Below are 60,948 nucleotides of genomic sequence, written 5' to 3' on the forward strand. Positions count from 1 at the left end.
TAATACTTTACAATGAAGAAAGCTACAGACATCAACTTATCAAAATGCTTAAAGCTGACATCACTGTTAAGATACATCAACATCATTTACCTCTGGAAAATGACACACTGCGCGCACATCCTCTACAGCAGTACTCTTGCAACACCTGAATTTAATCACCAGGAGACAAAAGGCAAACAAAAGAAAAGGAAAAGAACAACACAACAAAGGAAACAAAAAAGGAAAAAAGAAAAATTTTTAAAAAGGAGACATCCAGCAACCTATACTGAAGGTCATTCTACAAAATAACTGGCTAACACTTCATCAGAGGACCAAAATTCAAACAGGCAAAAAAGAAGGAGGAAAGCAGAAAGACAGAAGAAACATCCCAGATTTAAAGACCAAGGAGAAATGAAACTTACACCACAAGTGATCCTAGATTGGATCCTGGAACCAAAAAGAAGAAAAGCAAAATAGTGAGGCAGAATGAGAATGCCTGAGGCTAGACCCTTCCCCTTCTCTGCACTTCCTCTCCAAAATCACAGAGTGCTTTCTCTAAAGAAACTGAAATCAGCTGTCCAGGATGAAACAGAGTAGCTGAAATCAACGTAACACAAAGTAAAAATGTCTTCATTGTGACATTTACGGGTCCCTTTAGGTAATGTGTAGTAATATATGCTCAACATACAAATCAAAGCCAACTGATTAGCAAGTCCTTCACAAATACAATGAAATCCCAGTGAATCATCCTATTTCTTCATTCTGAAATATAAACAACCCACCAATGATCAGCAGACATTTGGGGAAAGCTAATAAAATGACAAGGCCAGAAATACACACATAAACCAGAATAAACAGATATTGTCAGTTAAGAAAAAAGAATTTGGGGGAAAAATACAAGTCTTAGTAGCCTCTGAGATAGTAAAAAATATTTCATCCATATAAAGATAGCATACCATAAAGCTCAAACAATAGAAGGGTGGAGTTATTGTGTACTTCACCTCTCTTATGCCTCATCTCAGTGTCTCAGGCCGGATTTGGTCTCTGTCCTTGACTGTGGCAGACTCTGCACAGCATCATGTGATGGCCCATCTCCCACCTCTGCACAGGGCTTCTGTGACAGCTCTGTGGAGCCTCTCCCAGCACCCACCCACTCAGCCATGACCTGGCAGCGTGAGCAATAGCAGCTGCTGCTAAGTGTTCCCACCTCCCCTCCCCACAGCTTCCTACTGAATCCCAATGGGACCGAGTGCAGTGGCTCACGGTGATGACACAGTAACACACACTTGTACTGAGCTTCCCCCCTTCCTGTTTGACCTCTCTGTGTCTCCTACAGAGATCCTGTACCCTACGATCACTTCCCAGCATAAGCCACTGTGCTCTAATCCCCATCTTGGGCTCTGCCTCCTGAAGTGGGCACACACTGAGACACTTTGTATCACGGGTGGTTCTTTTTTTAATATGTAAGACTTTTATCTCCTTTTTAATGATCTAAGCTAGCTATAATGTTCAACGAATATATTTAGACCTCCATAACTTGTCAGTGTCTTGAGTGAATGTCTCTTAATCTGCTTTTTCATTTGGAATTTCTCAACAGAACACTTTTGCCTCTTAGTTCTAATCCTATAGAATCAAGCAAACAATCCCCCATAAGATTCCACGTTTCCTACATTTTGAGTTAAAATACCAAAGAAGTAAAATGTACACAGAATTCCCCCCTACACCATTTCTATTAGCTTCATTTTTTTAGAGACATCTCAAGATGTCCACATGCATAAGTTTGTGCAGAACCTCAAATTTTATTATAAAGCTTCTTTCCCAGACATATTAGGGGACTATATATTTTCACTTTGATTGTTTAAACAATACAAGGAGGCTGGCACGCTTTAATGTTAACATGTTTTATAAAATATATTAAAAATAGGCTGAAAGTAATGGAGACCCCTAGCATTTGGTCACTGACCGACCAGCCTGCATAGAGATTACCTAAGCTCGTGATTTTATTACTCATCACCATTGCCTGATTTGACACTTCACTATGCAACACATATCTCCCCAAGGATGACTAGAGAATGCAAAGATACAAAATTCAAAGCTGATGATTTTGCAAATTTTAGCACTTCTGGTAAAAGGGCTAAAAGTAAGATGAGGGAGTTAAAGTCACCTGTGGGTTTCATTGACTCACAGATTGGACAATAACTGGTAACTATACTCATATACTGAGCATTTTAAAATGCTCCAATGATGTTCTCCAATACTTTTATTATCTCTGGTTTCATGACACCATAGTATGTTTTTCATTAAATTTCCCATTTCCATAATCAAAATATCCCCAAATTACTACACATTCCCCTATAAGTCAAAAATAATTTTACTGGAATGTTTTTAGTAAAAGCTGAAGGCAACAATATTTACAAACTTTAGCTTTTGTTACACCCATAAACATGTGGGAATTCCTTGCAAAGGACCTGCACAGTAAAAAGAATGATATTCTTGCAAATATTGATGGAATCTGTTTTAGCATAATGATTTGGAATTCCATATAGGCACCTTGACCCCACCCTGATTCAGTTAACACAAGTCTCTATGCCACCACAATACTAGTATGAAATATTGGCATCAATGTTTACACACATATAATGAACTGGCAAGTATCTAGTTTCAAATTAGCTCCTTGGAATACAGCAAAATAGAGGCTGGTTATTTTTGCCTTAAACATAATTATTAAAAGCACATTTTGTTAGAAGGGAAGAAGGTAATTGGACATTCTCAATGCTCCAACTTGAAGTGATACTTGCCCCTTAATTTCTTGAAAAAGAAGTTTTGAAAGTTATATACATAGGCTTCATCTAAATTATGCAGCAATCTTTTATTGTTGTTATTGTCCCAGATCTTGTTTAATGAAGATTTCTGTCATCAAATCAAATATGGTGTTTCACAACTATAAGAATGATAATCACTAGCAAAAGGATAACAGCAACCAAAGCCATGATGCCTTTTATTTTGCACCCACACTGCCACATTTGCCTTGAAGTTGTTTGGATCTGTTGCTAAAAGCAGTTGCACTATCTGATAAGCTTCCTGATTTGTCCTGTAGTTCATCTAGCCTCTCCCCTCTTTCAATTACCTGTGTAATATTTTCTTGCATGACATCAGTAACTTCATCCATCTGATTCTGAACATGCTTAATTTTATCATTTCTTGGTCCAAATCTTGGTCCAGATGGTCCCCTAGAAAAAAGTCCTCTTCTTCACCTGACTCAGCTTCCAAAGGATTTTTCCTTTCACTTTTCACAGAACCAGTGACATGATCATCATGATTTAGGTGACCTTGAACTTGGGAGGCTTTTTAACTCTTATACTTCCCACCAGAGCAAGTATTCACCACCTGAGGCTCCAGGGGAGCTCCAGGAAGCTCTCCGGAGCTGGTGGTGCAGGGCGGGCAAGGGAAGGAGCAGGGAGCCAAGGAAAGAGCTGGGAGGGGGAGACAATGGACGGGACCCTGCATCGGTGCTGTGCCGCAGCTGTGCCCCCAGCTCATCGAGCTCACAAATGGTTCTAAAAAGCAGATGGGAAAGAGGAGACTTGGAAACTCGCACAACTCAGTGATAACTGGAAATAACCAGCTCATTGCTATGGCAGTGAGAGGTGCTAAGTGCTAGCATCCGGGAAGGTCACAATTTATGATTCATACAGGGGAGAGGGGAATAGGAAAGAAACACTTGGAGAAGGTCAAGCATCTGCTTACGGACAGGATGGGGAAAACGTTGCTTACACACTTAGAAAGTGAAGTGACTTTTTAATAAATTCTAAAGATTTACTTATGTATTTTAAAAGTCAGAGTTACAGAGAGCGAGCGAAAGGGAGGCTGGAAGGCAGAATCTTCCAAACAGTAGTTCACTCCTCAGATGGCCTCAACAGCCAGGGCTGGGCCAGCCAAAGCCAGGAGCTTAATCCTGGTCTCCCACCTGGGCAACAGGGTCCCAAAAGAGCCTCTGCTGCCTTTCACAGGTCATTAGTGGGGAGCTGCAGTGGAAGTGGAGCAGTGGGGACGTTAACCAGCACCCTTGTAGGATGCCTGCAAAGCAGGTGGCAGCTTTACCTGCTATGCCACAATGCTGGCCCCTTGAAGTAACTTTAAAAAAAAAAAAAAGATTTATTTTATTTACTTGAAAGAGTTACAAAGAGAGGTAGAGACACAGAGAGAGGTCTTCCATCCACTGGTTCACTCCCCAGATGGCCGCAGCAGCCGGAGCTGTGCCGATCTGAAGCCAGGAGCAAGGAGCTTCTTCTGGGTCTCCCACGTGTGTGCAGGGGCCCAAGGACTTGGGCCGTCTGCTACTGCTATCCCAGGCCATAGCAGAGAGTTGGTTCGGAAGTGGAGCAGCCGGGACTAGAAACGGCGCCTATATGGGATGCCGGCGCTTCAGGCCAGGACGTTAACCTGCTGCGCCACAGTGTTGGCCCCATGAAGTAACTTTTTAAAAGTAGTTCTAGAAGCCTGGTTAAAAGAAAATGACAGTTATTTTGGCACAGTGGTTAAGGTACCCCATAATGGGATGCCTGGGTTTGTGTGGCTGCTCAGTTCCCGATTCCAGCTTCCTGCCAACGTACAACTGGGAGGCAGCAGGTGATGGCTCAACACTTGGGTTCCTAAAACTCACATGGGAAACCTGGATTGAGTTCTATCCCTGGCTATTGTGGGCATCTGGGGTATGAACCAGAAGATGGGAGATATCTTTCTCTTTCTCCCACTTTCAAATAAATATTTTTTTAAAGATTTTCATTTGTTTATTTGAAGGGTAGAGTTAGAGAGAGAAAGGTCTTCCATATGCTGGTTCACTCCCTAAATGGCTGCAAAGGCTGGAGCTGGACCAATCCAAAGCCAGGAGCCAGGAGCTTCTTCTAGGTATTCCATGTGAGTGCAGGGGCCCAAGTACGTGGGCCATCCTCCACTGCTTTTCCAGGTCATACCAGAGAGCTGGATAGGAAGAGGAGCAAACAGGAAACCAACAGGTACTCACAGGGGATGTCGACACTAACTGCAGGCGGAGGCTTAACCTACTATGCTACTGCGAACGTCCCTAAATATGTTTTTTTTTTTAAATGATCAATATTTCTGCAAATAGTTTTGTCACATTGTTTTATATTTTTGTCAAACACAAATGGTTAAGAATGATATACTACTATAATTTTAATGATCTTGATTATTTCTAAAATTTAATTATGAGTAAAACTGATGGCTTTTTGTTTATAGTACTTGTGTATATTCCTGCTTAAGTATGTTTTTCACAGTTTACTTGCTGAACTCTTTATTTAGTAGAGCATTAAGCCTTTGACTATAATGTAAACTGTTAATACAAAGCCCTTATAATGAAAATGTTATCTCAAAAATTAAAAACAGGGGCCAGTGCTGTGCCATAGCAGGTAAAGCTGCTGCCTGCAGTGCCGGCTGCTCCACTTCTGATCCAGCTCTCTGTTATGGCCTGGGAAAGCAGCAGAGGATGGTGCAAGTGCTTGGGCCTCTATACCAATGTGTGAGATCCTGAAGAAGCTCCTGGCTCCTGGCTTCTGGCTTCAGATTGGCTCAGCTCTGGCTATTGGAGCCATTGGGGAGTGAACCAATGGATGAAAGATCTCGATCTCCCTCTCTCTTTGCCTCTGCTTCTCTGTAACTCTTTCAAATAAACAATTAAAAAAAAAAATGAAAAAGAGAGCTGGCATTGTGGCATAGCAAGTTAAGCCTCCAGTTTGAAACCTGAGTGCTCCACTTCCCAAGCAGCTCCCTGCTAATGTGCCTGGGACAGCAGCAGGTGATGACCCAAGTGCTTGGGCTCCTGTACCCATGTGGGATATGCAGAGGAGGCTCTGGGCTCCTGGCTATGGCCTGGCTCAGCCAGGTCATTGCGGCCATTTGGGGAGAGAACCAGCAGACAGAAAACTCTGTTTCTGCCTCTACCTCTTGCTCTCCGTCATTCTATCTTTGAAATAAATAAATAAATAAATAAATAAATAAATAAGGGGGTCAGTATTGCAACACAGCAGGTTAAGCTTCTGCCTGCAATGCTGGCATCCCATTGGCACCAGTTTTAGTCCTGACTGCTCCACTTCTGATCCAGCTCCCTACTAATGCAGCTAAGGGAAAAGCAGCTAAGGGTGGTTCAAGTACTGGGGGCCCTGCTACCCATGTGGGAGACCTGGAAGAAGCTCCTGGCTTCGGCCTGGTCCAGCCCTGGCAGTTGTGATCATCTGGGGAGTGAATCCGTGGGTTGAATATCTCTGTCTCTCCCTCTCTCTCTCTCTGGTTTTCAAATAAATAAATCTTTTTAAAAATTTAAAAAAGGAAGAGAGAGAGGGAAGGAGGAAGGGAAGTATAAGAATTGCAACAATGGGGGCCGAGTGCCACGGCTCACTTGGTTAATCCTCCGCCTGCAGCGCCGGCATCCCATATGGGCACCAGGTTCTAGTCCCGGTTGCTCCTCTTCCAGTCCAGCTCTCTGTTGTGGCCCAGGAAGGCAGTGGAGGATGGCCCAAGTGCTTGGGCCCTGCACCAGCATGGGAGACCAGAAAGAAGCACCTGGCTCCTGGCTTCAGATCGACGCAGCTCTGGACGTAGCGGCCATTAGGGGGATGAACCAACGAAGGAAGACCTTTCTCTCTGTCTCTCTGTCAAATAAAAAAGAATAAAATAAAATAAAATAATTGCAACTATGAACTATATTAAATGTGTTCTCTTTATATTAAAATAAAATAAATACAATGACAGGCTCCATAAACAAGAATGAAAAATTCTGCAAAACTCAGTGTTTTCCTTTGAAGTGTTTAAAGAGAGCATAACCAAATACAGAATTTAATTGTAAAGGTGCCAGAGGTACAAAAGGACTTAATTCCTAGCCTCAATAAGCCTCCTGTGCCAAAGTTAGGGCCTGGAGAAGAAAATGATGGGGTGTTGAGACCTTGGATGAACGGCAAGCCTAAAATTCTTGAACCCCAAGACTCCCCTGGGTTCTGATTCGGGGTGTAGAGTAGCAGAGATATTTTTACGAGGGGTCACAGAAAGGTTTCAACTGAACTTAAAGCTATAGGAACCACAGTAGTCATCTTAGTTTGGCAATAGTATCAAAGCACCATGGACGAGTGGCACGTCAAGAAAATATCTGTTTTTCACGGGGCCAGAGGCTGGGCATGAGATCAGAGTCCCAGCACGGAAGGTTCTGGTGAAAACCCACTTACAGCTTGCAGACTCCCTTGTATTTGAATCTGTGCATAGTAGAGGGAGGGTCACAGATCTCCTTGGGGGCCATTTTATGACAACTAATCTCATTTACAAGGGGTCTTCCCTCAGCACCTAATTATCTCCCCAAACCCTACTTCCTAAATCTATCATATTGGGAGTTGGAATTTCACGTTATATTGTGAGAGGACACATTCCCTCTGTAAGAGTCATTTAGGATTCCTCGTATCAGTGAGCCAGCAGACTAAAAAGTTACAATATTAGTGAGTACTACTGATTACCAGAAAGAGGCTACCATCACAGTTACATGGTGGTAACTCAGCACCTGGTGATAACTCAAGGAGTGTACTTGCAGCAACCGTGACCAAAGTAGGAAAAGGCAGCTTGGGGAGGAAGGCCCATGTCTCCCACCAGACCAGCAATCTAGAACAGCCAAATTACTAGCCTAAAGTGAGGACAATACAGAATTTTTAATGGAAGAGATGGAGGAAGAGAAATGCTAACTACACCTTGAGGATCACTGGTAGCAGTAGGGACTCCTTTGTAAAGGCCCAGTTTGGCCACTGTATTGAAAACTCTGAGACTCGACTTTAGAGAGCACAAAACAGAACAAGAGCAACGCAACAGGTGAACTGTACGGATCACTTGCTTTGTCCCACCTCACAGCAATACTTTTCGGCTGCACTGCATGTGTTGCATTGTGCCCTTGGTTTTCTGTTCCTGCGAGACATCTGCGAGAAGCTGTCCAAGTACTGACTCACCCATATGCACATCCAGTTGGTGTGGAGTTAGCACCAAATGATGCAAATCTGAAGCCACAGGAGAAAAAAGCCAACAACACACTCTCCTCTACCATTTTCAGGTGAGCTAATCTGACGAGCATTCTACATCCCACTCCAGACGGCCCCAGCAGCACCACTATCCACAGTTATGCACAACAGTGACCAGCACAGTAATGCATGGTGGAACTGCCTTTCCCCATTTCTGTGTCACTTTCCTCATCCCACGCTCCTTCCTAGATCAGTTCCAGATACAAATAATAGCATGTAAGCTCTTCTGTTCTTGTTTTCTTAGGGCAAATAGGCTAAAAGATACGTTTTTGAAAGTCAGAACTATAGTTAATAAAATTAAAATACACATTAAAAGGCATATTAAAAGTCAAGGAAATATCTCAGAATGTAGAAACAAGAGATAAAGATGACAGAAAATTAGATGACAGAGAAGCAAAATGTACAGCATGTTAACCTTGTGGCCCAAAGAAAATAAACTGGACACAAAGAAAGCATGGAAAAGGTAAAGAGAAAATCATTTAGCAAAATGATGCAATGAAGTTTTCCAGAGTACACACACAAATGTGACCTCCAAACAGAAATGCCCAGAGCCAAGCTAGATGAATAAAATACTCAAATTCTGCAAAATATCAAATGAGGATTGATGAAGATTCCGAAACATTTGAAAGAGAAAAATTATTATCTGCAAAGAAATAGGAATTATAGTGCCATCAGTCTTTATCAGCAACCAGGAATGCTGGAGGGTACTAGAGCAAAGTCTTCATATTTCTGAAAAGGAAAATGGTTTTAATCTAGATTTTATGTCACTCCAAATTATCAAGTGTCAGAAAATTATGTTTCACATATCCCAGGAGTGAAACAGTCACATACCTTTCCTACGATATACGAGGTCATGCTGCCATAACCACTCAAAAATCTCTCTGGATTACAAACAATCAAGGCTTATTTCTCTCTCATGTTACATATCCCTTTCCAATATAGTAAGAACTCTACTCTGACACCTTTTTTTTTTTTTTTTGACAGAGTTAATGAGAGAGAAAGACAGAGAGAAAGATCTTCCTTCCGTTGGTTCACTCCCCAAATGGCCACTACGGCCAGCACTGCACCGATTTGAAGCCAGGAGCCAGGTGCTTCCTCCTGGTCTCCCATGTGGTTACAGGGTCCCAAGCACTTGGGCCATCCTCCACTGCCTTCCCGGGCCACAGCAGAGAGCTGGACTGGAAGAGGATCAGCTGAGACTAGAACCTGATGTCCATATGGGATGGCAGCGCCACAGGCAGAGGATTAACCAAGTGAGCCACAGCGCCAGCCCCTCTGATACCTTTTCTCACTCCAGAAGGCTAACAGAACTGCCATTATTGGGAATATTGATGGTGATTGTCACAAAGGGAAAAAGGTACTTGTGCTGGGCAAAACAAGCTAATTTCATGAAAAGCACAGAACTGTAATTCTACCATACTCCTGGAACGTTAAGTTGCGTGTGCAGGGGAGAGAAAAGTAAATGGTGGATAGCACAGGGCATTCTTAGGAATTAATATGAAGAATATATTCCAGTAAAACAAAATTGTAAACTAACAACAAGAAGTTATTGGGGGCTTGGCACTGTGGCTTAGTGGGTAGGACCACCTGCAGTGCTGGGCTTTCCCATATGGGCTCCGGTTCAAGTCTTGGCTGCTCCACTTCCGATCCAGCTCTCTATTATGGCCTGGGAAAATACTGGAAGATGGCCCAAATCCTTGGGCCCCTGTACCGACAAGGAAGACTCAGGAGAAGCTCCTGGCTCCTGGCTTTGGATCTGCGCAGCTCTGTCCATTGCAACCATCTAAGGAGTTAACCAGTGGATGGAAGACTTTGTCTGTCTCTCTCACTGCCTCAGCCTCTCTGTAACTCTGCCTTTCAAATAAAACAAATAAATCTTTTTTTTTTTTTTTTTTTTTTTGACAGGCAGAGTTAGACAGAGAGGGAGAGAGACAGAGAGAAAGGTCTTCCTTTTCCATTGGTTCACCCTCCAATGGCCGCTGCGGCCGGCACATCTCGCCGATCCGAAGCCAGGAGCCAGGTGCTTCTCCTGGTCTCCCATGCGGGTGCAGGGCCCAAGCACTTGGGCCATCCTCCACTGCCTTCCCGGGCCATAGCAGAGAGCTGGCCTGGAAGAGGGGCAACCGGGATAGAATACAGCGCCCCAACCGGGACTAGAACCTGGTGTGCCGGCGCCGCAAGGCAGAGGATTACAAATAAATCTAAAAAAAAAAAAAAATAGTTATTGGGTCTAGTAAACAATGGATTTACTGACCTGAGTTGACTTCAAGGAGGAAGACAGATAACTAGAGATAAAGACAGTAAAAAGGGAGTAACATTAGGATTATTGAGAAACTGGGGAGAAATGAGGTTATAATGAACAAAATTACAAAAGGAGGAGGAGGACAGGAAAGAGAAGGAGAAAGAATTCTATTAGAACTGACCCAGAGGGACTGATGCTGTGGTGCAGCTGATAAAGCTGCCACCTGCAGTGCCAACATCCCACATGGATACCAGTTCTAGTCCCAGCTGCTCCACTTCCAATCCAGCTCTCTGCTATGGCCTGGGAAAGCAGTAGAAGATGGCCCAAGCATTTGGGCCCCTGCACCCGCATGGGAGACCATAAGAATCTCCTGGCTCCTGGCTTCAGATCAGTGCACAGTTCCAGCCATTGTAGCCACTTGGGGAATGAACCAGAGTATGGAAGACACCTCTCTCTCTCACATTGCCTCAGCCTCTCCGTAACTCTACCTTTCAAATAAATAAATCTTAAAAAAAAACTGACCCAGAATATCATCCACTCAGAAGCATGAACATCATGATACAAAACACATAAAGAAGTAAATGGCATTATTTGGCTTTGGAATGGGTAACAGTAGCATACATAAAGAAAAAAAAATTTTGCTAATTTTCAGTGTTAAAAATCAACTTACAGGGCAAGCATTTAGCCTAGTGGTTAAGACACTGGTTAAGATTCCCACATCCCACATTAGAGTGCCTGGGTTTGATTGCTGGCTCTGGATCTTAATTCCAGCTTCCTGCTAATACAGACCCTGGGAGGCAGCAGTGATGGCTCAATTAGAAGTGTTCTTGCCACCCACGTTGGGGACCTGGATTAAGCTCTCCTGGCTTAGGCCTGGCTCAGCCCCAGCCATTGCCGGAATTTGGGAAGTGAACTGGCAGATGGAAGCACTCTCTTGTTTCTGTCACAAAAAAAAAAAAAAAAATGTTATAGAAAAAGAGTCATCCTACAGATTAGAGAAGTGTTAACTACAATTACAAGACAGCATATGCTATTTACTTTGGCAAAGTAAAAGAAGCATATTTTAGAGTTGTTACATGAAAGTGGAACAGGACGTGGAGGAAAAGATGAGAGACACTCCTGTTAGAATATGAAGAAACAAGTGAAGCTTTCTCTGAAGAAAAAGAACTAGCAGCGGTTGCAGTTCCTCAACGGAGGAACTGAGACGAAAACTGTAGCTGGCTCAGAAAAGACAAAAAGCTTTCTAACTACGGAAATGTGTTAAAATGCACATTGTGGACTCTTGGGAAGTCAAGAAACAGCACACAAACACACTACTCAGAGATGTTTTAAGCATCAGAAGAAACAGAAACTAAATTGGTTTAATGAGGCTGATGGTCAGAGGAAACATTTATTTCAATATAAACCCATATCTATTATTTGATTGGTTTAACAATGTGGATGAATTCTTAGATTTTTCCCAAGTTATTTTTTGTCACTAATAAAGTATAATGAATGTCAAGAACTGAACAAGATTTTTTGCCAGTTAATATTACTGTTCATCATTGTACTTGAAGTCCCGGATAATTCAATATGTCAAAAAAAAAAAAAGTTTATAAACTATAGAATTTGGAGACCAGCATTGTGGTGTAACAGGTAAAGCCACCACCTGAGAAGCTGGCATCCCATATGTGTGCTGGTTTGAGCCTTGGCTACTACACTTTAAATCCAGCTCCTTGATAATGGTCTGGGAAAGTGGTAGGTGATGGCCCAAATACTTGGGCCCTAACACCCACATGGGAGGACTGGAACTAGCTCCTGGCTCCTGGCTTCAGCCTGGTCCAGCGCTGGCCGCTGTGGCCATCTGGGGAATGGACCAGCGCACAGAATCTCGCTCGCTCGCTCTCTCTCTCTCCCACACTGTAACTCTTTCAAAATAAATAATCTTTAAAGAAAAACAACAGATTTTGGAACACAGGATAATTTAGAATATATGACAATAATGTCATTATTTGTGGGTAATAAGAAAAAAACAAAAGTAGCAACCGCAAAATTATCACAGGCATTAAAGCTTCTAAAAGGTGGCTGATTATATGAGAACAATATTAAAAATCAACAGAAGTGATATTGGCAAGACAGGGGAGTAGGATATACAAACTTTCCTTGCCCACAAAAATCAACAAATATGTAGACAATTATCAATGAATGATAGTAACCTTAGTAGATCTGAGGGACCATTTAAGGAACTGCAGCAGTACAGCTGAAGGAAAAAAAAAAAAATACCACTTAGAAAGGGCTGCGGGGGAGATCAGCAAAGCTGAGACACCTGAAGATGGGAAAACAAAGAAAGATGGGGCTATCAGGATTAGCCACTCTGCCGGTACCACCAGGGTCCCCAGTGGTCTGCCGTGCGGGTGACACTGCCATCATCTGCCACTGAAGTAACCAAAAGCCATCCATCATGTGGACTCCCAAGAGGGAAATATAGCTGTGCCCCTCCCAAGAACAATCCATTGTTGTGCTGCTCCAGGGAGCGAGTCATCCCCCTCTCAAAGCTGAGCCCTGCCACTCTGTGCTGGCTTTGTGGTAACACCATGCACACCTGTGCCTCAGACATCAAAGCTACCACAGGTATGGTGTAGACACTTCCCAGACACTGAAGCCCAGCATCTGACTGCAGGACAGACCCCAGCTTCGTAGATGGTCTATGAGCACCCATGCCCCTGACATTTGAGCCATACACACACAGTTAACCCAATACCCAGATCTCAGAGCTGCTGCATCTTCTGCCATGCTATAAAGATTCCAGCTCTAAGACTGGAGTGCACACCATCACAACAGAACTCCTACTCTGAGCTTGTCTGCAACCCAGGTCCAGAGCTGCTGTAGCTCTGCACATCCCTGCAGTCTATAACTACCCAAATTTGTGCACCATCACCATGGAGGCAGTATGGGTATCTTTGCCCCAGGCAATGATGGCACCAGTGCCACAGACTATGAAGACCTGATCCCTCCACTTGTACTTATGGCTCGGACCCTGGTTCCAAGGTCACTCGATCTGTATCATAAACACTGGTGCTACTGCTACCACGACCAGGTCCACAAGACCTGCTGCCTAGATGCATCCAATTTGCCACCACTTGCCTAGGTGGAAGAAAAAGAAATAGGAAAGACCCCAGCAACCTTCACCACAAAGACCCCAATAGACATTTCCGCTGTTGCAGACACAGCCTTGGCCAGTGGGGATTCCTGCCATCTTCATCCATGTCAATGGCTGCTGACAGGGCTAAGAGACTATATGGCTACGCCTTTCCCAGAATTGCCACATTCCACCTAGCAGTCACATTGGCAACCACCCATGAGTCTTTCTCCACTGAAACCAGTTCATGAAGTCTGGAAGTGACAACTGCTCCATCAAATATGCAGATATCATTGCAAGGTAACAAAAAGCATGAGGTAGGAGGAAAGGAAACATAACAGCACCAAAAGAACACAGTAATTTACCAGTAACTAACACCAAATACACGTAGACGCAGTGTCTGACAAAGAATTCTAAATCACTGTTTTAAGGAAACTCACTGAACTTCAAAAGAATACAGAGACGACTTAAAGAATCAGGAAAACAACGCACAACAAAATGAGAAGTTTCAGACTGAAAAAAAAAAAAAAAAGAGAGAGAGAGAGAACCAAATACAAATACTGGAGGTAAACAATGAATGAAATTTAAAAATGCATTTGAGAGCATCAACAGAATTAATCAAGCAGAAGAAAAAAATCCATGAATCATTTGAAAATACATAATCAAAGGAGAAAAAATGAAAATGAAAAATCTACAGGATTTATGGAATATTCTCAAGAGTTAAAATTCACATTATAGAAGTTAAAGAAGAGACAAAGGGACAGAAAACTTATTTGAAGAAATAATAGCTAAAGTTTTCCCAAACCTGAGGTGAGGAAAGCTACAGATATACGGTTACAGAAAGCTCAGTGATGTCCAGATTCAAGCAAGACATAAACCATCAGGGCAGGCACTGTGGTACAACAGGTTAAAGCTCCAGCATGCAGCACTGGCATCCCATATGGGTACCAGTCCCAGCTGCTCCACTTTCGATCCAGCTCCCTGCTAACACACCTGAGAAAGCAGTGGAGGATGGCCCCCTGCACTCACATGGGAGACCGAAAAACCTGGCTCCTAGCTTCAGATTGGCTCCGCTCTGGCCCTTGTGGCCATTTGGGGAGTGAGCCAGCAGATGGAAGACCTCTCTGTCTCTACCTCTAATTCTTTCAAAAAAATAAATCTTAAAAAAAGACATAAGCTGTCAAAAGCTAAAGAAAAAGAGAATCTGGAAAGAGCAATAAAAAGATCCTTACAAGCAAGTCCTATAAGGCTTTCAGCAGATTTCTCAACAGAAACTTTGGAGACAAGGAAACAGTGATAGAATCAAAGTGATGGAGAGGGGAGGCAGAAACCTGCCAATCAAGAATACTTTGCCTAGTAAGGCTGTCTTTCAGAAATGAAGCAGATACTCTCTCAGACAAATAAAAATTGAGGGGGTTCACCACAAGGCCTCCATCCATGAGAAATGCTAAAGGAAATTCCTCAAGCTCAAAGGATGCTAATTGTAACAGTACCCCTCCCCCCACCTTTTAACCATAGCATTTCTAAATCTCATCCGTTTCCCAATGCATCCTAATTCACCACCTGAATTCCTGTTCATATTCTCCTTAGATATATTTAACCTCCATATAAGAATTAACTCCTAGGTGACAGAAAATGTCCATCTATATACATCTGCCAAGGTGTCCCACCAGAAGTATTTAATGTTTGCTGAATATAACTTACGTATACTGCAATGCTGTATTGAACATACTTTCACATTTCCTTTCCCTTTTTAACTCTAGGGAGGAAGAATGTAACTGCACTGTTCTTCCCTCACCGAGGGAGGGAAAGTAGAGTCCAGTTAGGTCAGTTACAAAACATATCCTTGCGTGACCAAGTTCTATTTGTCCCTACTGATCCTATATTTGGTTTTCATTCAGATCTATGTCCTCTTCCCAGTTATTTTTCATGTTTATTTCATTGATTGCACTCACAGGGTCTTTGTATCCAATGAAGTAGAAAACTTCCTCAAAGCTTACAAAACTTTTACCCATTTCCATCATCCAAGATACTTTAGCCTTTTGTCTTTTTCTATTGGACTCACCTATAAGCCAGTATTCTCAGGCTCAATACACCCTCATGATTCATTGTTGTTCTAGCTGTGCTCTAAGAACAAGTAGACCCCAGGAAATCCTTAGAAAAACTGTATTGGCCTACCTTCCATAAACTGCACAGTCTTAGACCAAGTCTTTTTTTTTTTTTTTTTTTTAGATTTATTTATTTATTTGAAAGTCAGAATTACACACAGAGAGAAGAGGCAGAGAGAGAGAGGTCTTCCATCGATGGTTCACTCCCCAGTTGGTCGCAACAGCCAGAGCTGTGCTGATCCGAAGCCAGGAGCCAAGGGCTTCTTCCGGGTCTCCCATGTGGGTGCAGAGGCATAAGGACTTGGGCCATCTTCCACTGCTATCCCAGGCCATATCAGAGAGCTGGATAGGAAGAGGAGCAGCTGGGACTAGAACCAGCACCCATATGGAATGCCGGTGCTTCAGTCCAGGGTGTTAACCCGCTGCACCACAGCACCGGCCCCTAGACCAAGTCTTGGCTAAATTAATATCATGCTTTGATTTGGGAATTCCTGAGAATGGTATTTCCCAGCCACTGCATCCACTCTTTGAGTAAGACCAACTACTGCTCAATTAAATGGCCTGAGAATGGTGGAATCTACTTGAGTGATAAGTGAAGTACAGTTAGGAAGAATAAAAGGAGGCTATATTACAGGGAAAAAAAATCACACTTCTCACAATTTAGTAAGGATTTATATATTGTTGGGCCGGCATTGTGGAATAGCAGAATCATCACCAAAGCCAGCATCCCACATTGGAGTGCCAATTTAAGTCTCAGCTACTCCACTCCAATCCACCTTCCTGCTAATGTGGCTGGGAAGGCAGCAGAGAATGGCAAGTACTTAGGTCCTTGCTACCCACTTAGATCAGGAAGGAGCTCCTAGCTCCCAGGTTCAGTGTAGCCTAGAACTCACTGTTGCTGTCAATTAGGTAGTAAAGCAGAAGATGCAAGCCCTCTCTCTAACCCTCTTGCTTTCAAATAAATAAATAAATAAATAACTTTTAAAGGATTCATATATTGAGTCAGTGGAGACTATTTCAAATTCTCTCACTCAGTATGATCTCACAGAAGTAATGATAAGCAGCTGCTATTGGAAAGGCAATGAATGTATTTGCAAAGATGTCTAGTTGAAGCATAGAAGCCGTTCTTGCATGAAAGAGGAAATAGAAAACATGGGCTTGTGATTTTACATCAGATGACATCGAGGGGGACCTTGCCATATCAAAAATCTCTAAAACAAAGACTATATACCTGAAATATTTCATGTGTACATAAATGCCTTAAAAAGAGAAACACAGTGTTGAGCTTAAAATTAATCTCAATAATATTCTATCTCCATAAATTTAAGTTGAAGACTCTTAGCAAAAAACATAATTATTTCTATCACAAAGGAGACACATTATTCTTTATCTTGATAAGGATGCATTCATGAAAACCACTTGATCCTTAGCTTTGTACCTAAATTCTGAAAATCACTATAAATCCAATGGGGTTTAACATTCCATAAACCAGTGCCAATTTAATATTTTCAGCCAAATCACAGGCACAGTTAATTAAACAAAGTTCACAGCCCAGAATCACTAAGAGTACCTGGAACCTCTCTGCAGCTAACTGCACATGCGATGTAAAGACAAGTTCTTTCAGTGACTTCACTGGTACCAAAATCTGAAGTAGCTTACTGACCTGTTTTACGGTCTTCAGGATACTATAAACAAGTTTAGGGTATAGAAGAAACTGAAAGGGAAACTGAAGTGTAAGATTTAGAAACAAAGGAGAGACAAAATATTAGACAAAATGATCCGCATGGCAGATGAAATACTATGAATTGTAAATGCACTTTAAGGTTTTTATCTCTACTATAAAGAACTTGGCGTCTAAACCGTTCGGACCACTTCTGTCAAATATACTTCAATTTTTAATATGCATCAAGATATTAGGAAAGCTTTCTATCAAAGCAGTTAAATGATAAAAATTAGGAAAAAGTGACCCAGGGTGTCATAGACACACACATTTATCCTGGTCCAGCTATCCCAGGACCACTTACGGAAGAGAATGTAACTGGACAGTCAAATGCAGAATAAAATTAGACCTGTAATTACTGCATATAAAACAAACAAAAAAGCTAAAACAGAGACCTAAGTTTAAGACTTGAAACTATGTAACTACTTAGTAGAAAATATACAGGAAAAGCTCTAAAATGTTAGTGAAGGCAAAGAATTTTGAGATATGACCTCAAAAGTAGAAAATAAAAGCAAAAATAGAAAAAAATTACATCAAATTTAAAAAGCTTCTGCACAGAAAAGGAAGCAAATCAAGTGAGGAGACAACCTGCAGATGGGACAAAAGATTTACAAACTACACATGTGATAAAGGGTTAATATCCAAACTACATAAGGATTCAAACAGCAAAATAAATAAATTACTCAATTAAGCCATAGATATGAAATCTTAATAGATACTTCTCAAAAGACATACAAACAGCCAACAGGTATAGAAGAATGGTCTTTAATCACTAAGCATGGAAATGCAAACCCAAACCATGAGATACCACCTGTCTCCTGTCAGAATGACTATTATTAAAAGACAAAAGGTATCGTAAAGGTAGGGAGAATTCCTGAACATTCTTACCAAGAAAGTAAATCAATACAGCCATATGAGAGTAACCAAGATGACAGAGTAGGAGGGAACTTGCTGCTCTAGTCTAAAGGAAGATAGTTAAAAACCATCAGAGTGCATTCTCTGGAAAGAGGGAGAAAATGCCAGAGGAAGCTCCACACAAATCAGAGAAACATTGTGGATCTACGAGGATGTGAATGCACACAATTCAGGACCCCAGCAGTTGAGAACCTCAGCACCAGCTTTGCAGAGTGAGGTGAGACCAGACTCCAGCAGCCAAAGCCACTGGCGATAAAGCTGCGGGAAGAGCCTGGCATTAGTCTAGCTTGGAGCCCTGTGGGGGACAGCATACCTGCCAACCTAGAGGATAAAAGGGGGCTCGCCTTTCTCTCCCTGACCACCCAGCATTGATGTCCTGTAATTAGCTGAGAGCGGGCAGGCACCATTTTGGACATAGCAATCAGCCAAGAGATGTCTGAGTCTGGCTGGGGGAACTGATGAGGGCCTGGTGCTCCTGACTGTGGGAGCCTTGTGTGCTGGACTGTGAGAACACTGTGGCTTCATGTGATGGTGCAGGGTATGGCTGGGTCTTCGGGCAGTCATTGTGGGCGGCTCCACATGCTTGGGGCTCCCTGATTCCCTGGTGAGGGACAATGTGGTGGAATCTGTTCTCACACAGAGGACTGCACGGATCCTCTGTGCGGTTGTGGCAGTGCGGATGAATGTTGTACCCACAGAGGCTAGTACCCAGGCATTGGAAAAAAGGAGGGGTGCGTGGAGACTATACCAACAGAGCTGAATAAATCTCCCCACTGTTTAAAAAAAAAGGGGGCCAGTGTTGTGGCACAGTGGGTTAAGGCCCCGATCTGCAGTGCCGGCACCCCATATGGGCGTCAGTTCAAGTCCATGCTGTTCCACTTCCTATCCAGCTCTCTGCTTATGAGCCTGGGAAAGCAGCAGAGGAAGGCCCAAGTCCTTGGGCCCCTGCACCCGCATGGGAGACCTGGAAGCTCCTGACTTCGGATCAGCGTGGCCCCGGCCTTGCCACCATCTGGGGAGTGTACCAGCAGATGGAATTCTCTCTGCCTCTGCCTCTCTCTAACTGCACTTTTCAAATAAATAAACAAAACTTTTTAAAAAATAAGCCAAAATAGGGGAAAAATAAATAAACCAGTAAGTCTCTCCACAAATGCCTAAAAATTAATGTAGCAATTCAAGAAACAGGAATAAGACAACATGACACCCCCCAAAAGAACCCAACACTTCAATACTAGAATATGAGACTGAAGTAACGCCAGAAATGGAATTGACAGGATCACTTAGAAGTAATCAGATGCAAATCCATGAACTAAAGAAATCCGTCAACAACATTAAAGAATATTTTTCTCATGAAATTGAGATTTTTTAAAGATAAATCAAAATGAATCTTTGAAATGAAGACTTCAATAGAACAAATGAAAAATACAGTAGAAACCCTTCCTTAACAACAGAATCAGTGAGGTAGAAGAAAGTATATCTGAGAAGACAAACCTCTGGAATTTTACAGTCAGGTCAAATTTGAAAACTGAAAGGGGCTATCAGGGGTTTAGCGAGTAAAGCCACCGCCTGCAGTGCTGGCATCTCATATGTGTGCCAGTTTGAGTCCCAGCTGCTCCACTTCGATCCAGTTCTTTGCCACAGCCTGGGAGAGCACTGGAAGATGGCCCAAGTCCTTGAGCCCCTGCAACCAAGTGGGAGACTCAGAAGCAGCTTCTGGCTCTGGATCACCGCTGCTCCAGCAGTTGAAGCCATCTGGGGAGCAAACCAGTATATGGAAGACTCTCTCTCTGCCTCTGCCTCTCTGTAACTCTGCCTTCAAGTAAATAATCTTTTCAAAAAAACTAAAAAAGAAAACTAAAAAACAGTGTTGGCAATCTATGGGATACTATAAAATTACCCAACATACAGATCTAAGGTGTGGAAGACAATGGGATTAGAAGGCCCTTTAAGTGAAACAATTACAGAAAACTTCTCTAATTTGGAGAAAGAAAGGGATGTCCAAGTACAGGAAGCACACAGAACTCCTAATAGACATGACAAGAAAAGATTTTCACCATGAAGTCAAACTCTCCACAGTAACACATGAATATTCTAAAATGTGCAGGAGAGAAATGCCAGATTACCTTCAGAGGATCTCTAATTAGACACACACCTGACTTCTCATTAGAAACCCTACGGGCTAGAAGGGAATGGTGAGCTATAGGCCAAGTGTTAATTGAAAAAACCTGTCAATTCAGAATACTATACCCTGCAAAGCTCTCATTTATGAATGACGAAACAAAAACCTTCCGTAACATACAGAAATTGAGAGAATTTGTCACCACTCATCCAATCTTACAGAAGATGCTTAACGATGTGCTACACACAGAAATATGGTCATTATGAAAGAAAGTGAAGGCAGAAAATCTGCCAGTAAAGGTATAAGAGAAATCCAAAGTAAACAATAGGAATATTTATGGGAAAACATGGGGGACAAGTTGTTACTTTTAATAGTGACCTTGAATGTAAGTGGCCTCAGCTTTCCAGTTAAAAGGTAGACTGGCTGAAGGGGGGTGGGGGGTGGGGGAGGGACAAAACCCATCTATTTGCTGCTTATAAGACACATTTCTCACCAACAGATACACACAGACTGAAAGTAAAAGGATGGAAAAAGATACTCCATGCTAACAGAAACCAAATTAAAAAAAAAAAGCTGGTGTGGCTATCCTATCAGAAAAAATAGACTTCAATCAGCAAGAAATGTCCTGGGAAAACAGTAGAAGATGGCCCACCAAGTCCTTGGGCCCCTGCATCCTCATGGGAGATCCAGAGGAAGCTCCTGGCTCCTGGCTTCAGATTTGGTGCAGCTCCAGCCATTGTGGCCAACTGGGGAGTGAACCAGCAGATGGAAGACCTCTCTCTCTCTCTGCCTCTCATTATCTCTGTGTAACTCTTTCAAATAAATAAATAAATCTTAAACAAATAGATGTTAGTACAAAAATGATAATAGGAGAGGAGGAAGAATGGTAGGAGTGGGAGTACAGAGAAGAATCACTATCACTATGTTCTTATAGCTGTATTTATGAAATGCATGAAGTTTGTAAACCTTAAATAAAAGGTTTCTGGGGGGAAAATAATAAATGAAGTTAAAAAATTTCAACTATTATACTTTAAAAACAAAGTATTTACCTTTTAAAGATTTATTTTATTTATTTGAAAGACAAAGTTAGAGGCACAAAGAGGTCTTCCATCTGCTGGTTCACTCCCCAGTTGGCTGCAATGGCTGGAGCTGTGCTGATCCGAAGCCAGGAGCCAGGAGCTTCCTCCGGGTCTCCCACATGGGTGCAGGGACCCAAGGACTTGGGCCATCTTCCACTGCTTTTGCAGGCCATAGCAGAGAGCTGGATCTGAAGTGGAGCAGCCGGGACTCAAACCGGTGCCCATATGGGATGCTTCAGGCCAGGGCTTTAACCCACTGCGCCACAGCACCAGCCCCTATAATTGTAAAAGAAACCAGCCATATGGAAAGAGTGTTGAGCTTTCTCAAAGTTAAAAATGGATGCAAGGGCAAGCACTATGGCATAGTGGGTAAAGGCACTGCCTGCAGGGTCAGCATCCCATATGGGTTCCAGTTCAAGTCCCAGCTGCTCCACTTCCAATCCAGCTCTCTGCTATGGCCTGGAAAAGCAGTAGAAGATGGCCCAAGTCCTTGGGCCCCTGCAAACACATGGGAAACCGGAAGAAGCTGCTGGCTTCGGATCGGCACAGCTCCAGCCATTGCAGCCAATTGGGGAGTGAACAAGTAGATGGAAGACCTCTCTCTCTCTGCCTCTCCTTCTGTGTGACTCTTTCAAATAAATAAATTTAAAAAAATAAATAAAAATGGATGCATTCTAGTGCAGCAGGATAATCCCTTGTAGTGTCAGCATCTCATATTGGAGTGCCTGTTTTTGAATCCCTGTTGCTCGGTTTCTGATCCAGTAACCCTGGGAAACAATCAGATGATGGCCTAAAAGTACCTGGGCCCCTTCTACCCTTTTGTGAGACCACGATGTAATTCCTGTCTCTTTGCTTTCCAACTGGCTTCCAACAGGTTTTGAGATCATCTCCAGAATACACCAGAAGATGAAAATAGTCTCTTTCTCTCAACCTTTCAAATAAATCTTTTAAAAAAATTTAAGAAAAAAATAGACCTACAAAATGATGCAAGCCAACTGAATATATATAAGGAAATGGCATCAAAGTCAGATATTTACATTCCCATGTTTACCTCAGCACTGTTCACAACAGCCAAGATCATGCATAAACCTGTGTGACATCAACAAATGAATGGATAAAGAAAATGAAGTATATGCAAAGGACATTCAGCCATAAAAAATAAGGAAATCCTGTCATTTGCAACAAAATGGATGAACCTAAAAGACATATGAAATAGGCACAGAAAGACAAATATCATGTGAACTTTTCTATGGCTAGAACTTAAAACGTTGATTTCATAAAGGTAAGAATAGCATGGTAGTGACCAGAAGCTAGGGTGGTTAAATTACAGGAGAGGGCCGGTTAGAAAATGTTCATCAAAGGATATAAAATTACCATTAGGTAACAGGAATATGTTCAAGAGATCTATTGTATATCATGGTGAAAATTAATGACCACTTGTATTTAGAATACTTAATAAGATACTTAATAAGAGCTGATACTTAATAAGAGCTCAATACATTTTAGCATCTCAGATTAACCCAACACAAAGTTCTTTAATATTCAAAATACAGAGCAAAATATTTACCTGGATAGCCACTTAGAAAAATCTGAAGCAAATGTTAACATTTGAAAATCAGTAAAATTTAAAAAAACACATAAGCATTTATCAATTTCTATTCTGCATTTTTCAAAAGCAATGAGGTAGTTTCTTGGAAAGACTAAATTAAATCAACATCATCATCAGTATAAGTAAGCATCAAAGTGCCTGTTGCATATTAAGTGCTAATTATGATTTGAAACTCATTACAATTATTTCAGCAAAATTAGTATTACTGACCAGCTTTGCATAGTTGGTTATCTTAAAAATATCATTTCTGATGATTCTTCTAAACTCTTCAGCATTCAAGAATTTGAAAAAAAACCACAATGACATTAAATTTTCTAACTTACTGAAACATATAAAATGTCATGGAAATGACTCACCTATATCACCCACTGGTTTAATTAAAAGTTAACGCCAAAGACAGAACCTAGATTTCCTAAAACAAAGTCAACCCTCTTTGCTCTGTACCACAATACACAGAATTAAATAATTTTTCTTAAGCTTTATTTTTGTGACAGGTAAACAAAAGTTATTGAGAATGGCTGGGAAAATATTCTAAATTCTATACAAATACACACATAGTAATATTAGTTTAAGTATCCCCTAAGAGTGAACCTCCTGTGGTAAAGGTCAAATGTAAGCCTGTTCCCTGAGATTTGACAAATATGTAAGTGTCTTAAATACGACACTGTATGAAAAACAATAAACAGCAGCCAAAAAAGCAAATGTCTTTTAATGTTTATTCAACTTCATGAAGGCTAAAATTCAAGTTATAATTCAACAAAAGTGAAACACACAAAAATTCTGATGAACTTTTCTTGTGTTGCTGTATTTGTTACAACTTTGTTACTATTAGGAGGGACTGAATTAACTTAAAATATGGAACCATAGGGGCTAGTGTCATGGCATAGCAGGTAAAGCCATTGCCAGCAATGCTGGCATCCCATATGGACACCAGATTGTGTCCCAGCTGCTCCACTTCTGACCTAGCTCCCTGCTGATGGCCTGGGAAAAGCAGCCAAGTACGGCCCAAGTGCTCTGGCCCCCGCCATACACGAGAAAGCAGCCCTTGCCATTGTAGCCATCTAGCTAACGAACCAGAGTATGCGAGAGCTCGCTCTCTCTATAACTCTTTGAAATAAAGAACTAAATCTTTTTAAAAATATGTGGAAGTATAAAAGGTTTAGATTGCAGAAATCCCATTTAAGAATTAAAATAGAAAACATCTACAGAGTACTTCACAGAAGACAATGGATGAAAACTTAAAATGCAGGCATCTGGGGAATAAACCAGAGGATAGATGACCTATGTCTGTTGCTCTTTTGCTCTACTTTTAAATTAAAAACATTTAAAAATTTTGTAAAAACATAGAAATAATGTTTTCATATATAATTGGCTTAGACTACTCAGTTCTGTTGAGTTTCTAAAATTCTTATATTAAAAAGCAACCTTTTATATTCACTAATCCATAAGAGAATCTTTAAGAAATTTTGCAATCAGACAAGAAATACAACAGATAGGTGTCAATCTTTACCAATTTATTTTATACAAAACAGTAGCAATGTAGAATATGGGAATTATCTTCCGCTGCCACACACGCAGGTTGTGAACATTCCAAGCCAATGTATACAGTTTAGAGGGGAAGGCTATAATGGCATCAACCATGCTACTGAACATAGGATTTTTTTTTTTATTTAAAAAGATTAAAAATTAGATAGCAATGTCTTCTTAATATTGCTCTCATCATTGAAGACTGAAAAAAAAAATAAAAAGTGACTTTATAAGTTTAAAAAAAAAGGAGGGAAAGGGAGAAACCAAGAGGCTGCTACAACACTGCCATACAGTCAAACCATCATACTTCTATATTTGCATACTTGATAGCAGCATTATTTTTTCTGAACCATGTGCAACTACATGTAGAAACAGATCAAAGCAAAATATCATGGCAGTTATGAATCAAGATCCAAAAGAAAGAAAACAAAAATAGTAACTCTAGGATGAACACACCGTAAGATGAACATTTATGGAGAATGAATCAATATCTACATCCTTGGACTGTTCTTCTGCCCCAATAAAAGTGTCAATTCAACTGTCAACTGTGCATTTTTGGCGATTGTTGAGAGTTTCCAGTTCTTATTATACTGCATGCTTGGAACAAAGGGGTCATAATAAATCCTTCTACACAATGAACTTTTAAGTAGACAGCTGAAAATAAAATTTACTACTTGTAAACACACACAAAAAAAATACAAGTTTTTTTTATCTTCAAACAATCAGTGCTTTCAAAAGCACATTATCTTCGATATCGACCTCTCTCCCCACGGTCTCTGTCCCGATCACACAATCGCTCTCTTTCTCTTTCTCTATCACGGCCTCTATCTCTCTCTCTGTCTCTTCTGTTATCTCTAGGGCGATCTCGCTCTCGCTCCCGATCTCTTTCGTGGGGTCTACTTCTCCGGCCACTGACAACAGCTTGTGTGCGACGCAGGAAATCATCCACCCTCATGTCATAATCATGCTAGGAAAGGGAAGAAACAGGTTAGGCATATCAGAAATCCAAATGGAATTTATGAGTTCCTATATTATGACTGGTATAGAGAAAGAATTTAGAGAAATGCAATAATGAACTAATTCACACAATGTCATTTTGACAGAAAGAGGATAACAGACATCTCCAGCAAGTCACCCAAATCTATTCCACTTTAATGACTTTATGTATCTGCTTTAGTAAGACTTTGGCTAATGCAGTCACCTAGTCGTAAGCATCAAGAGTTATGTTTACATGCTGCCTAAGTTTTCCCTCTTGAATCCTACAAACTCATCAAAACAAATTCTGCCCTCTTAAGGTGAAATTGGTAAGTCTTATACTCTAAATTATCTTTCAAACTGAATAGCTGTTACTAAAAATTTAGGGAATTCTAAGAAAATATGTACTGTTTCACACAGAGCTAACACCACACATAAGGGAGAAAAATGAAGGGCAAGATGAGTATCAAAATGAGGCACAAGGGCAAACTGTGGCTACGTGTAAGCTTGGCTCCATTCCAGTTTAAGGATTCTATCATCTCTCTCAGCTTACTTTTACTTACTGATTTTGGTCCCCTTTCAAAAGTCAGCTTAAATGTAGTGAACACACAGTTCAAAAACACCATTCTACACTATCTTTCATGATAATGAATAAGTGAAAGATACAAACCACACAAAACATTGTCATGTACAAGTCCATGAAATAGAACTTGTTGAAAGTACAAATATATACTTCAATAAAGGAATCTTAGAAAGACTTCCTATTTTAAAAATCATGATCATTTATTTTAAGCATGCTTTAAGACAACCCAACTCAACTAGTCAGTCAAGATTTCATCATATACAGGCTGTGTATTTCTTGTGTGACTAACTTGGGGAAAAAAGCACTAAAATCTATTAATTAGTCATAATTCCTTTTTCTAAAATCAGAAATACTCTCAGAAAAAACTGGACACTTTTTAATGAACAAAAAATCAAATATCTCAGACTAACTATATTATCTTTCACACATCCCATTTTGAAGTGACCCAAAAAAGACTTTCAGATCAATAAAGTAATTTGTGTGAACCAATTACTAAGATAGTTTTTCTTTTCCATTTCCTAACATCTGCTTGTTGCTTACTAGCATTATCATAGCTAAAAGAGCTAAGAGACAAGTGATAATTTTTTTAGTTCCTAGTTTCAATAAAATTTGGTAGAAATCTATTACAAAATGAGTTTAGAAAAATCTGTTAATATACTCTTTCCTCTATTAATAGGACTTAATAACTAACAATATATAACACCTATCCTAGAAAATTTGAGGCAGTTAAAATATACAAAAAGCTTAACAACACCTATTGCAATACTAATTATGTAAGTATCATTTAGATCCTAGTACAGAAAGAAAAGTACCTTAGGTATAACCTACCTAGGACATGACAGTTATACTTGTCTGTGTAGGAGTTGCCTGAACTTAAATAATTTGTGACTTGAGTGGTAGAAGGATCATAGTCTGTCTAAATAATCCAAACATGTAGGACCAAGATTTTTAATAAAAACAAGTTTTGAAATACTCCAAAAGACTTCAGTAAGAATACAAAATGGTCCATCATTCAACATAATCCGGTATCCCCATATTTAAATTACCTACAAGAATTCTAAGTGGTTCCCTCACACCTTTGCCTTCATGTGCACTTACTACTCGTTTATCTCTGTATCTTGCTTCATGTGGTACTGGATGATGTCCTGAATAAGGTGGATGAGCTTGAGGAGGTGGAGCATGGTGTTGATAGTAAGGATGATGTGGAGGTTGTTCCATTCCTGGATAAGGGGGCTATTAAAAAAAAAAAAAAAAAAAAAAAAGCTATTCTTAAAATCTCTCCCATCAAAACCACCAGCCCCAAATAATGTAATATATACTAGCTATTTATTTTGATGCCAGTAAGGTTTTTCAAAAACATATCCATATTTGTTGAAAACGGAATGCATGTAATAAACTACATACATTCTAAATACTTTTACTTTTCTTCTCCTACCATTTAATTAACAGAAATGGCAAACAAATAGTACTTACTATGAGTCAGGCACTGACCTAATTATACTCAATATCTTATAAAATTCTCAGAGGAACCCCATGAGTTAAATAGCATTTCTAGTTTACAAAAGGAAAACTAAGACATCAAGCAGGTAACCTGGGGCCAGCGCTGTGGCGTAGCGGGTAAAGGCCGTCACCTGCAGTGCCAGCATCCCATATGGGCGCCGGTTCGAGTCCCAGCTGCTCCACTTCCTATCCAGCTCTCTGCTATGGCCTGGGAAAGCAGTAGAAGATGGCCCAAGTCCTTGGGCCCCTGCACCCATGTGGGAGACCTGAAGAAGCTCCTAGCTCCTGACTCCAGCTGTTGTGGCCAAATGGGGAGTGAACCAGCAGATGGAAGACCTCTCTCTCTGCCTCTCTGGCTCTCCTTCTCTCTGTGTAACTCTGCCTTTCAAATAAATAAATAAATCTTAAAAAAAAAAAAAAAAAAAGTAACCTGTTAACAGTCACAATGCTAGCAAAGGGGATATAATATTGGTCATTTGGTTCTAAAATTAGGGATGTGCTTAACCAACTATGTCAAAATCTACCCAAAAGTCCAGGAGCTAAATGACTTTTTCAATGCCAATTTAAGGGCAAATTAAGGTTACTTTCACACTATTATGATCATACACTAAATATTTCAATTTGTAAAAACTTGCAAAGAATCTAAAGGAAAGAAATCTCATAATTCAACTGCCTGTGTAGAGTGCTATCAGACCATATACATGGTAAATGAAACAAATGTCAGATGAAGAGGTCAGATATGAGCACTGTTTTCAAAGCTTTCTTCTATTTATTTGAAAGGCAGAGTGACACAGAAAGTGGGAAAGACAGGGAAACAGGGAAAGAAGATCTTCCACCCACTAGTTTAATCCCCAGGTGGCCAACACACACATCAGGGGCAGAGCCCAAAATTCACTGCGTCTCCCATGTGGGTGGTAGAGGCCCAAGTACTTAAGGCATCCTCTACTGCTTTCCCAGGTGCATTAGCAGAGAGTTGGACTGGAAGCAGACACAAGGATGCAAACAAGCACTCCAATATGGGATGCCGGCATTACAAACTCAGTGTAGCCCACTGTGCCACAACACCAGCCACAATGGATAGCATTTAAAATAAAAAGATAATAAGGTAAGAAACAGTAAGAGCTACTTAAGTTACTAAATTCTTATTTATTGTCAATTAATATTTTAACTACTCTAAATATCTTAATATATTCTAAGAATATCCAATTTTCTTAAGGGAACTAATTAAAAATCAGGAACTGGGACTTTCTTTTGGAAAGATTTATTTGAAAAAGCAAAAGGAGAAGGAGGGAGGCTGGGGGTAGGGGACAGGGACAGCGAGAGACAGATTGATTGATCAATCATCTATCCCCTGGTTCAATTCCCAATTTCTTACAATAGCCAGAGATAGAACAGGCCAGGCCAAAATCAGGAATGTAGGTGGTAGAGCCGAAGTACTTGGGTCTCCCATGTAGGTTGGATAGGTACCCAAGTACTTGGTCAATCATCCATTGCCTCTCAGGCACATTAGCAAGAAGCAGGATGAGAAGCATGGAATAACAAGGACTTGAACCAGCAACCCCAACAAGAGATGCAGGTGTCCTGTGCCACAATGCTTACTCATATTGGGGCTTATTTAATTTTATTTTATATAGATTAACAAAATTTACTATTGTTAACAAGCCCTATGCTATAACTGCCACTAGTCTGTGGATTTATCTTTTTTTTTTTTTTTTTTTTTTTTTTTGACAGGCAGAGTGGACAGTGAGAGAAAGAGAGAGAAAGGTCTTCCTTTTCCATTGGTTCACCACCCAATGGCCACTGCGGCCGACGCACCGCACTGATCTGAAGGCAGGAGCCAGGTGCTTCTCCTGGTCTCCCATGCGGGTGCAGGGTCCAAGGACTTGGGCCATCCTCCACTGCACTCCCGGGCCATAGCAGAGAGCTGGCCTGGAAGAGGGGCAATCGAGAAAGAATCCGGCGCCCCAACCGGGACTAGAACCCGGTGTGCTGGCGCCACAGGCGGAGGATTAGCCTATTAAGCCTAGGCGCCGGCCTGTGGATTTATCTTAACAACCTTGTGAGACTGACAGACTCCATTAAATTTTAAGCTACTTGAGGACAGGTGTAATATCCACTTCATTAACCACTTATAATATACAGAACAAGCACAGTGCCTTGCACACAGTTAAGTTCAATATGTTTGATATGCCAAACCATGAATAAAGACTTACTGAATTTTACAGATGAAAAAAACTAAAGAGATGCATTATAAAATCACTTGTCCAAGGTCAGAGAGTTGGGGAAAGAGAAGGGAATGCTTTTAAGCCCCAAGGCAGAGCTTGTACCAACTATTACCATAATACACCACTGTATTTCCCCATCAGGCAGCACATACTATTAACATAAATCAACTTACTCATTAGTCTTTGGATTTCAAAACAGTATGTAATCACTTATCATCCAAAATTTGTATTTTCAGTCTAATGACTGACTGCCACAATATTCTAAGTGAGCACTGAAATTATTAGGAACTGCATATGAAGTTAATAACTTGTGAAAAAAGTAGAATACAAACCATTCCTTGCCAAGGTGGTGGTGGTCCCATGTTATGAAATTCTCTCACATAATCATTGTAGGACTAAAATGAAAGATGATAATGTCAATAACAAATAAAAATCATCCCAGAAATAAAAGCAAAGCAGACCCTGATTTAATTTAATCTGTACGAAATATGTAAAATGGAATGCTTACCCCATTTAAAAACACATCTCGACGAACTCCTGAAAATCGTCTGTTGGGAATAAGATTTGTGAAACTAAATTCAGGTAATTCATATACTAGTTCCAAGAATGTAATTCAAAGCTAAGCAAGAGTGAACCCAACTTACCTGTCTACTTCCTGGTATCGTGGATCCTTTAAATACCCTGTTCAAACATCAAGCATTTTAGTAAATCAAATTTATGTTTCTTTATTACGGCATTACAATTAAACCTTCCTTACCACACATTTCAATTCTTTCCATGAAATATGACTCTAAGTGATGTTATTATTCCATTTTCAAATGTTCTTCTCAGATTACATGATAATCTAGAAGTAACTAAATAACTTAATGATATTACTTCTAAGGAAGCTTTCTTATGTATCTTCTAAGTTCATGGCCCAAATCTAGAAAATTTCTTCATTCAGCATGATGGGGAAGGTAAGGGCAGAAGTACTATTTTGAAGACACTGTAACAGAACTTCCTTAAAACAAATGTTTGCTTTCAACCTATGGTATATAGAAGGCCTTGCTAAGTAAGCCATAAATAAGCAGGGAAAAAAAAAATTGCAAAAGTTGCAAAAATGAAGACAAATACATTGAGTATCAAAGAACGTTGGCATTAAGAGAAATATTCTTCCCCCTGCTTCTATTAGAAGCACCCAACAAATCAAAATGCAAAAACATCTGCGTGGTCATGTTACTGAGGAGAAATGATTTCCATCATCTGCAAGAAAATCTTCCATTTTGGAAAAGAATGAGAATTCTTAGTCACTTATTATACAACAGTTTTAGGACGCTCAGTAACACCAATTATAAATTCTGTTGTTTCATAAATGTACCCCTGTGTTCTAAATATGGTATTATTTCTCAAATATGGTTTACCTTTTAAGTTCCACAATTTAAAAAGTACATTTAGATTACAAACCAAGTACCTCCCATTCCTCTCCAAAAACAAGAAATCAAAGCTTTTTATTAAAAAAAATAATAATTTCATTTCTAATTAAGGTTAAATTTTTACCACAGAAAACAATATCACAAACATAATAACGTAAAAGATCTTCACTTTCCCTAACTAATTTTAATACATGTGCAAGTTTCCATTTTTGCAAAATTAGCAATTTCAGGTAATTAAAAGGTTATGATGAATCACATTGAAACACACTGAACCTTAACGTGTTAGATGAAGAATTTCTAAGGAGAACTATTAATTATTTTCTAAGGTTTAAGTAATCCTGTCCTAAACTTTTCTCTTTTAAAACAGAAGGGTTTTTTGTTTTGTTTTGTTTTTTGCTTTTTGATTTTTTTTTTTAACAAGTTTAAGTCAAATATCTGCAGGATGATAAAATATTAACCTGGTCTCTGGTGAAACTCAGGGGGATAGTCAATCCTTGGTTTCTTTCTGCTGTTATGAATATCATAATCTTCTGGTCGACGCCTACACAAATTAGACACATTAAAAATTAAACCAAAAACTGCTAGGAGAACAAACAGTAAACAAGAGTTTTTGACAGAAGTAAGAACAAAGAATAAACCATTATTTCCTTTACATTAACATCTCAGTTCTTGAGAAATTATCTCAACATTCCTAAATTGATTCCTCAATTTAATTCCTATAAGCCAAACCTTAAAAGTATCACAACAAGTAGATACTCTCTGTAATCTCATGCTATGATAAGACAACTGTAAAGAGTAATCTGATCAAAACATGTAAATAAACACTTTAGTGGTCTGAACAAAAGTAATTAAGTGACCAAAACGCTAATGTAAATAAATGTTCAGTATAACAATTGAAACATTTTCCCAAACAAAGTCTCCATTCAGGTGAAAATGGGAAGGAAGGGAGTCCTACCATCATTATACAAAAAGTAGCTAAAATCTATATGTTTAAACTTATTATTAATGTCATCTTAAGTCTGAACAAAATTTCTTAAAAATATTATTCTCTGCACAAAATTTTTACTTTTTATAAAATCATACAGAAAATTTAACACTTATTAAAAGTGACTTTACAGGCAAACTTTTAAAACCTTAACTTTGAAAAACTAATTTTTTAATCTCTTAATTACACTTATTCTTTCTATATTAAATAACATGTAGAAAGTGAGGAAATTTTTTTTCCAGAGACAATGTCTTATAATAAATTTGGCTTTTATAAACTGGCAAGTAATGGGTCAGAGTTCTAACAAAGTTCATAAAACTAATTTCAAGTGCACTCTTTATAAGGTGAAATTTTACTATGTACAGCAGGCTGCTTTTTACTACCTTCCATAAATATTGATGGTTTTGTAACACATCATAAATACACTTCAATTGCTTAGCATTTAATAAAGAGTTGAACAAAATAAAAAAAAAAGTATATTTTTATCCTTGAAGTCAAATAACTGTTATACCCTAGCATCACTAACTTTCTAGGTATTTTTCTGAATACTGTTTTCATTAACTTTTCCAACACAAATTCACTTAATCTGCAAAGTTAGGTGCAATAAACCCAACCCCCCCAACAGAATTAAAAACAATTGCATCTACAATAAATAATACTAAGAAAATTAAAAGCTGGTTTAAAAAATAAAACATACCGCTTTCCTGTAGTTTGGGGAGTGCATTTACGACCGGTATAAAACATGATAGTAACAGTTCATATAGTAGTCCAACTACTGACTTTAAGCTGTAAGCCACATACATAAATGGAGGCCCTGGCAGGCTTGAGAGAAGGTGTAGTGGTGTTTTAAGTATAGTTTGCAGTCCATTGCAAAACTGAGGTAAAAACTTCACTTGCATATACTGTATTTTGCACTGGAAACCTCTTAGCTTAAAACTTCAAAAGACATCTTGGTGCTCAGTCCTTTTAGGCCAGAAATAAGGGGGCTCTGCCAGGTTTCCTCCTACCTACTCGATAGTGTCCTTTTTTAAGCTCAAAGAAATGGGGACTCTTGTTGGAATATCTGTACCTACCACAGGATGTTTCCACCAAAAGGAAACTTAACCAAAGGTTTCATCCCATCAACCACATATCCAATAGTCTTTAGCAGAATATTTTAGATATAGCTGTACGCAAATCTACACAGGGGAAGGTGTTGGGTAGAAGGGCTTTTATCAGTCCTTTGCAAAGACTTCTCCAATTCTGCAACAAGTTAAACCCCCTTTTCCTGGAAAATGCTGTTTAGTTCATAAAGTAGTGATCAATAACCATGGCGATCCTCTAAAAAACACTTTTAAGTCCACAGGTACTGCCAGCATCTGGAAAAGTTGTAAACAGACACAGCAACAGCCCTTCTTTTCGGTTTGTTGCCGGGTCTCCCAGGGCCACTTGATCCCCTCTGGAAAGAACCTATTGTTTTCAGAAGCTCAGGAAGATGTATGAATTCACTGGGTACATGTTAGAGCATATCTGGCAATGGGGTTAACACATCACGGTGATAAAATTTCAAACAGTCCCAATAATGCTCCTCTTGAGTATCAAAATAACTTAAAAACATTTATCCTCTAAATGAGGCGTCATCTTCCGAAAAAATATTAGTGATCCTTTATATAAGTCCCATATCTGATAAGGCTTATCCAGAGACACACCTGAAAGAAAAGGCTTTTTACAAAATATTAACGATTTTTGCAAATAAAGACTTGACCTTCTTTTCCTTCTTTCTATCCTGTTCTTAGGAACAAATGCCTACCTCATTTCAATAGCATACTGTAATTATCAGAGTATTATCTAATCTAAACTGGCTATCATTCTTTGGCAAATAATTTTTCTGCATAAGGAAAGATCCCCATTTTCATCTTGAAAAATGACTGAGACCAAGGTGACCATGTGAAATCCTCAATGAAGCCACAAACTAGTCCATGCAGCTTGATTTGAGGATTTTCTCTTTCTTCTTTACCGCAGAACAAACTTTTGACGAATCACATTCCTCCATCATGTTATTCTGATACATGTGCCTATTATCAGTCCAAAGAACGTTTCTAACCTTCCCACATCCCGGACTGGTTCTCGACGGGATGGACGTCCTCTTGATCTGGGCTGAGAATGCATTCTTCTCTTGTGACGCATTTTATGAATGACCTGATACAAGTCAATACTTTCATCAGGGGGAAATAGAAGACAAAGCTGGGTTCCACATTCAAGTTCAATTTCCTAGAATAGGAAAGCAGCAGTTTACAAGACAAAACCAGGAGAACCTTTTAATAGATTTGTATTTTCCTGATGTATGGAACAAAAACTGACTCGGAGGCTTCCTTCCCATAGCTGATCACATGGGATTCCAATAAACTTCCTTTCACATAAACAAAAGTGCTTTGTGTATTTGTATAACAGGCAAAAACCAAAAGCATAAAATCTCCAAAGTTAAATAAGACAATAAGTCTCTGAAAACAAGTGAATATTTCTTTGTACAAAGTACAAAAATAACCAGGACAAAGTCATCCATCCTAAAACAATGTAGAAAAAATACGTGTTAACATGTGTATCAACAACTTTGATAATAAGAATTCCTAAATGCAATGAAATATATTAGAGTAATTATAAAGGCTCACTAACCTATGGGCTTTGCAAAATTAAATCTTATTCTCAATCCCCAGTATTTTCACTTATGAGCAATGAAAACACCATACCATAACTTCTGGTTCCAAACTACAAGTAGGAATTATGAGGGTTACCAGTTGGGGGTCATTTTAAACCACACTACACAATTTCAACTTCATTTGCAGATTTGATGTCAGGTTTCTTTCCATTCTGATAAGTTCAGCAAAAAGTTTAAATGGCAATTCTAAAATGTATTATACAAAGCGCAAAATTTGTTAGCGACACCATAATGAAAAACCATTTAAAATCATGTCATCTCTTTTTCTCCTTCAATTGCATTAACGAAAGGAATATATAGTCTACTTATATTTCAACATTAATCAAAGTCTTGTCAGTCAAAACTCACAGTAATCATGAACACTAAATAAGAATTTTCCCCTCAATCTTTCCTATAAATTCTATCAAAAATTATTATAAAATGTCCTTAATAAAGATCTCAAAAAGGGCTGGTGAAATAATGTATTTTTTTAAAGAATCAATAAAAACAAACCTGTCCATCACGTCCAATTTTTACTGGCTTATGTTCATTCCAAGGATTGGTGAGATGAGCCGACTTAGTGAAAGGTAATTCACGTCTAAAAGAAAGTAACATAGATTACATTCTTTTGCAAAAACCTTTCTAAAAGATAGCAAATTCCTAAACTGTCATTTAAATGTGACTAACATTTAAACACTCCCTTACCACAGGTAGAGCACAGTCCCTACAGAGAGAGATCTTTCAGGGACTAGCTCTTTCTGCTTTCTCCAAAACTCTCAACAAAAGCTAACACTGGTTTTCTTCAACTTACTACAGGGTTACATCCCAATAAACTCCTAAAACTATCTTAGGCTGAAATGCATTTAATATTATCTAACCAGGACAGAGCAACACAGTATGAAGTCTTCCTTATTTACCCTGGTAAGCACATGGCTCACTGAAGCTGCCACTACTAAGAGACAGGGCACTTTTCTGCATATCATTAGCTCAGGAAAAGATCAAAACTCAGTTTATGGTTTCTATTGAATGTGAATCACTTTCACATTCTTCAAGTCAAGCCAGGGACCACCTATCTGGACAGCATTTAAGAGCATGGGCTAGAGAAACAAGACAATCTGGAGTTTGTATTTCAGTTCTCTCTAGCAACTTCTCTGAACCTGATTACAAACAAGGTTATTACTGTCTACATTTCAGTTACTTTACAACAGTACTTCACAAGTGAAATAATGTACTTGGTTCTGCTTCTGTGTACTCAAAATAATGTACTTATTAACTGACCACCAAGAAGCTCAACCCCAATCAGACTATTAACACGAAATGAAAATAGAAGAGTTCCCCATCCCTAGTTCAAGGCTGCTTTCCTAGATTCATATCTTCTCCCCTACTCAGTGAGGCACATTCTCTACCACTCATGAAATGGCTCCAAGTTGTACAATAAATTGCTTGTGTACAAAGACTCATAAATATAAATTATGTCCGCTACTAAAATTAAACAATAAGGCACTAAAAACCTGGCTCTAGGAACTCTTGAGCTATAGGGCAAAACAGTCTTACCAAGCTTAAAAAAGATATTCTGTATTTTAAAAGTTCTTTATCAACCTAACACAATACTGAAACACAAAGATAGCAAGTAATAAACAGCTCTTAGGTAGGAAGGAATACTAAAAAATTAACAGCATTGGGTAAGATTTTATCTTTATGCAGAGCAAATAATGACAAATTAAAGAAATGCTTTAAAGAACTTTTCACTGTACCTACAACTCAACTGTTCAGCTAAAGGATACACAAAAATGAGAGGCATACAGCTTGTATTCCCACTTTTTCTTTTATAGCTTTTAGTCTAAAGTGAATAAAGCACACATATAATTACTTAGTAAGACAATGGGTACTATGTGCAGAATATAGAAATTTTGTTTTATTTTTAATAAGGGTGGTCACATATATTTTGAGGAAAAAAAAATTTGTCAAAATATGTTTCAGGAAAGAAATGCCAAATGAGTTAAGCCTGAAAAAATGATGAGTAAAATTTTATGTAGAGAGGCAAAGCATGATAGCAAGAGAAGGGAGTGTGCAAAGGCATAATGAAGGAAAAATATAATTAGGTTTTATAGCAAGTTAAATAACCTTACATGAAGTTCCTTACAAATGAATTCTGAGTTCAAATTTTATATAACTTTTTATTAACTTCAGACAACTTCTGATATCTACAGAAGTACAGTAGAGTTACACTGACAAGGTGGCAAACTCTGGCATCCATGCTGGGGATACCTATGCATGCCAGATGCAAGATCAGATAGTGAGTAATGGAATGTAAATCCCCTCTAGATATGGTAAAAAGCTTGGTTTCTCAGTCTAATATACATCTCACTTCATACATCAAGAGTAATACAAAACCAATTTTCCCCCCTTTCATTCTGTCAGAGGTAGAGACTATCAAAAGCTTAGAATATGCAGTGCTCTAGTTATTTCCTTACACTTTGTCCAGTATTTTTAAGATTTTTCCTTCTAAACTGCCAGTTTAACAAGAAAGGAATAAATAAAAGCTTTCTTCAGCCACCAAAAATTCAAGAGGGTTACAGATTATTACTGAATGGAGTAAACACTAATTTAAATATTAGCAACACAATGCCTAAGATCCAAACTAAAGGTATATGTGCCAACTGAAATACATCATTTTGGGCTGAGATTCTTTGTTAGCATTTGCTCTAACCAGATTCAAGAGACATCTGCTCTGTGAAAACAGTCTCAGCCAGGACACATCAGAGAGAGCTGTGAAACCATAGGCAAAACAATGCTCAGCACTGCAGGGTACAAGGTCCACGCATCATTCTTACTTTATCCTTTCTTCTCAGGACCACAAATACAGAACAAGTATCCTGTCACCTTTTGAGCAAATGGATTATGAATAAACCTACAAATAGAATTAGCTTTTATGTGAATGCTCTGGGGAATGTTGGAGGGACACTGAACTAAAGCTGCTCTGCAAGGGGGACAAACTGAACAAAAGAACATAACATCAGGTGCCAACAAAGTACCTGACCCATCAAAGATTCACCAAGTTTGGGGTGGGTCTTCGCACTCTGCACTTAATCAGATGTCACTGATGCAAGTGATCCAGTGACCACACTGAAAGAAACTATGTCTAGTTATTAAATACAAAGGATGAGTAAATCAGTCTAGTAACTATCAAATGTGAAAAATATTAATAGTACTTAATTGGAACACACTGAATTCATGTCCTAGTTCCACTTAGGATTCAGGTTTCCTGCTAATGCAGACCATAGGAGGCAACAAGTACAGGCTCCACACTTGGGACCCTAGCTACATACATGGAACAACTGGAGACTGAGTCTAGGATCCTGGGTTGCAGGCCCAGCTCCAGCTATTACAAGCCATTTGGAGAGTGAACCAGAAGATGGAAGATCTCTATCTCTGTCTGCCTTTCAAATAAATGACATAAATAAAAACTTGGAACAAACTCAGGGAGTGCAAGTGATTTATCAAAGATAATAATAGTTTAATAAATATCACAAGGCTTACAGAACTATCAAGTAGTGTAAAATTACGAATAGTATTTCCAAGTATTTTAAAAATGTTCAGTTGGTTCTTTTTTAAAATTTAAAAATATTATTTCTAAGAAACGTTAAAACTTACTTTAAAACAATAAAAGCACTTAGGGTCAGCGCTGAGGTACAGTGGGTTAAGCCACAACCTATAAAGCCAGCACCCCATAGAGTTCCATTTGAAGGTCTGACTACTCCACTTCTGATCCAATTCACTGCAAATGCACCTAGAAATTAGCAGAAGATGGCCTAAGTGCTTTGGGCCCTGCCACTCACGTGGGAAACCCAGACAGAGTTCCTGGCTCCTGACTTCAGCTTGGCCCAGCCCAGATCTTGTGGCCATTTGGGAAGCAAATCAGTGGATGGAATGGAACATCAATCTTTGTCTGTAACTGCCTCTCTAGTGAATAAAGAAATCTTAAAAAAAATAAAAATAAAAATTAGGGCCGGCGCCGCGGCTCACTAGGCTAATCCTCCGTTTTGCGGCGTCGGCACACTGGGTTCTAGTCCCGGTCGGGGCACCGATCCTGTCCCGGTTGCCCCTCTTCCAGGCCAGCTCTCTGCTGTGGCCAGGGAGTGCAGTGGAGGATGGCCCAGGTGCTTGGGCCCTGCACCCCATGGGAGACCAGGATAAACACCTGGCTCCTGCCATTGGATCAGAGCGGTGCACCGGCCGCAGCGCGCCTACCGCGGCGGCCATTGGAGGGTGAACCAACAGCAAAAAGGAAGACCTTTCTCTCTGTCTCTCTCTCACTGTCCACTCTGCCTATCAAAAATAAAAAATAAATAAATAAATAAAATAAAAAATTAAAAATTAAAAATTAAAGCACTTTATTGCCCAAAATTTTACACCTAATGTTACAACTTTACCTCTTCTGTTATACACATTTCAAACAAGTTAGTAAAATATTCAGTAAAGAATAATATGGAGATTAAATGATCAATGAATAAACTAATATTATAAAATTAAGAAACAAATTTTCTTCTCAATGGTATGAAAATGAAGGTTAATAGAGTAAGTTACATCAAAATAAAATCTCTTGCAACATTATCTAAAAATAGCACTTTCTCCCTTGCTCTCAAAAAGGCATCATCCATAAATATTTTCCAATGATACCAATGTCTCCTTTGGTCTTCATAGTCAGTTACATACATACACAAATAAAAACAAACACAAGTAAAAATCAATGATAACAAAATGTATATATTTAGGCTGGCGCCGTGGCTTAACAGGCTAATCCTCCGCCTTGTGGCACTGGCACACCAGGTTCTAGTCCCCGGTTGGGGCGCGGATTCTATCCTGGTCGCCCCTCTTCCAGGCCAGCTCTCTGCTATGGCCCAGGAAGGCAGTGGAGGATGGACCAAGTGCTTGGGCCCTGCACCCACATGGGAGACCAGGAGAAGCACCTGGCTCCTGGCTTCGGATCAGTGAGATGCGCCGGCCGCAGCGGCCATTGGAGGGTGAACCAATGGCAAAAGGAAGACCTTTCTCTCTGTCTCTCTCTCACTATCCACTCTGTCAAAAAAAAAGTATATATTTAAAAATAATTGCCATGTTGTTTTCATTATAAATTGTCAGTAGGTTCTAAACTTTTAATTATACTTTGACTATAGTTTTATTTCTAATAAGCGATAAATTTTATTGGAAAACTAGAAGCAGCAGGGTGGGATGAAACAGTGAAAGTCTCATTCCAACATTACGAGTACATATTTTTTCATTTGTTATTTATTTTCATGTTGTTACATGGAAAGTTATTTTTGCATAATTATGTTTAAGTGACAACCCATAATTTACTTAAGTAACTTTCTACTTAGGAAAATTCAGATGGCTTCCACGTTTTCATGCAGAAAATAACGATGGGCTAAATATCTTTTCAGAAATGGTTTTTGCTATGTTCTACATGAAGGATCTCTGTGAGTAAGACCCCAGCAGAAAGAAGTGGCCATCACCTGGGAAAGCAGTAGAAGATGGCCCAAGTCCCTGGGCCCCTGCACTCACATGCAAGACCCAAAAGAAGCTCCTGGCTTTGGATTGGTGCAACTCCAGCCACTGCAGCCAATTGGGAACTGAACCAGCAGATGGAAGACCTCTCTCTGTCTGTCTCTCTCTGCCTCTCCTTCTCTGTGTAACTCTTTCAAATAAATAAATATATCTTTAAAAAAAAAAAAAAAGTAGCCATAAAAGTATATACTTTTCTCTAAACGAAGGAGAGAACTTCTACTTTGCATATGGCCTTCTCCAAATATTGATGGAATCTGCGGAATCAAAAGGCTTCCATAGCCTAGGCTGCTCATGTCAAGAGCCTTGGGTGGTAACTGTTGTCATACCAAATAGTGTTAATTGTTAAATCAACAACAGGAGTCACTGAGCACTAACTCCCAATGCAGGACCACTGTCCTCAATGAGCTGTATTATGAGAGTTAACTGTAAAACTAGTTCTCAGTTGTGTGTGTGTGCAAATTGTTGAAATCTTTACTTAGTATCAAGTTTGTCTACTTAGTATAGCATTGATCTTCCATGCACAAAGTTAACTGAAAATGAATCTTAATGGATAATGGGACTGGCAAGGTGGAGGAAGGAAGGGGAGGTCAGGGAATGTGGGTGGGAAGGCGGGCATAGCAGGAAGAATAACTATATTCCTAAAGTTGTATTTATGAAATTAGTATTACTTAAAAAATAAATTTAAAAATTTGTTTTTTGTCACCCTACTAACAATCAACTTCATATAGTATTTCTACTCTGTATTGATCCATAAATATATCTTAATAGTTCTTCACTATCCCTAAAAAGTTTATGCTAGTTAGCATTACAATTTATCCCTGCCTTTTCTTTTACTATCTTGCTTCAAAAAAAAAAAAAAAAAAATCTGGCTATTATTCTATCATATCTGTTGACCCATTCTCCAAATCCAATGGTTTCTGTTCCCACATTATCCCTGTGCTAGTCAGCTTTCCTGAATACAACTAGCAGATTTTTCTTATCTATTCTTAACTAATTTCCTCATGCCCAACAAAACACAATATCCTAAGCCAATTTATAACTCACAAAGAATCCACATGGTCCCCTTTCAGACATACTTTAAGTAAAATTAATTTTATAGGTAATAGATTTGCGTATTCCATGAAAAGTTCACTTAAATAGCAAGCACTGTTACACACAATGATTCAGTAAGGAACAAAAATTAGGACAGTAACTCAATGTTCTGTTTTTCTTATATATAGTCTCAATCTAGTTTCAGAAGATCAAAATGCCAACTAAACATGTTTACTAGTTTCCTTAAAAAAAAAAAAAAAAAAACTTAACTTCTCACAACCAAATCAGTTAGCCCCTAAACAGTTAGCAAGTCAAAGATTAATTATTTTCCCACTCCACAGTAACTAAATGACATGCTGAATCACTACAGTGCAAGCATACACTGAGCAATATTCTCTGCAAGTGTCCCATTATTTTTATCGCTATACTGCTAACACACAGAACAAATGAAATACATGAACCCTTCACAGAGTAAACTACTGCCCTTAGCATAAATATTACAACAGATTTAAGAGGGTACTGAACAAAGTAATATCAGAATATAATGCTTTTACTATTAAATGTTACGGATACAAATCAGTCCAGGAACAAAACAACCAAAAAAGGAAACAAGTATAATAGTAAACTACTATGGAGTTTTTACATTATTCCCAACTGCTGCCCATTCAAAACAAGGGTAGACTGTACAATATACCTGCAAATCCAGTCAATTTTAAAGACACCTCCCAGCATCTTAGCATTCATTCCTGCAGGAAGCACCCAGTGTATAGGAGATCCTCCATGATGGGATTCTGAAGAAAGTCTTGCAAACCCTAAGGAAATCATAACACAAAAACCATGAAGATGCTAATATAGTTAATGCTTTTATATGTCAAAACTATTTTCTTTTCTTACCTTGAAATTTTCCACTCTCTCTGACTGAAAATATTAAGATAACACTCCTTGCAGATCTGAATGCAGCATTTAATTTCTTCTCATTTACAGGCAGTGTTGACCATACACCCTATACAAATAACATAAAGAACACAAATTGCACTTAACTGTAAATCTCACACTTCCTGCACATGTGGCAAAGCAGCACAGCTGATTTCAGTATGCTTTAATTCAAGTAAACTATAATGAGGAAATATCTTATTCCTCAGCCATCAAAATAATATAGTAATGACTTAAAAAACCTCAGGAAAAATATGGAAAAAACAACTAGCAAACAACACAAGGGAGTAGTCAATTCTTAAGGGATAGAATTCAATACAGTAAAACTAATCACTCACAATTATTTTGAAATTATAACCATTTACAGTGGTAAATACATGCTGTTAGAAGGTGGATCATAACTGTGTCTGAAAATCTGTGCCAAATCAAATATTAAAAGTCATTTTATTAGTAAATCTGTAAATGATGAAATTCTGGGAAGATTCTAGCATTTCTAAATTTTTCTATTTAAGTTCAAATGTTTACGTATCAATAGTCAGAAGAGGCTAGTGTTTCCACCTACATCTGGAATATGTATTTACTAATTTCTGAAACATTTTAACCAATTGTTTATGCATGAAAAACAGAAATAAAAAACTAAGAAGCTCTAATTCAGCTCACACCAATCTCATACAAACTATACTTTCTCATTCACACTAATGATTAATTATTCCACTCTAAACCCACTTATCTAAAGAAGAAAATAAGCTAATGCTAGATAAGCTATTTGGTGTATTACTTCCCTCTGTTTATAAACGTTTATGGGTAATCACTGACTAAAGGTAGAAGTATAGATTATTTTAAGTAATATTGATGGAATTATGGATCAGAAATGTTTAAAACTTTCTGAAAACAGTTACTCAATTTAAATCAAGAATAACAAACTATTCTAACAGCTGTCATAACATGTCATGTACTTTGTAGCAAAAATACTAAAATAAAATTAGGATCTTGTATCTACAGCAACTGGATACATGCTTTTCTTCTGAACCCAAATGATCTTACTTCTAAAAAACAAAGGAAACTCAAGAAATGGTTTCTTTTCAAAACAATCTCAAAGGATATAAAGCAACCATTGACAAAAAAATTGGTTAACCAAAAGAAATTTTAAGTGTTTGTAAAATTAGCAACTGAATATAAAAGCAAATATTAACAGAAAAAGATCTTATAAAGTTAAACTACATAGCTTTAATACTGAATATTTTGACACTAAAATCATCCTTTAAATATTTTAGAGAACTCAAATTACTAATTAATAGGTTGCCTAGCTAGCCACAAACCAGATCCTTGAAGGCTGGGCTGGATCTTTAAAGCTTGAATGAAAATCACAGTATCTCAGCTACTTGAGTTAATGCAGGTCCATGTTGTCATTTAAAAATTTTAAGATTAGTTTCAATAGAACTGATGCTAATACCTTAGCTTTGGCAAGAGACACATTCTCATGGTTGTTACTCTTAATGAGGAAAAATCTTGCATCCTGAAGGACATATTTGAGTTTACTGGTTTGATCTGAAAAAAAGAAATCCAAATTGATTAACCACAAACCACTATTACACAAAGGAAGAGTGAACTGTACTAACTGAAATTGGCCCTCCAGAACCCAGCTAAACTTTTTCACCCACTCAACCTAGAAAGCTAAGCCACGACATGTAATAAAGCAAAACTAAGACAATCAGCATTATACAAAATAAACCTAATCTAGTGATGTTCCGATATATCAGATCCATGTTTAATTATAAAAGTGCCTATAATTTGAAAGAAATTTAACAATCTCATTTACATGTTGATAACAGTAAATTATGCAACACACATACATCATTCCATTGTGTGCTAGAACTAAAAGAACCTAAAATGTTTGGTACTATACTAAGAGATGCAATAAAAAGCAGACATGGAAGATGAAGCTTTCTATGTAATACTATACATTTTTTTCTTAATGTAATATATCGGAACATTACTATATTAAAACCAACTATTAATGGAAAACCAATTAGGCAAAATAATGACTTTATGCAGCATGCAATGAAAACGATTTCAAATTTAAATGATACCTTTTCGGACAGCACGAACGGAAGATGATAATTTCTCATGCTTCTTTTCTGAACCTGTATTTAGCCAAAGTACATTTGTTCAGATTGAGCTTTAATAGAGATAAGACAAAATTTCTACAGTCTTGTCACATATAATTCTCATTCAAGACAAATTATTCTTCCTGGCGCACCCACACACACACAAAAAAATACTTCTCAATGTGTACGAGTGTTTTGCTTTTTGGGTTGTTTGGATTTTTTAAAAAATATATATTTGAACAGTTTCCCACTCAGAAAACTAGTCACTGAATCATCATCTTCCAAGAAAAAAAAAGTGAAAATTCCACTTAAGCAGTAACAGAACAGGATTAAAATAAGAAAAAGCTTAGTCTCTTCTAGAATTATTACACTGAACATGCCAAAATCAGTACTAATGGACATCAACAAATTCACACTAAACTATAGCCTCCACACTTTCTAAAGCAGAATACATTAGAATCACTCAGATATGATCACAAATGAAAATGAGAATACCTGCGTAAGACTCTGATGCAGAACTTCCACTTCTATCAAAGACAATTGGAGAAATGCCTCTAGCTCTCTTCCTTTCCTTCTTTTTCTCATCTAAAAAGAATCCAACCACAAGTTGTTAAAACAGCACAAAATAAAAACTAGCACAGATACTCAACCAAGTATCATTCTGCGTTTGATTTATGCTCTTAAGTTTCAGTCACTGCTCATCTCTCTCTTCATCACTCAAGTTTCCTCAAAAGGTGCTCTATTTTAATGATGTGAAAAAACAAACAAATTTTTTCTCCCACCAACTCCAGTCAAATCAAACTACAATGATGTAACTGAGAAATTAATTACTTTTTTTGGCCTACATAAAGGTGACCTTAAATGAGATTTTCTAAGAGGAATAAGAAAAAAAAACAAAAAACAGCAAATACAATTTTCCTTTTAACAAAATTAAGTCCTATTTTGTTTGCCTTTAACTGTGTTACTATTTTTCATCACAATTCCAACTCTGATTTTATTTTAAGATGTTTGAGAAGTCCCAGCACACAATGCCTTATAACTGGAAAATATAATTCTTAAGCATTTCCTTCCTAAAATAACTGCTGTTATTTTCAAATTCAATTTAAAATTTATCCCCAAAATATTAAATACAGCTAATGTATTTGTATCAGAAAATTAAGCATTTTCAGTAGCCTGAAAAGGTTTGAATTACTTGTCATGAAAGAATCATTTTAAGCTTAATTCGGACCTTTACAAGCACAGATAGAAAGACATGTATGAAACTAAGCTCTTCTGTCTCTCCTGCTATTTTAATTATCCCACAAAAACCTCCTTTCCTTTCTAGGTAGGAGATAAGAAGGAATATGGAAAGAGAAAATGTACATACTTATTTTTATAGAAACAATGCAAAGCTGAAAAATAATCATCAGTGAGCATACAGAGAATATCTTCCTTTATACCAACAGCTAACTATTTAAAAATCTTTAAACAAATTATTTGCCTTAATCCTCAAAACAAGTTCATGAGATAGTCTCATTTACATATGCAGAAACCTCAGCTTACCTGTTCCTGAGTACAGGAATCTAGACTCAAAAGGCAGGTATTCTGGCTTAAGAGTACAAGCCCTAAGCTCTTCTCTTGAGTGAATGGAAAAGATATTTCACTACTGTTACTGAATGGGGATTCTAGGTCTAACTAGTTTTAGTAGGCTTTTTGTTCCATTGCTTTTTTCAAAAGTGTTGACATGTTTTCTTGTAATTTTTCCTCCTTGGATATTTGATCAACAGATTGAGGGTAAAACAGCTCTTGTTACTGGTTAACAAGAGGCTATGTGGTTCAAAGTACTAAAATGATCTCTCACTAACATAATGCAGAAAAAATAACAGAAGCAGAAGATCCTGCCCAACTCTTTTTACATAATGTTGAACACAGCATTAAAATGAGATCTCCAAGAAACTTTCATCTTGTTTCTATGAGTAATTCCTACTGCTCTCAGGTTAATGGCACCTCCCCCAAATACTACTTTCAGGTTAAAAGAACAATTAAAGTCATACCAAGTAAAGGTTTGTATCAACCACTGTGTTGCTTTTAATTTTCTTAAATTACAAAAAATGCTGAGAAAAAAATTAGGTAAAGTCAATTAGAATCTAGGAAAATCATGATGCAGAAACTAAACTAGAATCTCTTGTATTCAAAAACTGGCTTCTCATAATCAAGAAATTCAAAAGCCATTTCATATTTCTTTCACATAATACAAACAGAAAACCACAAGAAAAATAATTTCTTGAATAAAATGTAGGATTTCATGTTCCAATGATTCTTCCAGGGAAAATCTGTGTATTTTCCTCTATAAGGAAAATAAAGGTTGCAGGTATCTCTTTTAAGAAAATAAATTTTTCTATTAATAGTTTTAATATCAAGATTCATTACAAAACTACAGGCTACCAATTTGAAATGTCTTCTCCATAAAAATAGTGTCATCAAGTACCTTGCTACAGCTCCTGCATAATCTAGGAACTTGCTAAACATGCAGATTATTTCAGGTTCCTATCCAGCTTACTTTTTTTCACTTATCTCAAATGCTCAAGTCTATGCTGCACTGTTTCTCACAGAACTATCAAAAAGAAGAGTCCTCTAACAAAAAATATTCCCTCTTCCTATGGGTAACTTCAAACATTTTCCATAATAAATGAACATTCACACATACTGCCAATGCAACTTGTGTTCCCTATTTGCTATCCTAAATTTTAGAAGACAACATAAAAAGCATGATGGGAACATAGAACTGAAAATTCCAAAAGTTTTTACATAAAACCTAACTGCTCATTTATTCCGTTTAACTTTTTCAGTTCTCTTCAAAAATCTACATTCCCAAATCCAGAACTCTGGGAAGAAAAGATGAAAAGCACTTCCATTGCCTATCACAAGAAAACAGCTGGCCATTTGCTCTGTTGCCTACACTATACCAAGAATATGATCTACTAATAACAATTATAAATGATATAATTTCATAGTAGTGAAATTATATACTTCCAAAAATATAGAATTTTTCTTTCATTCTAATATTGAACACATAGATAGCCACGAGACTATAAAAAGCAGGGATCTAGAAGTAGTCCAACCTTGTCTTGTACCCTCTGAATTTTCAAAGAAAAGGCTCACTCCCTCAATCTACTGACTCCATCTATCAGACTCACATTTTTGTCTCACTGCTCAACAGGCACAAAGAGGTAAGGTACTGAAGGTATGATCCTAGATGGCTTTTACATAACCTTTCTACAAGAATTATACTCTTCTTTTTAAACTTCCACTCTCTGTAGTATTAAGTCAACACATAAGTATAGAATTGGAAGACAGGTTTATGCTCGCCCAAGAAAAAAGAAAATGTGATTCTGTTACAACATGATGGAACTCTAGAGGTATTCTATTCTGGAAATATTATTATACCTAGTAGGCAGGTTTTATTCATCAGTATTTAATAAATAGTTTTCAATTAATATGAAAACCTAAAAACTTACAGCACTAAAACCTGAAATGCATGTCCTTATAGTGAAACAATTGGACTTGTATTTGCTTGTAACAAATCAATTTGTAGCTGGGAAACACCTTTACTAAATATGTACATCTTACTCAAGATTATTCAAATGTATTCAAAACACTCAATAGCATAGGTAACTTTGAAACACATCAAGACAACCCTATTAATATACCTTATCTCCTCAAACATTTTACATAATCTAAACATACTCAAGAATAAAACCAATCATATCCTTAAAAAAAAAAAAAAAAGACAAATTATATACATAAATTAGTACCTGATGCATCTGTCCCTGAACCAGATCTCACAGACCCATCTGTGAAGGAAACAGATTCAGAACCAGAATCACTGGCCTCACTTCGAGTGTCATAATCATTTCCCTCCTCCTTTTGGTCTCTCTCATCCTGCTCATATTCTTCCTCCTCTTCTTCTTCTTCCTCTTCCTCTTCTTCCTCCTCCTCTTCTTCCTCCTCCTCCTCTTCTCCATCTTCATCCACCTCTTCATCTTCCTCTGCATCCTCTTCTACCTCTTCATCTTCCTCCACATCTTCTTCTACTCCTTCCTCCTCATTCTCAGTGTTGTTGCCTTGCTCATCAGAAGAACCACTGCTGCCAGTCTCATGATCAGAGCCAAATTCTTCAGAGTTCACCTCTTCCTTAGAAGACTGGCTGGATCTACTTGCACGTCTATCCACTTCAAGCCCAATTCTCTGATGTTTAAAGAAAAAGGTAATCAGCAGTCATATAACACATAAGGTCAAGGTGACTAAATAGTTCTAAAGCCTCAAAAAGAATCGTTTTTTGTTTTATATTTGCAATAATATTTACTACCTCAGAACCATCTGGTGTTGGGGATTTGGTCCTCCTTTCAGGATCTCTTTTGCGGAGACAAGTTTTTTCAGGTTGACTCTTATAAGGTTCTCGGGAGGCACTGCTTGACAGACGAATTTTCCGATCAGCATCTAGACGCTTGCTTCGTTCAGATCTTTGATATTCCTCATTTTTATACTCAGTGACTGATTTTCCTTTTGTACTAACTATTCTTTTGTTATTACTAACAGATGAGCTCAGTGGTTTAGAAATCAATTGTCTTGAATGTACAGAAGACTTTTGTCGCTTGGGATCAGTAGATTCCATTCGGTCACTTTTTCTTTTTGATCCTTTAAAATAAAATTTAAAGAGAAATATAAATGTATTTGTAATATTCACATTTATTTCACCAAAGATTAACAGACAATATTTACATCAGGAATAAAGGAAGTCTTATTTTCTAAAAACATCTTCTAAAATATTTTTGTTTCAAAGTTAATCTAAAACAATTATAAAATATAAGAGAAATCTATATACTTCAGAAGTTCCATATTTTTTTTTTTTTAAAGTATTTTATTAGGGACCGGTGCCCTGGTATAGCAGGTAAAACTGCCAACCGTAGCATCAGCATCCTATGTGACCACTGATTCAAGACATGGCTGCTCCACTCCAATCCAGCTCCCTGTTAATGCACCTGGGAGCACAGCAGACAATGGCCAAACTGCTTTGGCCCTTGCACCTGTTTGGGAGACCTGGAGGAAGCTCCTAGCTCTTGGCTTTGGTCTGGTCAAGCCCTGGATGTTGAGGCCATTTGGGGAGTGAACCAGCAGATAGAATCTCTCTCTCTCTCCCTCCCTGTTTCTCCCTCTGTGTAACTCTGCCTTTCAAGTAAGTAAATCTTTTTTTAAAAGTAGATTACTTTTGTTTATATGGAATATGGTATTATCAGTTTATTATGCTTTTGGTGCTAACTGCCTCAAGAACAAGTACAAAAACAAAAGTAAAGTCATTTTCTTAAGAAATGAAATATCCTCTATTCATAGTCCTTGTTATTTTAACAAAAAAAAAAAATTGGAAATCTTACCCTTTTTCTCATTTTTATCTTGTTCACTCTCTGGATTGTACAGTTCATCATCTTGTTCAGGTACTTCAGTCAAAATATCATCTAAAACATTAAGTTCCCCATCTGTAAATTTAAAAATTAATAGGGAAAAATTAGTAACCATTAAGCATTTATTTTTGAGTACTAAGTATGAGAACAAAATCCTCCATGAGTTTTTATCTTTGGATCACAACACACAATTAATTCCTATAAAATAACACAATGTAAAGGACACATAACTCTGGTCTACAAAGTCAGGAGCAAAAACTTCATGTTATATACAAAATACACAAAAAAATTCAAAATTGCTATATTTTTCTACTTTTAAGCTCTAATTTTTATGGTGACTTTAAAATGTGTATAATGAATACTGAAATATCTATATATACACATATACATATATTTATCAAGATTGTATACTTCCCATAAGATTTCAAAAGGAAACTACTAACTTCACAGTGAACAAATCTGGCAAATGCCATCGTAACCAAGTAACCAAAATTAGCATCCCTAATTAAATGGGACAAATCAATTTCAGGACTTTCTGGTAAGAACTGAGAGTAAAACACATCAATGATATTCCTATGAAAAATGCAAAATATGAACCTATACATGAGGAAATATCAAACCCAAAAGAACAACATCTAAATATGTCTCTATCCTGAACACAAAGGAATTATTGCACATTAACAGAAACTAAAGAAACGTAACTGAATACAGTCTGAAAATTATGTTTGCAGTCGCCAAACAATGGACTCCTTTGGGTGGTACTGATGCTGGTCTAAAAATGAGTTAAGTACAAAACAAGTTGCTTTTACTTTTGTTTACTTATTTTTTAAATGTTATTGAAAAGCAAGATACTCAAGTCAACTAAAAAGGCTTCTCACATCTCTACATTTATGTTTTCGAGAAAGATAAAATTCCCACAAGATTTGAGTTTTAGCAAATACCATTTCCAGATGCTAAAAGATAAAAACAAAACGAATAGTTTCATAGAAGTAACCCAAGTTTTGCAAGTTTTAATTATTATTGGCCAAAGGTCTCTTATCAGTACAAAAGTGGATCCAAGAGATCTTGACAGAACCAGAAACATTTGTTGAAGACAGGAAGAAAAAATTTATACTATCCCGAAAAAAAGACAATTAACTTACTACAGTAATAGGTAAAACTCTTCCATGAAATCACCAGATCTCAACTAGAAATATCACCTCACAGCCTGAACATTTACCTGAAATTATATATTTTCTATGTGCTAAATTTAATATAGAATTATGCAGTAGGTTAATTTAAATCAATCTATATTTCAAGAATATGTGTAAATTGTGGTTTCACTATAAAAAAAAGTCTTTAAAAATTTCTAATTCAGTTTTATGAAGTACCTACATACTTTTTTTTTTTTTTTTTTTTCTTACAGGCAGACTGGACAGTGAGAGAGACAGGGAGAAAGGTCTTCCTTTTTGCCATTGGTTCACCCTCTAATGGCCGCCGCAGCCGGCGCACCACGCTGATTCGAAGCCAGGAGCCAGGTGCTTCTCCTAGTCTCCCATGTGGGTGCAGGGCCCAAGCACTTGGGCCATCCTCCACTGCCTTCCCGGGCCATAGCAGAGAGCTGGACAGGAAGAGGAGCAACCGGGACAGAATCCGGCGCCCAGACCAGGACTAGAACCCGGTGTGCCGGCGACGCAGGCCCAAAGTACCTGTGTACTCTTTCAAGATAAACATTAACATACTCACTTACTTAAATATCTTGTCACTTTTGACATTTTATTACTTATACATACATCATATAAACAACAATATGAAACAAATAAGGCATGCTTTACCATCTTTGCAGATAAGGAAATAGAAGCTCAGAAGTTCAAGGTGACCATAGATATTTTGCCCAGTAATGGATGGATGAGTCTGGAATTCACACTTTCTAAATCTATGGTTAACTTAGATGCGGAGCATCAACAGCAACTTTAGGGGCAGGTATTTGGCAAAGCAGTCAAGTCACTACTTAGGATGTCCACATGCCACATCAGAGTGCTTATTTCAAGTCTTGCTTCCTCTACTTCAGATCCAACTTCTCACTAACATGCATCTAAGTACTTGGGTCCCTATTTATCCACGTGAGAGACCCAGATTGAGTTCTGGGCTTCCGGTTTCAGTATGGCCCAGCCCTGGCTGTTATAGGCATTTGGGGAATGAACCAAAAGATGGAAAATCTCTGACTTTCAAATAAAACAAAAACTAAATAAAAATTTAAGTCATAATACAAATGCAAAATATTAAACACATATGTACAAGATTAATTTCAAACTATGCACAAGAAAGCACTCTATCTCCAACACTGTAACGTCTTAAAGTTACTTGAATATCTGAGATCAACCATAAATCCTCACTTTATGGTACCTACATTTTTATCTATATTGTACATAGCATCAATGAGCTAACTCTATGGTTTTATAACAAATTGGCAAACTAAAACCTCAAAGACAAGTATGGCTAATAGCCTATTTTTGTATGGTCTGCAAGACAAAATAGTTTTTACATTTTTAAAGGCATTTTATAGAGACATTTTTAAAAAGACAAAGAAAAATATATACCAGAGAATCTTTGGAGTCCACAAAGTCTATCTGCCCTTTTACAAAAAGTGGTGCTGATCCCCAATATAAGTGACCACATTTTGTTACCTTTCTTCAACACTAATAACACATATCTTAACTGAAATACGATATACATGGGAAAAGAGATAAATCCAGGTTATCCCTTATGAGTTAACTGAGAAAGTCCCAGTTTTTCTGAGCTCAGTTATTTACCTCTGATAAGAAGCATTTAGAATAAAAAGATCAGGGACCAGTGCTGCATGTAGCAGGTAAAGCAGCTGCCTAAGGCACCAGCATTCCACATGGGCACTGGGTATGCCCCAGCTACTCCACTTCCAATCCAGCTCCCTGAAAGCAGTGGAAGATGGCACAAGTGCTTGGGGCCCTGTACCCACACGGGAGACCTGGAAAAAGCTCCTGGCTCCTAGCTTCAGATCGGCCCAACTCCAGCTGTTGCAGGCATTTGGGAAGTGAACCAGCAATGGAAGACCTCTCCCTCTATCTCTAACTCTGCCTCTCAAATAAAAAAACAAATTTAAAAAAAAAAAAAAAAAGATTGGACTTTTCAAGTAGATGCAAGTAAGTAAATAAAGATTTTTTTTTTTTTTTTTTGACAGGCAGAGTGGACAGTGAGAGAGAAACAGAGAGAAAGGTCTTCCTTTGCCGTTGGTTCACCACCCAATGGCCAGCTCGCTGCGGCCGCCGCACCACACTGATCCAAAGGCAGGAGGCAGGTGCTTCTCCTGGTCTCCCATGGGGTGCAGGGCCCAAGCACTTGGGCCATCCTCCACTGCCTTCCCGGGCCATAGCAGAGAGCTGGCCTGGAAGAGGGGCAACTGGGACAGAATCCGGTGCCCCGACTGGGACTAGAACCCGGTGTGCTGGCGCCGCAAGGCGGAGGATTAGCCTATTGAGCCATGGCACTGGCCAATAAAGATTTTTAAAAAGGACCAGTATTTGGGAAAAGAAAAGGAGGGTAACCATACTAATCTCCTGTAGAGTTGACCGCTAAGACTTTCACCAGCATTGTATTCCAACAAACTGTGCCCACTTCAATCCTTTAGCTAATGACGAGGCTACATGATACACAAAATCTGGTCCAGAAAGAAAACATTTTTTCTATTAAATAAACATATACCTGTACCAACTATCTACTACAACATAAAATATTATCCAAAACTTGGCAACTTGAACAATAAAAATCATTTTTCATTATTGCTCATGGTTAAGAGGATCAACTAAGATCTTTCCTGTGTCTGCATTCAGATGATGGTTAGGGCTGGAATCATCTCTAGGCTCCGTTCATTTACATGTCTGGTACCCAAGCTGAGAAGGCTGAAAGCAGTGAGGCTTCTCAGGTACTTCTCTCCAAGGTCACTCTCCACTAAGGGACTTCAGAGTACACTGTGATTTAGGGCTGACTGTAAATGTGTACGTCCCAACAGAGGAAGAAGCAGGCAGATGGCCAGTAACATTACCACAGTATTTTTTTTTTTTAAATAGACTCAACCACAAAAGCCTCACCCAGGCTCAAAGAGAAGGAACAGTTTAACCTAGTGGTTGTGGTTAAGACACAGCAGTGCATCAACACTGGAGTGCCTGGATCCAATTCCCCACTATAGATCCTGCCACCAGTTTCCTGCCAATGCATACCCTGAGAGGCAACAATGATAATGGCTCAAGTAGCTGGATTCTCATCACCCATGTGGGAAGACATGGATTGAGTTCCCAGTACCTGGCTCCAGCCCTAACCCAGCCCTGGTCATTGCTGACACTAAAGAAGTGAACCAGAGATGGAAGCTTCGCAAAAAATAAAAATAATATTAAAGAACATATTTTCTATTTGTTGTTGGGAATAGTGTTAAAAAATGGTAGATGATTTAAAAACTACCACATACAGTTTCATTGTAATAACTCTAATTATAATAAACTGGCTCTAAAAGATCTTTGTTAACCTGCATGGTATTGGATTATAAAGTGAATTTAATCTGCTTCCTCTGGCCATTTCCCTGACTGGCTAGAAAAAGTAAACACTACATACACTTTAATTCACTTTTTTCAATTTAGAAAGAATGCACTAAAAAGAAAGAGAATATTCTCTCCAAAGCAACAGCTATTAAAAACTATCATCTCTACTGGCCTATCATTCCTGGAAAGAAAGAATTATCTCTTTTGAAAAATAAAGTAACACCCTTCAGGTTGACTATCCTTAAAATGCCTCAATAAATGTTATAAGTCATTTTCTTTACCCTGAAATTTAACTTTCATGACCTAAATTTAAAAAGTATACCTCCTGTTACTTCGCTGTAGTCTGACAGCATCTTCCCAATCTAAAAGTGCTAACAGTAAAATGAACAAAGATTGGCAAATGTCAAAAGCTCTAAAAATGTACAATTCTTGTACTATAAAAATAATATTTTCAAGGGAATAAAGTGCTTCACATTCAACATTTTACTGAAGTCCTTATGAAGACTATACAGACATTAAAAATTATTTTAAAACTTCTCAAAACATTTCAAACTTAAGATATCACAAAGGCACAGATATTTTTGCACAATGTGCCAGTACAATGAATTAGTCAATAAAATAATGCTTCATTAAACAGTATCTCTATTCAGACCTAAAGTTCAAATATATAGAAAAATTATACATTATCAGTCTACAGAATGAATCCAGGCTTTGGATGCTTTGTTGTTAAAAACTCACTTTTTTAAAAGGCTTTAGAATACCAGACTTTCACCTGAAAATAATAACATATACTAATGGGATTTAAAAAAAAAAAAAACAGAAATTTATTTCAAAGAGCAGAGTTATACAGAAAGAAAAGAGAGCAAGGAGAGACAGAGATCTTTTCCTGCTGGTTCACCCCCTCAGTGGTCTAAAGGGCTGGGGCTGGGCCAAGCTGAAGCCAGGAGCTTCTTCCAGGTCTCCCATGTGGGTGCAGGGGCTGAAGCTCTCAGGCTATCTTCTGCTTTCCCAGGCACATTAGCAGGAAGCTGGATTGGAAGTGGAGCAGCCGGGTCTCAAATCAGCACCCATGTGGGATGCCAGCACTGCAGATGCTGGCTTAACCTATGATGCCACAGCACCCGCACCTATATTAAGGTGTAAAAAATTAACTCTATCTGGGACAGAGTCATTTCTTTCAATCCAGAAGCTTTAATGCTACAAAGCCAGAAAATAACAAAGTACTATTTATTTTAGGGTGCAGCACCAGACTTAGTATTTGAAGAAAGAAAACATAAGAGGTTAAATACTTTACATTTTGTTTTCCAACATAAGCCACCAAAGTACATTATGGCTATTTTTTTAGTTCACTTAACACAGTTTTAGTGGACATCTGCAATGGAGAAGGATTTCCTGGGACCCACCCTTATGTTACCTGCAGGATATATAGTTTATAAGAGACTAGTCTGCCAACTACATTGCCATTCAAAACTGTAATTCCTCCATGAAGCTGGCAGTCTTATATTTCCCATGCCATCCATGAATATCAATTAAAATCCCAGATATAGTTAACATTTCTACCTTTCTTCTATTATATGTATTTTACCTACAAGATCATTTACTTACTACTCTATTTTATATAGCCTTATGGTATTATACTGAACCAGGAAAACAATTTTATCCTAAGTACCTACTACAGTTGATGGCCATAATACAATTACATGGATATGTGTATATATAACTGTGTAATCTTTCAAGCTTGTGTAAACTTATTTTTCTATAACAAACTGAGAAACTCTCAGTTTTGGATTTCACACTGTACATGCCATGTAACTAGTCAGTTACTTAGAAAGTTCAACCTTGTAAATATTTAAAGCATTGAGACAGTTACTATACCCTATGAACTCGGTCAACAAGACAAATTTTCCTTTGCCTTCATGACTCTTCCAATCTGATGATGTAGAAATTGTAGATGGGGCAGGTGCTGTGGCACAGCGGGTTAACCCCCTGCCCTGAAGCGCTGACATCCCATATAGGCGCTGGTTCAAGACTCGGCTGCTCCACTTCTGATCCGGCTCTCTGCTGTGGCCTGGGAAAGCAATGGAAGACAGCCCAGGTCTTCAGGCCCCTGTACCCACATGGGAGACCCGGAAGAGAGCCTCCTGGCTCCTGGCTTCAGATCGGAGCAGCTCCGGCCATTGTGGCCAATTGGGGAGTGAACCATCAGATGGAAGACCTCTCTCTCTCTCTCTCTCTCTCTCTGCCTGCCTCTCCTCTTTCTGTGTAACTCTTTCAAATTAATAAATAAATCTTAAAAAAAAGAAAAAGAAAAAGAAGAAATTGTAGAAAGCATGTTACCTATGAAAGCAGCAACTCATACATATATTTTGGATAGATGTAACTTTTTTTTTTTACAGGCAGAGTGGACAGTGAGAGAGAGAGAGACAGACAGAGAGAAAGGTCTTCCTTTTTCCATTGGTTCATTCCCCAATGGCCACTGTGGCTGGCGCACTGCATTGATCTGAAGCCAGGAGCCAGGTGCTTCTCCTAGCCTCCCATGCTGGTGCAGGGCCCAAGGACTTGGGGCCATCCTCCACTGCACTCCCGGGTCACAGCAGAGAGCTGGACTAGAAGAGGAGCAACCGGACAGAATCCGGCGCCCCGACTGGGACTAGAACCCGCTGAGCCTAGATTTAACTTTTGTAACTATTCTTTGTAGAGAACTTTGTGAGAGCTGAAGAAATAAAATTTATACAAGATATTTATAATAAAAAGATGTATTTTCTTCTTTACTTAGAAAAATGGCATTTACTCAACAACATTCTAACACCTTTCAGATCCACTCTGAACAATCACAAGAATCACAGTCAACTTGCAAACTGTCAAGTTAAATAGGGCTCAGCTTCTAGGTAAGAGTATCATAAAAGCATAGTAAAAATTGTATTACACAGCTGATGTGCCAATTCAATACTTCAACAACTCCATCATCAATAGATCTGTCAGGTGATTAATATAGTAATTGAAAATTGCTGCAATTTAGACTCAAGTACAGGATCATTTAAGAAGGATCTTAAGGTCTATGACACGCCTAAGATTCTCACAGGATTTATCAACTTCCTAATACTCCTATGAGATAACCTGACAGTAAGTACTTAGATATCCATGTTTTCTTGCTTAAATTTAAAAGAATAAACACTGGTTCTAATTCTGGCTATAATTCTCAGGGGTGTGCCAATGATCAAGTATATGATATACCCTTTAGATTATTCAAGAACGCTTCCAAAATAAAATAGCAATTCCAATAGGTATCAGCTAGCTTTCCATGTAGCCCACAGAAAACGTTTGTTCTAAACCATAAAGCCAACCTTAGACCTTTTTAAACTAAGAAGTTCAGTTTTGGAAATTGCTATTTAAGACAGTAAACAAATGTGAGGCAAAGAACACTCACTGAAGTTGGAAAACTTACCCTAAGTATTAATGGATGACATTACCAATTCTCTAATAGTTAAAGTTTATGTATTTGGACTGCATCACTATCACAAAATCCATTTCTAAAAAACAAACTTTTAAATCATCTACTTTCTTTACATTATAATCTATCCTACTACTGACTTGCATGTTTATCTTGATGGATTCTTCAGAAGCACTGTATTTTACTCATTTTTATATTTGGTCCATCTTATCTACCACAACCATCACAGACTCCCATGCACAGAATTGCTCATCGATTACATCCTGACAGTCAATCCAATGTTTACTGAATTCTTATTAAAATCATTACTGATTAAAAGCAGCTTCCTTTACTCATTGACACCACATTATCATATCTACATTCCTTTCAGATTTCTCCAAAAAATAAGGGAAAGGAGACTGGGGAAACTTTTTAGGACTTACTTGAAGGACAGAAAATAAAAGTTATAATCGAATCAACGAACTGCTTTAAGCTAACCCCCACTCCACATCCCAATTTTGTCCCTATCCTGAAGTAGTTCACTGAAGTATGAAGCGTCTTCTGATGTAGAAGCCGGAAAAGCTGAAGAGAGGATTACAGGTCTAAGGCAATGGGACTAGACCCCATCTGACAAATCCCCATCCCAAATCAATTAGCCCTAAGGAAGAGACCTGTGAGACACAGGGTAGCAACAATACCATATTTTCATCACCTATCAATACCTGTGCAAGACTACCACGGTGTTCTTCAGGCTTAAAAGATCTTAATGTAACTCTAGGTTACCCTCCAGAGAAGTAGAGATGCAGGATCTACACCAACCTCTCTGGAACCAAGGGAGTTCAGTATTTCAGAAAACCTGGCGTCTCATTCTAGCAACATCAGTTCTTCTATTTTATTCCTTCAATTTTCTTATACATGAAAAAATCTGTTCCTGGTTGCACCCTCTGATAGCTCGCGCACAAGGTGTTTCCAGTAAAACAGCAGCCAGGATTTTTTTTTTTTTTTTTTTTTGGTCAGGTCTAAGTCACATAATCATCTTTCCAAACGTCATACTTCTCAAAAATAAGAGTTCAAGGAACAAAACGGGCAATTCTCGACACTTCAGCTGCTTAACCGAGAGCAGGCCCAATTGTAGACGCTTCTCCAGATTAACTGTCCACCACTTCCGCATTTACTCAACGACCAGCGTCTATCGTGACATTGAGCTTTCAAAATCTGGCCCACCAGAAAAGGCTGTTCTGGGAACACGCATTACACCCGCATAACCCCACCCCACCAGGAAGTCAACCTAGAGGCCTGCAACTCAGAAGGGGCCCTCTCAGCCGCTCCCCGGACAGCTACACGGAAAGTCAGGCGTGGAATCCGCGTCAAAGAAGCAGCCTAGGCGAGACTCGGTGATAGGCCGCAGGGCGACTGAGGACGAAAGGGCAGGCCTGGCGTCCGCCAGTGGGTCCCAGGGTCTCGGAGTCGGCCAGCTCCGCGCGAGGCGAGCTGACGGACCCAACCCCCACCGCGCCCCGCAACGACGACCCCCGCCCCGGCCCCACGACCAGGCCCCGCCTCCGCCCGCCACCTTTCTCCGCACTAACCTTTCTCCTCCCGGCTGTCGGCCGCCATAGCTCCCCGCGGGTTGCCGCCGCCGCCGCCGCCGCGGCTAGGATGCGACTCACACAGGCGCCGCGGCCCCGGCAGCAGCCCCACGGGCCCGTCCGTCAGCCCGTCCTCCGAGCTGCGCCCCGCACTCCTGCGACTCACCCTCCTCCTGCCCGCTTCTCCCCTTCCTCCCTTCTCCCCGTCCCTCCTTTCGGCCTCCGGCGGCCTGGACCCAACCTTCCCGCAGGGGCTCAGAAGCGGGCGGGGGTAGGGGGAGGGAAGGGAAACAGATGGCGACGGCGGGCGGCGCTAAAATGGAGCCTGCTTCCTGCGTGAAACAATCCCGTTCCCGAAGTGCCCTGCGCTGTTTACGCTCCGTTCCTCTCTTGGAACGTCACAGTGCGGAGCGGGGCGGGGCCTGCGAGGCAACGTGACGTGACGTAATCGCGTAGCCCCGCACCCCGGATGTGCCGGAGACGAGTCTTGTTTCCAGTGACGGGGATCGGCGCGCGTCTTTGGTTGTGTGAAAGCCCGGGTGGCGCCGTGACCTGAAACGCTTGGTGGAGTCCGCGGCGGGCCTCCTCACCTCGGGGGAGAGGTGCTGCAGGTGGCTCTGCAGGGCCCTGATGAAGTTCGGAAATGAAGTTGTAGGACCAAGCTCTGTGCTTTCCCTGTGCGGAATGTGCTGGAACTTTCTCATTTGGGGTCCCAGGCTTACCAAGGGCAGTGCAGCCTACAACTCAGTTGTAGTGACAGAAAAAAGTCTCTTTAATTAGGAAAGCGAATGATACTGTTTTAACATGGTTTTATAATTTATATAAAAATTTAAAATATTTTACCATCTGCGGGTTCATACCCCAAATGCCAACAATGTCCAGGACTGGGCCAACAGCCTGGCACTCAGTTTAGGTCTCCCATGTGTGTCCCAGGAATTTTTTTTTTTTTTTTTTACTTTTTTATCTTATTTAATACAAGTTTCATATATTTCATATATACAGATTTAGGACCATAGTTAGACTTTCCCCCAACCCTCCCTCCCACTGATACTCCAACCCTTCCTCCTCCTCCCTCTCAGATTCCCACTCTTAGTTTTTAGGAAGATCTATTTTCAGTTTACTTAGTGATCCTATGTTAACCCTACACTAAGTGAAAGAGTTCAACGAATAGTATGAAGAAGAAAAGAAAAAACACTGTTCCCTATTACTTGAGCCTTCCAGCGTCTGCACTAGCAGGAAATGAGCCAGAAGCTGGAGCCAGGAGTTGAACCCACACACTTTGATATGGGATGTGGACATCTCAATTGCTAGGCCATAAATTTGATTTGAACACTTATCAGACCTTAGGGTACAGAGTTGACTTAAAATAGACCATTAAGGAAGTGAAACTCAGAAGTGACCAACAAGTAACTATGCAACTTTCTCACCTAAAATCTGTAAGAGAAATTTGCATGAAATTCATTGTCGAAAAGA

The 60,948-nt window shown here is 38.9% G+C and overlaps 1 protein-coding gene and 1 pseudogene across 2 annotated transcripts; both read right to left on the reverse strand.

Moving 5' to 3' along the window:
* Positions 1 to 2,900: 2,900 nt before the first annotated feature.
* On the reverse strand, positions 2,901 to 8,897 carry LOC133765353 (vesicle-associated membrane protein 4-like; annotated as a pseudogene).
* A 15,554-nt stretch (positions 8,898 to 24,451) lies between these two features.
* Positions 24,452 to 59,833, reverse strand: YTHDC1 (YTH N6-methyladenosine RNA binding protein C1). 2 transcript variants are annotated; one of them, XM_062198778.1, is made up of 17 exons: positions 59,476 to 59,833; positions 49,883 to 49,984; positions 48,820 to 49,148; positions 48,266 to 48,698; positions 44,967 to 45,056; positions 44,454 to 44,507; positions 43,817 to 43,911; positions 42,325 to 42,433; positions 42,125 to 42,242; positions 35,347 to 35,431; positions 34,243 to 34,409; positions 31,633 to 31,715; positions 30,407 to 30,443; positions 30,271 to 30,310; positions 30,095 to 30,157; positions 27,136 to 27,270; positions 24,452 to 25,446 (listed from the first exon to the last, which is right to left on the reverse strand). In XM_062198778.1, exons 1-17 carry the CDS (start codon positions 59,501 to 59,503, stop codon positions 25,222 to 25,224), a joined length of 2,193 nt encoding a protein of 730 aa, XP_062054762.1. In that variant the 5' UTR covers positions 59,504 to 59,833; the 3' UTR covers positions 24,452 to 25,221. The 2 variants fall into 2 exon arrangements, with proteins under 2 accessions (XP_062054762.1, XP_062054761.1); XM_062198777.1 differs by having other exon boundaries at positions 30,271 to 30,334.
* Positions 59,834 to 60,948: the final 1,115 nt, after the last annotated feature.

Source organism: Lepus europaeus, chromosome 8 (assembly GCF_033115175.1).
Source record: "Lepus europaeus isolate LE1 chromosome 8, mLepTim1.pri, whole genome shotgun sequence".
NCBI classification, from domain to species: Eukaryota; Metazoa; Chordata; class Mammalia; order Lagomorpha; family Leporidae; genus Lepus; species Lepus europaeus.

Excerpts from the sequence above, each read along its gene's own strand:
- YTHDC1 (XM_062198777.1), bottom strand. The coding sequence starts at position 59,503 with ATGGCGGCCGACAGCCGGGAGGAGAAAG. Across the intron at positions 42,434-43,816 it reads TGTCTCTTGCCAAAGCTAAG|GGTGTATGGTCAACACTGCC; the intron begins GTATTAGCATCA and ends TTATTTGTATAG. Across the intron at positions 25,447-27,135 it reads GATACAGAGATAAACGAGTA|CATGATTATGACATGAGGGT; the intron begins GTAAGTGCACAT and ends TCCCTTTCCTAG.